Raw genomic sequence first — 72,089 nt, 5'->3', positions numbered from 1 at the left:
GCAATGTTCGCTAATTCCTACATATCGGAGAAGGGCGGGTAGGAAAAAAAAAGACGAAAAATCCCAAACACACTATAGCATGCACACACACATACACAATTATACACATTCAAGGGATTTGACAGCATATGTCGTCTTTGGCCAGCGTCCCATATTCTACAATGGTCATCCACACAGCGCAGTCTGTAATAAGACCAGAGTCTTACAGCAAATATATAGCGGCTCCAAAAACTACATGGACACTTAAGTCACACCTAAAAATAAAATAAAATCAACTCAAGTGGGATCTGCAAACAAATTATGACTTTTTTTTTCCTATAACTAAATTTATCAGTCATTATTTTATAAAGTTTCTCTTAAGTTCTCACAGAGTAATCATAGATGTAGTTCATCACATTAATTATGAACATGTTTGACAACCTGAAAGATTCCAAATGGTTTTTGATGCAATATTTGGTTGTATTAGTTTACTTTTTATATATCAGTTTATACTGTACAGATTCTGTCAAACTGGTTTCACAGTAATAAACAGGAAAATTACAATGTTAATGTTGCTGAATTAATTATTAAACGCATTCAATTTCAGCTGTAAAGCATCTCTCCAGAAGACAATAGACAGTTATTCAATTCAGCTTCGGTAAGTAGTAAGAAAAGACATTTAAAACTAATTTTCTTTAAAAAAAAAAAAAAAGAAAAAAGAAAAGAAAAGATAATGATTGGCTTGATGTTTTGTTATACAGGAAAGACATTAACCCATTTTTAACCCTGGTTTAAGTGTCCAAATACATTTTGGGGTCTATTCAAGTTTTATTTTAGATTACTCTTTTAATTATTTTTGATACTAAATATTGCTAAAAAAATCAGACGAATCAAAGTTTTTATTAAAAGATATCAAATATCCACTATATGCAATGTGCTTCTATAAACGTGCAGTTTAGAAACACCACAAAAGTAAAACTGCATCACTGTTTTTAACTTTGTCCAACTTTTAAAAGGTTTTAACTTTGTCCGGATTCTTTTGTGTTTCTTTAAATTCTTTTTTTTTTTTGCTCAAACAGACAGCTGCTCAGGCCATTCATTCAAATGGCAGTGATTACAAATCAAGCCAGTGTTGTCTCTGTGTGATCTATTGCTATTTCAACAAGTAATCCTTGGTCTCATGCACATGTTCCTGTGCACTAAAACAGACTTAAGCGCTCTTATCCATTGATGAATCCAGTGATCAAATTTGAAGCATGTTATAGCAACAATGCGTTACATTTCTCATTTCTACAGACCAAAGGGGCCTAAACTGCAGCATCGTGGCACCATTGGATTCTATTGGATGGAGAAGCTTCTAGGAGCCACGTAATCTCTCACTTGCTACACATTTTTTCCATATCTCTCTGTATGTGAAAAATCCATCCGACCAAAGCCTCTGTGGCGACAGCAAACACTCCATGCCAGTCTCCACGCGGGCATGCCTATGTGCAATAACAGAAAAACGTACACATAAAGCGTAACACATGCACATACATCAGCCAAACATATGCATTCGCACACATGCACACCCAACTTGCCCCCAGCTGTTCCTCGCCCTCACTGCATGCAGCAGGTGTAGGGTGAACCTTGAGGGATGGGGTGGGAGTGGGCACGGCTTTTTCGGAGAACAGAATTGCTATTGTTATAGCAATGCGCTCCATCCCACGATGTGACTGGAAATTTGTATCATGTTCTTTCTGCTTTGTGTAAGGCTAGGGCACAGCTGCAGAGCAAAGCAAAGTGTTCATAACAATTCTAGTTAATGCCTTATGTCTCTTCTGGCTTGTTAACCCCCCTGGGGCTCTTCCAGCAGTTTTGTGCTTCATGTCTTTTCAGTGCTTGTTGATTTCTGCACTTTTAAGTTTATTAAAGCAGAATGATTCAAGCCCCCCAACATGGTTTCCAAATCATTCCATAGTGGCTTCAATAGATATGGCCACCCATTAAATGGAAAGTAATCAAAAACCTACTCTTTGTGGGTTGTTGCATTCCAAGTCTTCTGAAGTCATACGATATCTTTATGTGAAGAAGAGAGTAAAACAAGTTTTTAATTGCTGAAAATGATCCCGCTCCGTTAATGCGCTCACATCTCATTAAAAAAGATACTCCCGTAGCATGACGCAATCGATCACAATACACACAAGAGCCAATGGCATTTTACAACCAAGGCTGATGTAAAGCTTCTTATGGCGGCATTTTTTGAATTTGCACACAAACTGAGGTTTACGGCAGACAGAGACGGCGAATTCCCTCTCACAAATCAATCGTTTTGCCTCAGAAGACTAGGAATTTTAATATTTTTTAATAAATTATGACTGTAGCTGTATCTGTCTGTATTTTATTGATAAATGGAAGGTTTAGGGGCAGGGGTTGGGTTACGTGCACATAAATGTGTAAATAGTGTAATGTAAATAAAACTTGTGAGTGTTTACATTGAAAAATCACACCCCAACATATATTCAATAATGACAATATTATTACCCAATATAAAATTTAATCATTAAAAATTCCCAGTGCCTTTCGCGTTGGCATACTGATGCCAAGGGTTTCTTATTTAAAGCAATGGAGGACCCTGCACGTCGAAAAATGACACTAAAGGGTCCTGACCAAGCGTCAATATGTTACGAGTTGGGAGTGAGAATGTGTTGGTCTGTCTGTCTGTGTATCAATTAATTATTTGCTTTTCGTCAACTCACAATCCCCCTGCAGTTCATTCATGAACTTCAGTTTGGGAAACCCTAATGTAACGTTCAATTTACTTCATGACAAAAAAGCATTAGATTTTTTACATGAAAGGTCAAAAGTAATCCAAAAGCAATCTAAAAGTAGTCCGATTACATTACCTAAAATGTGACCCTGGACCACAAAACCAGCATTGGTATATTTGTAGTAATAGACAACAATACACTGCATGGGTCAAAATGATCAATTTTTAAAAATTGGCAAAAATCATTAGGATATTAGGTAAAGATCATGTTCCAAGAAGATATTTTGTAAATTGTCTACCATATATATATCAAAACTTAATTTTTGATTAGTAATATGCATGGCTAAGAACTTAATTTGGACAACTTTAAAGGTGATTTTCTCAGTATTTAGATTTTCTTGCACTCTCAGATTCCAGATTTTCAAATAGTTGAATCTCAGCTAAATATTGTCCTATCCTAACAAACCATACACCAATTGAAAGCTGATTTATACATAATCTGACTTAGTTTTCAGATGATTTATAAATCTCAATTAAAAAAAAAAAGACCCTTATGACTGGCTTTGTGGTCCAGGGTCACATACTGTATGTGTGATCCAATAGATTACGGACTACAGTTTATAAGTAATCTACCCACTGTCTATCTATCTATCTATCTGTCTGTCTGTCTGTCATCCATCCATCCATTGAAATGCAATGTTGAGAGGAAAAAAAGCACTATTTAATAGGCTGATCTGCTTTATTCTAAAGGAACCCATATACAACCACCCCCAAAGAATCTGATTTAAATGCTTAGGCAACAAAGCAAGGGCCAAAGGCATTAATGTCTAGCTTATGTCTCAAACTGTGTGTAGAAGAAACGCAAATGCATGCTAACAAATACACAAAGGGACAGTCCAAACTGAAGCAGATGTGATAGGTTCCGAGAGGGCTGGGAAAACGGACCCCGCAGCACCTGTTAATATTTAAAAACAATGGAAGTGCAAAAATTAAGGAAAACAGAGCAGGGGTGACATCATCATTTTTCAAACGGGCTCAGTCAGGAGGGGGTTGTTGGTGGGGTCTGTTAGGGGGTCAGCTGGTTTCAGGGCAGGAAATTGACAAAGAAGTAATTTGAGAGCTCAGGAACTCAGCAGCTATGTTAGAAAGATTTAGCTAAACAATGGGAAGCTAGAAGAGCCTCTCTGGCTCTTGGTGTTATTAGAAAAGAGCTGTGGAAGATTTTATATTAATTATTTATGAAAACAATACATTTAAATGAATTCCTATTAATTCATTTTAATAATATTTCAACAAGTAGTATAAGTAACACCATATAAGTTGCTGTGGTTTGGTGGTTTTTCAGTTACTTGAAAGAACAGTCTAATAAACTTAAACTGTCTCCATGGAAACTTCAGAAAAACCCTACGAATCTGCTATTAAGTCTCTTTGTTTAATTCCAACTGCACTTAAAAAGTCATTATCTATGCATAAGGGTAATTCACTCTTAAAAGCTACAGTATACGAGCTGTAGGAGTGCAGAAAATTAAGCAAACTAGCACATTTGGTAAAGGCTAATACCCAATGGGCCATGGAACGCATTCTGAGCCCCCCAACGTGGCGCTTTTGAAGTAAGCAACTAATCATTTGTGTATGGGCTCAGTGCAAGAAAATTTATCTTTTTATCTGCTTCGTTTACAGCTGCCAGATTCAGAGACCCTTTGAAATGTGCAGCGGTGTCACGGTGCTTCATTCATCTCCCAAGTTCTCAATTAAAACCCACTGCTTGCAAGCTGAGAAGAACGTAGAGGAATGCTCAATGTGGAACATCTGCAAACATCATATCGACGAGGCGCGAACCCCCTACCTCAAAATGGTGAGAAAACGGAGAGCATCTTCTTTCTTCTCTCGAGGGTAAGGGGGGGTTAGGGGGGCTTCTGCAGAGGAGCCTTTGTGCCGAGATCACAACCAGATGTGCCAAGAGCGTCCAAACAAGAATGAGTGCATGTATGCAATTTTCAGCAATTTGTCAGATTTAAGGGTTCACCCCCAATACCACCTGATAGACAAATAAAATCCTTCTCACGCCCATGCAATAATTCAAAACACGCCGGCACCCCCTGGAGAGCCAATCTGCGGCCCAGTTGCTCATTCGGTGACAAGACAAGACCCTGAAGTGAATCATTCAGTCGGTTTAATCTGAAACAAAGTCAAAAACGTTCATCAGCGTTTCCCTCGGTCTGTGTCCCAGCGGAGTGGAGATGTTGAAATCCGTACAGTCTTCACACACTTTAAATCCATCACACGGCACATTTGTGCAACAAAAAAAAAAAAAGCCTTCAACCAAAACAAACATTTTAATAAATAAACATGAGCGCCAGCCAGTTAATCCCTCTTGTGGCACGTCGTAAATCCAGCCTCAAACTTTTGGCCTTGAAAGGATTTTTGCCACACACACTCACTATTCCAATGCTTATATAATCACTCCACAAAATTATTTTTAAGAAATATAGCTGTAGTCTATAATAATGCTCACACTGTCAGGTGAATAAGCAAAACGAAACATTTCTTTTTTCCTCTCTATGTGCGTGAGCTTCTTTTAAGGACACTGCAAACTTGGTTAAAAGAATAGTTCTCCAAAACTGACTGACTCACTTTTTTCTTCTGAAAAACACAAAAAGAGATGTTTAGCACAATGTCTGAGCTGCTCTTTTCCATTCAATGAATGTGAATGGGGACCAGAAGCTGCACAGCTTCTAAAAAAAAAAAAAAAGTATAATAAAAGTAGTCCATTTCTTTAGCTTTTGGTGAAAAGAGTGAAATTCAAATAATTTGCTCAATTTTATTTTATTTGATGTCTTTTTTGTTGTTTTGTTTGTTTGTTTTTTCAGGAAACAATATTACAGTTCCTTTTAGTAAGTAAAAAAATAAACATAAAAAACAATAACTTTTTTTGTAGGTCATTATTAACATACATTTTATTAGTTCAAGTATTGTTACATGTTTTTATTTTATTATTTTGTTGTTTGTTTCAAGCCTTTAAGTACGTACAAAAAGTAACCAAAAGAAAAAAATAATTTTATTTAATTTTTATTTTATTATTAGTTATTATTTTGTATTTATTTTAGTTTTGTCTTACTGGCAAATCATTTTAGTATGTAAAAAAGACAACAAAATAAGTAACTAGTAACAAATAATTTAAGAAGATTTTTAGCATCAATGATGTTATGAATGTTAAAAATGTGTAACTTAAAAAAACACCTCCAAGGTCAAAGTCACAAGGTTTCACCTGTGCTTCACTTTGGTAGCTATTTGTGGTGTGGTTACGGTGTGCTATAAATGCAGTTTGAATATGCATACAAAATGTAGTTTCTGTTTAAGGCTGATAATGCAAATACCCCCGCGCTACACCTCATATTCTGTATTATATGTGCCTTCGCTGGATTTATTGCACTGTAAATGCAGTAGGTTGTACAGGGACTTGAGTAAGCGTGAGAATAAGTATTACGCCCATTTTCCACACAGTTGTTCATGTTTATACCATTAGGTATGTTTTTAGTGTACTTTGAGTCCACGGCTCACTACTGACTGAAGGACTCCGTTTTGGCCGTCCTGTTGTTCCCGGACATGCATAGGCAGGCTTTGTGTTTCAGAGACAAGAGAACTTGTGTCCTGAGGCGTTGGCCAAGCATGACTTCATAAGATGTGTGTGGCCATGTGTCCGTGCGGGTAAATGCTGGGCAAAATGTGAAGAACATACCTTAATTTGTTTGAGTTTGCATGTTTGCATACCACTGTGTCCATGAGGGCCAAGAGCAGCTGACTTGTACCATCGGTGGCGTAAGACTCTCGCCACCCACTGTTTCTTCAAGGCCCGTCTAATTGCCCCTCAGGAGGCTTGGGGTTTTTGCCCGCTGATCCCATTCACCACTTTGCCCATCTCAGACTGTTTCTGAGGCTGTCGTCACTTTCGAAAACGCCAAACGATTTTAAATTACAGCCTGTCTTTGTCAATAGCCGTCCTGAATGCTATGTGAATTGGTTGTTCTTCAACCTCCATTGGTTTGTTTTTCTTCAGGTTTTTTTTCTCACACGCTGGCTGACAGACATATATCTAGCTTTGCCGGTTTACGTCATTTTATGGCGATTTGTAAACGGACGTTTTGAGGAGAGCAGCCTATGTTGTTTTCCTGTTAATCTAGTTTACCGCTAAACTTGCCTTATCTTGAGTAACAACATACTAGCATGTAATTTCTCCATAATTTATCTTATTAGCAGCACAACCACTGCGTCTGTATTAGCTTCCCGGCCTCCGCCTCTCAGGCTGACTAGCATAACTGACAGCCACCACCTATAACGAGAGGGTATGATTACTAATAACAGTTAATTAGGCTTGTCAGAGAGTTTCTCTGAAAAACAGGAAGGGGGAGGGAACAGTAACAGAAACAAAAGACCCACTATGGCTGAATTCTTACTCTTTTGCTGGATCCTAACTTCACTGGATTCCTTAATTTTCTCATTTACTTTAGCATAATGGAAACATTTTATTCATATTTATGGGAATATACTATATTTACATAAAAATGGACTAAGATAAAATATGTAAATATATTATACATTACATTATAAATTATTCAAATATAATTTATTATAAAAAGGATATACATTATATATTTTGTATATTTATTACATTAGTTTATTAATTTATTAATACATAAATATTATGTAATTATTATCAATTATTTTATATTATCTATCTATCTATCTATCTATCTATCTATCTATCTATCTATCTATCTATCTATCTATCTATCTATCTATCTATCTATCTATCTATCTATCTATATTTACTGATATTAGTATTCAGTCAGTAATAATTAAGCTGTTTGGAGCAGCTGAGCTCTGGACGACAATAAAGAAGTGATTTTTTTAGCAGAAAAGAGAGATTGGCTGGGAAGGCTTATGTGTTAGTAATTTTAAAGTTGTGGGGGTCTAACTCCCATAATGCACTGGCAAATTCCTTTAACATATGGCACGTCAGGAAGGGGGTGGTTAACCTCTGGCCTCTGGAAAGTCTCTTGAGAAGGCCTAGTCAGGCTGCGTAAGAGATCTACCATCACTGTGCACGGCAAGACTCTCTGTGACTGGTATAACAATCACTTCCATCTTACCTTTCCCCTGAAAATTCCACTCAATGTCTTCATGGCTTTCACAAAGAGAGATCTTTTTTCTGCCTTTTGTAGTCTCAGCGTAGTTTTTTGACACTTTGCTTTTCTATACAATACATCATTTCAACACATGTGATCCATTAAGGTAGAGCCAGGAGAAAGCACAGGAAACAGTCTCTCTGAAAATGTGTTACCCTCCTTTCAACTGTTTCCAGAGGCAGAGTGTCCCCCGACTACTTCCTCACAATATGATTTTTGAGCATTTAAAAAAAAAAACACGGTTTTGATGTAAAGGAATGGCAGGAACAGATGAATGCTTTTTGCTTATATTTTTATATATTTAAACAAATCGCGCATCTAATGAGCTACACTATATCTTTTGTAGCCCCATCAGATTGCCTTAATCGATTGCCTTTAAGGGTATGTTTACACAACAACTGTATTAAAAATAGAAAAGTTTTTCCTTTCAGATTTTCATGTACAGATGAATACGTTGTCAAAACATGAAAATGCTGTATTATGCATGCCAGGCCACTAGTTGACGATATCACTTTTTTAATTAAAAACTATGCATCTGTGCACTTACCTATAGACTGAACACATGATACGTCTCCATTTTCACAAATTCATGTTTTTGTACCTTACACATAGACAATAACAGTATCATTTTTTTTTTTTTTACTTGCACTTTAAACCCCCTTTTCAAAAATTAGCATTCAGGCCCCCAAAATACAGTTGTTGTGTAAATGAATGGCCAAAACATATAAAAGGTTTTCTGTTTTTAGTAGAAAATGGTGTAAATGCCCCCTAAATTGGGAAATTTCCAATTTATTGGCTGTTATAGGTAAATAAAGTACAGTAAATGGTAAACCTGTTTGCACTACAAACCAGTATGTTTATGAAAATAATGATAAATTTAAAATGACAAATACTAGTTTGCAATATATAGCAGCATAACGGACTATTATTTTTTTTTATATAAAATTACTGGAAGTTACTCAGGCATTACGGACCAATCCTGCCTTTGGAACTGTTGTTGTTGTCCACTATTTTCTCAGACATTCTTATAATATATATATAAATAACAAGAAGAGTATGCCTTTGTAGTGTAACTATTTAGTTCTAAAATAGTAACTAAACATTTCACAGTACCATCATGAATGCGTTGTAGAAATGTTCGAAACAATTCTGTTCACCTTAGCACATTTTTATCACAAGTTTACAGGCAAGAAAGGTCTATTGCTTGAAACACCACTCTTACAGAAGTCACTTTTAAACCAACCAGGGTTCTGTCGGTCAACGTGGCAATTTCACATTTTGCGGGAAAAACCTGAACCTGATGCAAAATCTGTGTGTAGAAATGTTTCACCCTTAACCAAAACTATTGATTGCGCAGATTACATGGAAATATATCAAATTTCACTAGTAAATGTAACTGGACCTTTACAATTTTTTATACTCTAAAATATGTTACTGTGTTAAATATTAAATGTTAATTTAATATTTTCTTTAAAGAAAAAATCATGTAAAACTTTGCAATGTCACCTATTACAGCTCATGTTAGAATAGTATATAATAGTTTGAATTACTTGCTAAATAGCATTTTCTAATTGAAATATGTACAAATTTTGATGTCTTCTTTGTCCTATCAATCAACTAATCCAACAGATGGCCACTCAGCTCTTGGTGTGGTCTAGATGACCTGAAAATTGATGTCAAGTATCTGGATCAGAGTTCTTCTTGAAAAACGGACAGCAGAATTCCAAAGGTTACAAAAAATTGTAGGAGGTCTCATCAAAGAAGTCATGCTTCCACTGCAAATATAATCAAGTCAACACGAACCTTGTCACCAACAGTCATAGATCAAATTGCAACTCTTCCAACAGGTGCATCTCCAAAGCGCACCCTGGGATCTCTAATTGATGGGTCTCACGATATCAAAGAGTGGACAAATAGTAGCTCAGGGCAGTTCTCTGAAGTTGATAGATCCACGGGGTGGTAGAGGAAGGGTCTGAGGGTCAGGGTCAGGATGCATCCGAGGCCTTCATTGTGCCAATGAAAGGGGCCGTGTTCGAGGCCTAGTTTGTGTGGACAAGATGCATAGGACGTCAGTTGCGGGGTGTGAATTGGACAGCTGCATCGAGGAGGATAGGAGGTCCCTTTGTGTCCTGCCAATAAAAATCTGCGACCAATTATCTGTGTCTGTCCCTCAAGTGGAATTCCTGGAGACTTTTTGAAAATCACTTTGATTGGGGGAGGTGGAAAGTTTGGCATAAGGAAAGCACAGATGGTGGGATTTCTTGGGTTGTGAAGCCCCGCTCCCCCCATCTTTAACACCTTTCCAATGTTGCGCCTTGATTGAAAGTTTATTGCGTTGGTCGAGTTCATGTGTTCAGGAATTCAGCTTGTCTGCTGTTGTCTAGAATCTAGTTTTTGACAAACATAATCTCTAATTTACGACAACCATGTATTAGTGCCAAGATTTTTTGCGAAAAATCTTAATGTTTTGAAAATAATCTCATAATAGTCCTTTCTATGAGAATAAATTTGTAGAATTACAAGATCAAAGTCATATAATTATGAGAATAAAATGAGAACGAAGTTAAATTTATTCTCATAATGTAATGACGTCATTCTTGAATTCTTTTATTTATTTATATTTCAGTTTTGATGTGACGCTATAATGTTGCATTAATTCTATATTATGCTTTAATTTACCAATTTTAATAGGGACGTATATGACTAAATATTTTCAATAAGGACTACTTGACTAAAATCACTACCTTAAGGGGATAGCTCACCCAAAAATGAAAATTCTGTCATTATTTTCTCACCCTCATGTCATTCCAAACCCGTAAGACCTTCGTTCATCTTCAGAACACAAATTGAAATATTTTGGATGAAATCCGAGAGTTTTCTGACTCTGTATAGACTGCAACGCAACTAACACGTTCAAGGCCCAGAAAGGTAGGCTGGACATCATTAAAATGGTCCATGTGCCATCAGTGGTATTTTAACCTTAATTCTATGAAGCTGTGAGAATACTTTTTGTGTGCAAAGAAAACAAAAATAAGAACTTTATTCAACAATTTCTCAATTTCTCTTCCGTGTCAGTCTTCGCCGTACCTTCACGAGAGCACTACAAAGCAGAATAATAGTAGCTAATAACATTGTGTATACATTGTAGAAATGTTAGGAACAGTTCCAGTTCCACTTACACTAATGTGATCACTTGTAATCACTTTCAGATTAAGCTTTTCTCTTTATACTTGACTGTAAAACATTTGATTCTGATTTACAGTTTCTGCTGTTTTTCTCATGTTATGGCATTTTGACTTTCTTTGAGATCATAGTTAAAGGAAGCACTGTATCATTTGGCTAGTTTGAACATGATTCTTTACACAAGACACTTTCAAAAACAATGTCCACCAGAGTTTATAGATACTTCAGACTGTATAGTGTGCTAGTGTGCATCGTTAAAGTAAGTGAAAGAAGAAAGTTGTTGCTGAAATGATGCGTTCACCCATGTGCTAGGCATTAAGTGTTAATTGCTGCTAAATGGCCAGTGTTTAGTACAGCCTTGTTAAGTATACTTTACTTTTTCCAATGAAATTTTTCATCTTTGACAGGTGAAATGGGCTTCATTGTAATTCCTCTGGAAATTGCCTCCAATTTGTTGTTTTTCCTGTCAAATTTTCCATTTGTTGACATTATTAAAATATTGTCAGAATTCATTTTGATTTTACTATATTTTCCATTTTGTATCCAACTTCCGGCTTATCACATATAATTTCTTAAGCCCTTAAATGCATTTTAAACACCCGCTCAATAAAGTTATACAGCTTTAACTGTGACAGAACAACCTCCCTATATAGATAAATAAAGAAAAAGACCAGCATCCATTTCTTTAATCCCTCCTCACATTGTGAATCTTATTTCCAGACTGTGATCCAGGGCTAATTGGAGAATTTGGGTGAGGTATGTTGTGTGGGACCTTTGACCTGGTGGGGGTTGGGCATATTATTGAATAGGTATAGAATGACTGAGGCTCCAGTGACCCCACTCCAACCCTTTCTCTTCATTCCCACATGGTTGCCTATAGTGACGGCTCCGGTTGATCTTCACCTGTCAAAGCAAGACTTTGACTAAAGACTTGCAGCTTGGGAGGAGGAAACCAAAACAAAAAAGGAGGGAAAGAAAAAACAACGCATATAAACTGGCCTCTCACTGGCATGGCTTTTCAAAACAGAAATGCATGACTGGCCGTCAGAGGTAAAACACATTCATTACACATGCCCGTTCACTTTCTATACATATGTTTTTGCAGTTTTTGTTTTTAAGCTGCTTTGTCATCTCCTTTTGAGTTATAAAATACACGTTCTGCATCAGCAGGTATGTATAGTCGATAAAAGCCCGACAGCCAGCAGCCAAGGTGGCGAGCCTAAGCCCTGTTTTGTGTTGTAACGGTATGGCATGTCTTTCACTAGCTTCTAGCGTGTTTTTCAAAGACCCGTTCTTTGAAAACACAGGCAGTTGAATGATGACTTGTGTTCTTTCAACACTAAACCAAGCTTCCTCTTGCCTCTTGGATTTCATGATACTTTTTGTTCTCAAACTAAATGCATTTGAATAGCAACAAGATTGCTAATCCTAGCAATGCTACATTTGGAAGTGCTACCCCCCCCCCCCCCCACCCCAAAAAAACAAACAAACAAACAAACATTTATTTCATACTAAGTATATTTCAAATCTATTAACATATTGACTGACATATCGCTCAAGACTTACTGATCGCTTGAGACTGGACTTCAGCAATACTTACACACAATTAAAGTGCATTAAGGACAAAATTAGTTGTTTCAGCGTAGCATACTTTAAATATGCCAGTTTACTATTCTAAAAGTTCAATTGCAGGGTATTTTTATTGAGTACATACATATGTAAATAATAACACAATAACTGACACAACAACAACAAAACAACTGAACAAAAAAAAAACAGATGAAGTCGAAAAGTAGCCATTGATAATATCCAAACATAATAAAATTAATTTATGTGTGATGACAATTTCTTAGCAACTAGGGATTGTTACATAGAGCTATACAGGCATCCAGTGGCTATAATGGTATCACAGATAATAAACTGTGCAAAATGTTTTATCTTAACAGTCAATTTACAAATAGGCCTAATGCAGTCAGATTTGTGGAACTCACAATGTGCTGAATTTCCACAAATTAGTGTCGTTACTATGACAACCAATTTGTAAATGTATCAATGTTGTTATTTAAGATTTGAGTGTTTACATAATCAGTTTTATGTTATTTTTGTATGTAATCTTAATTATCTTGTTTGGGTGTGGGAGTTGGATGGTGGGGGGGATCCTCGCATGTGAGGATCCTGCAGGAGGCGGCTCATTTAGCCTTTTCTCACAGCAGCTAGAATCATTAAATGTATCATTTTGATGGCGGATTGTGATCCAGAAAGGATTATGTGTTTATGAAACACGTGTGAATGAACTTAAATTATATTCCAGTTTTAAATGTGCTTCTGATTACAGATAGCCTGGGATTACACAAGATTTGTATTTTAAAGACAACCAGTTCAAAGGGAGCATAATCTGCTTTTGGGGCTAAAAGAATTTCTTAATATGAAATTCGAATGGCATGACAATTAGATTAGTCTGTACAGAAATTGAAATCTACACGTTAATACACACTGTACCCATAGTCACACAATGCTGATGTTGTTAACATTAATAATTTGAGAATAAAGTATAACAAAAAAAATAAAAAGTCTGCTTGGTAGACTTACTTGTTCAGATGACAATATACAGTGAAAATTCTGATTTGGGACATATATTCCAAGACATAGAATCTGTGATTACTAAGTGTTTGATTCACACCGGTGAGGTGACTGACAGCTACACATTCACCTCAAAACATTAGATTCATCCGCACTGAAGCCGTGCCAGAGTACAGCCCACGTAATAAAGATAATTCTGCACCTGGCTGCAATACCAGGTTTTCAACAGAGATGGCAACAAAGAGGCAAAACTTATGGACTGCAGCTTTAAAAATAAGGGTTCCTAAAGGGGGTATTCACAGCAAATGCCATAGAATAACCATTTTGTTCCTCTAAGAACCTGTTAGTGAACAGTTCTTGTAAGAACCTTTTTTTTTTCTTGGTGTGAACAACATTTAAATAATCTAAAGAACCTTTTTTCACTATAAAAACCTTTTGTGGAATGGAGAGATTCCATGAATGTTAAAGGTTCTTCATGGAACCATCAATGCCAATAAAAAAACTTTAGGCAACACTTTATTATAGGGACCAAGTCTGACTATTAACTAGTTGCTTATTAGCATGCCTATTATTAACATTGTCTGTTTATTAGTTGCCTATAAAGCATATATTCTGCATGACCATATTCCACAACCCTAATCCTACCCAATACATAAATTTAACAACTATCTTACTATTAATATGCTGCAATTTAGGAGTTTATTGAGGCAAAAGTGGTTGTTAATGGTTTGTTAATAGCGAGAAGTGGACTTTAATATAAAATGTGACCAAACATTATTTTTAAGAGTGTAGGATGGGAAATTGGTTTCATCCATCAGCTGTAGACTGGAATTTGATGTGTGGGTGTTGCACTTAGAAAATGAATGTGAGCTTGGAGTTGATCGTGGAGGGGCAGGATTTAAACAAACTAAATGATTGGAGCTAAATTACTTCACCAAAAGATTGAGTTTTGACATTTTGATTAAACATAAAAAAAAACATATATATTAATCATTCACTATTAGATGAATAACATGCATTTACAAAATAGATGGTTGAAGAGTGGATTTTCATTTCATGACAATTTTAAAAGAATATTTATTATAGAAGAGGTGTATACAAGTCATCATTTGTATGAATGCTTTTTTAAATGCATTTTTAATAAATCATAAAACATCACATCAGTGACCCCAATTCTTTCAGAACGCTTAGAAAGTGTGGCTTTTTGGACTTGAGAGCAGACAAGGAAGCTAACGAGCTCAGTCTTTCGGATAACACAAGTGGCCTCCTTGTAAAAAGCCAATAATCCTTACAGTTCTGGTTGAGTAGCTTAAGACCCCCCTTGATCTTTTGGAGGATGGGAGTCAAACATTCCAAACCCGGTGATCCCCCTCGGCGATCTCTCTTGGTGTAAAAGACAAATTTGGCCCAGATCCTTTTCCCCGGGAGTTTTATTTGCGTTAAAAAGAGGTTATGAAAATAACTTTCTGTCTTGCCTTTTTTGAAGTTGAGGGGGCTGGGCTTGAGGAAGCTGAGGGGAGTCTAAGTCTAGAGTAGATGGTTTGAGTGAGTCTTTTTTGACGAGAAGCTGGCGATTCTTCTCATCTGCTTCTTTGTTTGTTTCGGCAGGCCTGAACAATTCCGTCTGTTCCTATGTGCAGTCTATAAGGGGCGTCAGGAATGGAGGGGGCTACCTGTTAACAGTTGTGCTTTTATTCCAGGCACCCCAGGGAGGTAGCAGGCATGGTCCGCTGCTGCTTAAAGACTTGGCCGTGGAGTCAGAGAAACATCTGGTCCTTTGAGTTGTGCAGATGCTACTTGGAACCATCTCCATCTCAACGAACCGTCTGAAAGAATACGGCACATGTAATAATGAGCTCTTTCTCTTCAAATGGTCTCATCGTCAGAGCATTTGGATCGAGATGAGGCAGTTTCAACAGGAATATAATCTGGAACGAATTGAGCAAATTGTAACTCTGACTGGCAAATCTCAAGTTCCCAGTCTATTTTCATGTAAACTGGCTGAAATAAGGCCAAAGTTCTCAGCATATACATGGCAAAAATCCAATATGTGTTCAGTGACAGATTGAAGGGCCATTATCAGCCATTGTTTTTCCTGATCTGAAGGCCATATTGAAACTGAATGAATTCCCATGCTAGCCTGAGATAAACTATGTTGGTTAAAGCTGGCAGGGTTTGTCTGGTAAATGTGGCCAAGAGTCTGTCTGTCTGTCTTTCCATCTGTCTGTCTTTCCATCTGTCTGTCTATCTATCTATCTATCTATCTATCTATCTATCTATCTATCTATCTATCTATCTATCTATCTATCTATCTATCTATCTATCTATCTATCTATCCGTCCGTCCGTCCGTCCGTCCGTCCGTCCGTCGATTGATTGTTCAGTCTTTCCATCCATCCATCAGTCTGTCTGGCTCATTACAGTCATGTGAAGTTCCTTGAATTTTAGTTCATTTTAATTATTTTACATTCAAACTATTTGCTACCTCAATATAAATTCCCTTGAAGTTCAGGAACTGAATTGATTGATTTATGTATTTGTTTTCCAGCAGTGCTAATATTTCATTACACTGCAGTAGATGCTTTACCAGTGTCTGATTCCTTTTTATTTCAGGGCTCTTTAGAGTGTGAAATTGATGAATTTTTTCTCCATTTTTGACGTCACAGCTCAGGATATAGTGGCTAGTGAAGGGTTTGGGACTCTGCTCATTCTTGTGGTGCCATCAGTTCATTTACTGTAAATCTAACCAAATAGGAGTATTTTATGATTGATCTGGCTGATGGACCTGTTGGTACTAACAACTTTCAAAAGGTCATATTTTGCCAAAACATATACTATGATCTCTCGGTTGCACAGCCTTACTCATTGAGGTCATCTGCTAGCCATCAAGAAATTAATGCAAAACCACAAAAAGCGTTTTATGTTACAGTATTTTATGATTATGTTTTCATCAGCCTTTGTACTTGAATAATCAAACTATAAAACAGTTGGTTTTTTAGGCAACATGATGAAGCACACGATCACACACACCAAGAAGGTATAACCTGATGTTCACGGACCTGTTCTAGTGCTGATGGAAAAATTGCTGTGACGCACAAGATCTTGCGGGTGTTTCTTAAAAGGGAGACGTAGTTCCATGTGGCCCTGGAGAGCCATGAAGCCGGAACTGCACCATTCCTGGTCCAGTCCAGACAGAAGGGCCTGTCTGGAATGCAATGTGTTGACCATCTGCAGACGGATGTTCACAGCCGCTCTCCAAAGACCAAACACTCGCTTGAGAAAGTCCACATTAGAACATTGGATAGTGGCAGCTGCCCAATTTTGTCATCTTCTTGCCATTCATCTAAGAGTGTAAAATGTGGAAACTCATACTTTGTTTGATTTATTGATTTAGCAATCAGTCCGAACCATCTGCTCGCATGATAACTAGGCCACGCCGAAATCCGAGGACAGAACAGCGACGGTTTTGTCTGCAAATAAGGTTGCTCTAAGAAATATGCGACTTTTATCAACACCGAGTTCATCAGGACACGCTCGGGTGACGGAACGAGGATGGAAGAAGATGAAAGACTTGTGCTTTCTCTCTGATCCTTTGGTTCGCTCTTATTGTCTCCTCAGCGTTCTCCTGAGATGAGGGTTATGGACTACAGAGAGGTTGAATTTGGCTGCACTCCAGCCACATCTGCTCTACTGCTGTTGCACTTCTCTCTCTTGTATTTTTACACTTACCGCTCGTTTTTTGCAGTGTGCGCACACACTTTTTCAGGCTTTAGCAAGACACTAATGACACGTTGCCTATAGATTAGAATTGAACCATGGTGTTCCTTCATTTCCTGATTCAGTTAGGTAGATGGCAGGATAAAAATGGTTCACTTAATAAGTTTGAGAATGCCTTATGGATTGAGAATGCCTTATGGATTTTTTTTTCTTTTTTTTAACTTCTTATATTTCTGTCTTTAAAGCTGTAGGCCACTACTGCTTTACTTTCCATTATTTAATTTTTTTAACACTTACATGTCACTTTTTAAAAACAACATTTTTATACATTTCAGAACAGCAACCTGTCTTCTCTCTAATGTCTAAATCAATTAACCCAATTATGGCCAGATTCTACCCAGAGATGTTGGGTAGAATCTGGCCATAAGGAAGTCAAATGTATTGCAACAAAACAAAAATGATTACTTAACTAATTTTGACTTTATTGACAAATAACAAATTAATTGTTACATTTTTCATGATATGTAGAATGAATTTTGACGCTCTTCATGTTTGCTCCCTCAAATTCCTGAAAATTTTAAATGAAAGATATTTCTCATTTTTTTGTTTGTTTATTAAATATCCAAGTGCAAACATGTTCACTAAATAAATAAATATTTTTGTTTCAATTTTTCTTTATTTTTTTATTTTTTCCAGATATCTTTATGAAAAAAATGTCATTTGTCATCATGTTTGCTCCTTCAAATACCTGCAAATTTAAAATATTTTTTTTGTTTATTATATATCCAAATACAAATGTCTTTACAAAATAAATGCTAAAATATAAAACAACAACAATAATAATGATGATGATGATGATAATAATAATATAAAATTTTTTCTTGTTTTTCGTTTTTTCCGATAACTATGAAAATATTGACATTACATGTCTTTATGTTTGCTACCTTATATAAATAAAATATGTGTTAAATAAAATAAATATATAAAGTCTGAGATTTTTCTTTTCGATAAGCATTTTTATCAGGGTCCTATCAAAATAACATTATATGCCAACCAACATATAAAGATACACCTTAATGAAGGTATAATTACCTATAGAGATTTCAGCAGCTCCATGTGAATGTTCATATGCCAGGAAGAGAGGATGAATAACAAGGACACGCTGAACAGAGGGAAGTGTGTGTATGTCTGTCTGAAAGGGAGCTATAGCTGGGAAAAGGAGAGTTAAAAACAAGGCCCTGTCAATTAGTTGCATCTAATCAGTGACTGTTTAATAAGACACATCTCTCTCTCTCTCTCCAGCACTGCACTGCGCTTGAACCTGTCCTGGATGCCAACAGCAGACAATTATAAACCTCGTGAGGCGCTCACTGCACAGAGAGGGGGGACGGACGGAGTCGCGCACTGAACTCCTGACCCTCTTCACACACCAAGCGTCTGTTGTGGACTCCAGGAGGTGCAAGATGGGTCACAGCAAGCTGTGAAGAGGAGACCGGAGCTGGGGGAGATTGGGGCATTGGAGGGAGGCATAGAGAGGGGGTGGATGGAGGGGAACAGAAGCTACTGTGTAGAGAGATTACCCAGCTACTGTGCCGCCATCAAAGCCACAGCTGAGATGGAGTATATATGACATATCATCTGCAAGTTGGTGATCGGATCGTATATGTTCTGCAATGGTTATTTGCAGTACTTTAGGTTCATTTTAATAAAGGAATACTTCACCCAAAAGGGTGATGTGTTTTATTTCGTAGAAAAAAAAAAAAAAAAAAAAGTGAAAATATCTTAAAAATACCACAGACCTTATTTTAGGGTTCCCTCAAAAATTCTGTCATTAATTACTCACCCTCATGTCGTTCCAAACCCATAAGACCTTTGTTCATCTTCGGAGCACAAATTAAGATATTTTTGATGAAATCTCAGAGCTTTTGACTCTGCATAGACAGCAACTTGACTGAAATATTCAAGACCCAGAGAGGTAGTAAGGATATCAATAAAATAGCCCATGTGACATCAGTGGTTCAACCGTTATATCATGTTATGAAGCTATTAAAATATTTTTGTGCGCAAAGAAAAAATATACGGCTACGTGTCAGACTTTGATGCACTTTCACAACAGTATTACGCATGTGTGTGCATTCCTCTGGTAGTAAACAAGGCGCGTTCCGGCTCCTGCGTCAGCAGCACCACACACATGCATCGTGGTAGTCTCGTGAATGGCAGCGGAGACTGACCCAGAAGAGAAGAAATCGTTGAATAAAGTCATGTTGGTTTTCTTTGCGTAGCTTCATAACATTACGGTTGAACCACTTATGTCACATAGATAATTTTAACAATGTCCTTACTGCTTTTCAGGGCCTGGAACATGTCAGTTGCGTTGCTGTCTATGGAGGGTCAGAGGGTCTTTCATCAAAAATATCTCAAATTGTTTTCCGAAGATGGTCTTACAGGTTTTGAATGACTTGAGGGTGAGTAATTAATGACAGAATATTCATTTTTGGTTGAACTAACCTTTTAAAACCAAACCATTCAAAAAAAAAAAACATTGACTTAAGGACGATGGAACTGGTTTGATACTAATTTCTGGATTTGGACTACATAAATTTGTCATCCCTAAAGCACTCTATAATTTTTAATAAAATCATTTTTGGCCTATTTGGTCTTGCCATCGTAAATTCTGCTATATACTAGCAAATAAGCACATTTTAATGAAAACTAAATACATGGAAATAAAACATTGCATTTAGTTTAAATTTCAGTTAAATTAAATACCATTTAAAAGTTGCTTACTTAAGTTAAGCAGTTCCTCATTTTACCCACTTTAATGTAGAAAACCTCCATAAATCAGAAAACTTTATTGTGATGACATTATCATACATTTAAAGGGATAGTCTGCACATTGAGGGGGGCACAAAAACTAGAAACTTTGTATGTGTTTTGGGGGGCATCCCCCTCGGTAAAAATCACATTCCGGGTCCCCTCTCCCTCGCCGGGCCCTTGGAATCGTCCTAACCTATCCCCCATTACAGCGCCCCTGCTGCATGCGCGTAGTGTTTCTTTACAAAGTATTATCGGCAACTATAGCCTGGCATGAATAATACAATGTTTTTTGTTGTTTTCGTGTGTCTGTGTGAATGGGATCATTGTTGTGACAACACAGTCCTCTGTCCACGAAACTCCCTCCGTTCGCCACCAGAGTACGCTGTCACCTGAGTATTAACCATCATTGACTCCAATTCCCATATACCCCGTGCCTGTGGCTGATTACACTCACAGGTGTTTCCCATTGACTCTGGCCTATTTAAGCTATTCCTTCAGTTACCTCATTGCGAAGTCTTGTCTTGCCATGCAAACATTTCTGAGCGTTTCTCCCGTGTATGACCTTGCCTGTTTACTGGACTCTGATTCTCTGCCGCCTGCCTTTTCTGATTCAACCTGCCTTGTTATTCGATTATCCTGTGTGTTTGCCCTGATCCTCAGCCCGAACTCTGACTTTGATTCTGCCCTGCCTACGTTGTGTTCAAAGCTCGTGATTGAACTCTGCTTGTTTGATTTGCATTCTGTTTTAATAAAGCTGCACATGGATCCTAACGTCACTGACTCCTCGTTACATGAATATTAAAGTGCCCCTATTATGCCATTTTTAAGGTTGCTAATATTGTTTTATTAGTCTCCTAAAACAGGTTTACATGCATCCAAGGTCAAAAAACAGCTTTAATTTTACCTCATTTCTAAATGACTTCTAAACGACTCGTGCAAACGACTCTAATCCCCTCCATTCCGTGAGGTCTCGCTGCTGTGATTGGTCAGATGGCGCAGTCCTTTTGTGATTGGTCTACCGCGTACAGCGCGAATGACAGCCCATGGGCGGACATTATGCAAATGTGTTACTTTGTGACGTACAGCCGTAACAGAATAAGATTGGAATTCCTAATGACTCCTTTAGGCGATTGCGAGCCGACTCTTTTTTTTTTTTTTGATAGACAATAACTTTATATATCGTGCACTTTCGGCTTCATAACTTTGCAGAACGTTTACTGCTACATGACACACTGCTTGAAAGGTAATATTCGAAAAGGCGTAATAGGGGCACTTTAAGTGGAAATATCAGCATTAAAAGTACACTTAATCTTGTAGCTATAATTGTGCAATGCCTTTCTCCCTTAATTATTTTTAGGTGGTAATCGACAACACGTTAGAGCTTAACTTAGCCTATATATTGTCTGTTCTACTGTTTTCATTTTTTATGTGAAGAGTTTACTTTCCACAAAGTTCACGTAATTGTGTCGCAAATCATCATAAATCAGTTCACAGCTGCTCTTTGTACAAGTCCAAAGCCAATGGCAATGGATGCAGTGCAGTCTAAACAATTTCAGGGTCATCTTTAGGAAAACAACAGGTTACCCATGAAAGGTTCGAGTGTGTGTGTGTGTATGTGGGACACAGTGCCTTCATGCATAAATGTATGAATACATGCGGTCAAAAGTCACGGAACAAGATGTGAATAAGATACCAAATTGGTAGATCCTGTGCAATTGCTTTTTACGCTGTCGTTTGCATACACTTTGAAATTCATCTTCTGGGGGAATCGCTCCCAGATGTTGGATATTTTATTTAATCATTTCCATTGGTCCGCTCTCGCGCTGTGTGAGGTGACACAGCGTCTTCAACCGACCATCTCTATGTTTGCCTCTAAGTCATATGTGAACATTAAGCTATATAATTATTAGTTATACAATGTTTAGAATACTTTGATACATTAGTTATGTTTAAAGTGAGTGAAAGTAAATAACTCGCTCATGATCGATAGCGACCGTTGGTGACATCATGTGTGTATATATGTATTTGTTTTGTTTTTTCTATATAACCTGGACCTATTCTTGACGATCTTCATGAGCTCTTTTTCCTCTTTCTTCTCTGTTTGACCTTCACATCACCCCTTTATACTGTCTCATGAGTCACTGCACCAAACAACACTTGTCGACCAACCCCTTTCTAAGTCTGTAGCTTTGTCTTACTCTCAGACTCTTTCCATCTTCTCCTCACCTTCCTGAAGAGGTCAGCTAGGCCTCAGACAAGCAGACACAGCGCTTCACACGACACACACTTGGGAAATTCCAGCCTGGCACAAAAACAGATGCAAGAGAAGGGGAGAATGGACATTTTGTCTCTTTGAATCCAGCACTGAAGATCTATTTGTCCCTGTCACACATTAAAAAGACTTATTTCTATTAGTTTAAAAAAATATATGTTGTATTTACATTGTTGAGATGGTTTACATTTATTCACTGAGCAAATTTTACAATATGGAATTGTTCTACAATATATATTCACCTGATAAAGTCTAACCTAAAGCAATTGTCTTACCATTTTTGTCATGCTCACCACAATTACAGACTCTGCAGTTCACTGTCATCAGCAAAATGTCATGCGTTTAGGCTAGACAAGGTTAATTTGAGGTCATGTTTGCCTTTTATACTGTGATCTTCACTGATGATCAACTGATCCTGATATTGACTCTGAAGGGTGTCCAGACTGGAGACGTGGGCATGTTCAAGGGTTTAACCCCATTTGCCCTCTCTTTTATTTAGCCTGCTGATTTATGAGACCAGGGAAAGAAGAGAAACAGCCATGTCACCGCTATACAATCGACAAAATGACCTAAACCGGCTTGTTGACGCCCACTGAAGCCTCCAGTATGTACAGTATGTGATACCGAGCTGCTTTATGTATTTACAGTCATTGATGCTAGGGTGCTTAATGTTACTTTGTCCATTAGTCATCTTTCATCAAACGTGATATTCTTAGATTTTAGTCAGTTTTGCTCTGTTCAGAATTAATGGTGTTGGTATTTTAAAATGTGACTTTCAGATTCTGACTAGCATGTGATGTAAATTGTAATATTAGCCTATTTTTCTGTTGCATAAATATGTTATTAATCTCATATAGGATGTGTTTGTTATAGCCAATTAACTTGTGGACAAAGAGCATCAGTTAAATGGAGTTCATTCACTTATCAGCTTCAGTTCAAGCAGCTCAAGTCGATCAGTCGCAGACATTATTGACTACGACTGGATCATTTGAAACAAACATTTTCTTTCAAAACTGTTTGTATGTGCCATTTACATACAGTAAAACAGTTTTTAGATTTTAGTTTCAGTTGCATCTCATGTCTTGCATCTTTTGCTGCCCCTTACGAAAAAGAAGTTTATTCAAGTGTGCTATTATACTTCTTTTAAACAAACAAACAAAAACAAAAAAATAGGAAAGTATACTTTGTCTACTTTGTATGTACTTCTCAGAAATATACTTAAAATGACATTTAAGTATACTTCACTGATAGTTAGAACAAGTGTAAATATATTTGATACTTGTGCTCCTACAATACATGAAGTTAGAATATAATGTTTTTGTTTACAACCCTGTTCTTTCTTTTGATGTTTTTTTTTTTTTTTCAGATATTCATATAACAAAATATACACAAATGAATACCTAAATATCATAAATAGGGACATAGGAGTATACTTAAAGTATGATGTGAGGTTCACTTAAAGAAAACTTATGAGTATACTTGCAGTATAAAACTACTATTCAAAGTGTACTTAAAATGCTACTACATGTATTTAATTAGTAAACTATCAGTATACCTATAAGTTCACTTTTAGTATAGTTGCAGTACAAACTAAAAACAGAGATGTAAACTAGTTGTGTACTCACAAGTTTACGACTTTTATATTTAGAGTATACTTAAAATATACTTGTATATACTAGAAAGTGGGCCAATTTAGTCCCAAGGAGTAGTGAAATAGTACACTTACAAGTATACTACTAGTACACTGATATTTGTTTACGTACTACATAAAGTATACTAAAAAATATACTTGAACTTTACTTAAATATACTGTAAAATAAACTTGAAATATACTACTTTTTGGTAAGGGGGCGTCTTGGCGTGGCATGGCATTACCAAAAAACTTTGCGCTTAACTTAAACTTAAGTTAAAAGTTTAACCTAAAGAACATGCCTATACATTTGTTTAATTCCACTGCCATGTTTCTCATTAAAAAAAAGCTTTTTTTTTCATCTACCGCTTTAAATGCTCAAAAACTTTAAAGTCGGGTGGATTCTGATTGGCTGTCAATTTTTTTATTTTTATCGTTCAACATCTAGAAAAACATTTTGGAAGCGATTTCAAGGATAAAATTAGCATTACTTTATGTCATTATCATTATGGTTGTGGTGTAGACTCTGTTATTAGATCTTGAATTAAAGTGATATAATTATCGTTATCGCCCTTGGTGTGATCAGGACTTTACATTGGACTGTCGTTTAGTCAATTCACCCCCTTAGTGATTGGGTTGTGTTCAAAATGCTTACAAAACACCAAGGAAGCCTCAGTTGTTTGTCTGAATTTTTTTTTTTTTTTTTTTTGTAGATCTCAGTCACTCCACTGCAATGGCAACCACAACCCTGCCCCTTTCCTCTGCTCTAAACAAAATTCTTTGGAAAGTCATCTTATATCACTCTTTGAACGTGCATTGAACTGTAAAACCGCCCCATTGGAAACAAAATAAAGGGATTGAGGATGGGAGGAGAGAGACGGATGGGGGAGGGGGGCGAAGTAGGAGAATTATAATTCTTTGCAGGCCTTCGGTATTAACCCAAACACCATCGTTGTCAGCGGCTCCGGGAGGGAAGCGCAAGGGCCAAACATTCAGTGTTAATTGGCACTTTGTAAGCTCCGAGCCTTCCCTTTGTGAAAGGTGGAGGGGATAGAAGATGGAGGAAAAGAGAGAGAGACAGAGAGAGAAAGCCAGTTCTTGTTCTTGCTGGGCCTTGTTGAGGGTATTTACGGTTCACTTCTTATCCTTTGTTAATTGGTCTTTCTCTCATTATGGAGAAAAAGAGACAGGGAGAGAAAGAAGAATTCATCTAACCCCCACCCTGCCACTCATGTGCCCCCTAAAACAGGAGGGAAAGAGAAAGGCTAGGGTACAAAAAGATACGTAATTGTGCATTGGACTTCATTAAGCTCAGATACAGGGAGAAAACATGTCCAAATAATGCCCGCAAACACATTCAGACTCACGGCAGATGCCCCCTAATTATTGAATCAATACATAACCACAAATACAAGCCAAGCCAACAGACAGCTGCACAAATGATTACTGTAGCAAGCAGGAAAAAACAACAAATAAGCCCACATATCCTTTTGTTGTTCGCCACATCCAATGAAGTACAATCACCACCCGGAAACACCCTAAAATCTGTGCTTAAATGCAGTACCAAAATTAACCATGGTTATCGTAGTAAAACTGCTTAATTTTATTTTGTGATTTCTGAATGCTTGAGACCATAAAATCAATCAGACAACTGTATTAATAAAATCATAGCCATAGTTAACAATTTAATTACAATTTATTTAGTTTTATATTTTGTTAAAGTTCTAGTTTGACCCCCTTTTTCTTTTTTTTTTTGAGGGAGGGGGCACAACAATACTATTCTGCTTAGGGCACCCATTTGGCCAGCAGCGGCCCTGCTTAAAGGTATAGCAAGACAGCGAGTTGATAGAACCATTCAGGGGTGCGCTTCCCAAAAGCATAATTTGCCAACTATGGTCGCAAGTTCTGTCATTACCAATATGGTTCAACGATTCAGTGTTTCCTGAAACCATAGTTCAAACGAACATTTGCAAATAGCGTCGCAAACTTGCGTGGCTTGAATACAGCTCTCGACCTGTGGTTAGAAGCATATAGTTTCTTGTTAGTAAGACATCTGGGCATAAATAAATATAATCTTGGGCACAATAAGCAAGCTAACATGCAATGCAATCTTCCATTCTGTCTAAATATGAATGCATTTTAATCTATGTATTTTTGCGCGTCCTCAATAAGCAAAGACTGTGCATGTGCATAAATACCTAAGGGAACCCTGGAGTATGACGTAAGAGGGAACCCACAATGAATCAAACATTACAGGGAACAAAAAATAGTAAATTAGTCATCAGGTGCTATGTTCAATACAGCAGCATCTTAGAGGTCTCTAATCAGTTAAATAGCATTAGTTATTACTCCACCACATGCGTGTGACGTCATTAATAATTGTTGAACTAATGTGATTCAAGTGACGGAGATGCGACCGTGTTCGGGAAGTAGTCTTGACTAATAGGTAGTTTCCACAAGAATGCATCATACTATGGTGGTTAATCAGCGAGTTACATCGTTGTATGGAAAACGCACCCCAACAGGGTTGCCAGGTTTTCACAACAAAACCTGCTCATTACTACTCAAAAGTAGCCCAATCGCATTTCGAGGGGGGTCTGCTGTTAAAAGTCGCGTTCCGCTCAGTGGTATTTTTTTATAGAAAGATTAAAAATACAGGAGAAAAACAGGAAAATATTTAAATAGAATAATAGTGGAATAGAAAGGTAAAATATGGGAGAATCCCAGGAAAAATGGGTGGGTTGACAGGTATGATATTGATAAAACAGCAATAAACATTCAATGAATTCAAAGAATGTGTTTCATGAACTGGATCAACTGATTCTTTGAAAAGATTCGACTCATTAGAACGATTATTTTACAAATCATTCATTGCTGCATCTGATAGGATAGATAGATCATATTACTTTAACTTTAATTACTAGTGCAAAAATGAAGAGCCACAGTCACACAAACTAACACACACCCCTAGTGTGTGTTTGGGTCTGGGTGAAGTGTCCTAATTAGAAGGAGGGAGTTAAAGGGCTGCAGCTTTGGCCCGCTTCACAGCTCTTGTGGCTTCTTCCTCCCCTCCGCTGAGTGTGTAAACAATAACAGTGGCCGCTCTGAAAGGACACAGGTGTCAACCATTGTGTGCTTTTTGAAAAGCATGGAGAGAGGGAGGTTAGGAGGCTAGAGGGTGGGCTAACACACCCTTTCCATCTAACTGCAGCACTACTGTCTCACAGGGAACAGGAAATCGGGGTCCAGAACAACAGCAGTTCTGTTTTTCTGCTAATTGGGAACATTGGGGTTCTTTTTAAAAACTGAATTTTGGAGGTTAAATTTTAAGATAGCCATTTAATTTTGCTTGGATACATTTAAAGTGTTTCTTTTTTTTCTTAAGATTTTTAAATGTTTGGATAACATGGAAATATATTTACTGGAACAACTCTGACTAGATCAGTGCCTAGGTAGACAGACACCATGTTAAATCAAGAATAAATCATTCAAACTGTTTGTGAATTGAATCAACTGGTTTATTGAATAGATCATGTATCAGTCATAACTTCTTGATAGATAGATATATATACAGTGGTGTGAAAAAGTGTTGGCCCCCTTCCTGATTTTTTTTTTTTTTTGCATGTTTGTCACACTTTAATGTTTCAGATCATCAAATTTTTTTAAATATTAATCAAAGATAACACAAGTAAACACAACATGCAGTTTTTGAATGATAATTTTATTATGAAGGGAAAACAAAATCATGGTCCTGTGTGAAAAAGTGCTTTCCCCCTAAACCTAATAACTGGTTGGGCCACCCTTAGCAGCAACAACTGCAATCAAGCGTTTGCGATAACTTGCAATGAGTCTGTTACAGCGCTGTGGAGGAATTTTGGCCCACTCATCTTGGTAGAATTGTTGTAATTCAGCCACATTGGAGGGTTTTCGAGCATGAACCGCCTTTTTAAGGTCATGCCACAGCATCTCAATAGGATTCAGGTCAGGACTTTGACTAGGCCACTCCAAAGTCTTCATTTTGTTTTTATTCAGCCATTCAGAGGTGGATTTGCTGGTGTGTTTTGGATCATTGTCCTGCTGCAGAACCCAAGTTCGCTTCAGCTTGAGGTCATGAAGAGATGGCCGGACATTGTCCTTCAGGATTTTTTGATAGACAGCTGAATTAATGGTTCCATTTATCACAGCAAGTCTTCCAGGTCCTGAAGCAGCAAAACAGCCCCAGACCATCACACTACCACCACCATATTTTACTGTTGGTATGATGTTCTTTTTCTGAAATGATGTGTTACTTTTTACGCCAGATGTAATGGGACACACACCTTCCAAAAAGTTCAACTTTTGTCTCGTCAGTCCACAGAGTATTTTCCCAAAAGTCTTGGGGATCATCAAGATGTTTTCTGGCAAAACTGAGATGAGCCTTTATGTTCTTTTTGCTCAGCAGCGGTTCTCGTCTTGGAACCCTGCCATGCAGGCCATTTTTGCGCAGTCTCTTTCTTATGGTGGAGTCATGAACACTGGCCTTAACTGAGGCTAGTGAGGCCTGCAGTTCTTTAGATGTTGTTGTGGGGTCTTTTGTGAATTGCAAGCACTTTTTCACACAGGGCCATGTGGGTTTGGAGTTTGTTTTCCCTTCATAAAAAAACTCTTCATTTAAAAACTGCATGTTGTGTTTACTTGTGTTATCTTTGATTAATATTTACATTTGTTTGATGATTTGAAACATTAAAGTGTGACAAACATGCAAAAAAATTAAAAATCAGAAGGGGGGCCAACACTTTTTCACACCACTGTATATAGATAGATAAAAAGACAGACAAACAGACATTGAATCATTCAGACTGATTTCCTGAACTGGATCAACTGATTCATTAACAAAGATCTGACTCATAAGAACAATTTCACAAATTAGTCAGAAAGATAGATAGACAGACGATCAGTTAATAAATCATTAAGCCTGTTTTCATTAACTGGATCAAATGATTCATTGAAAAGATCTGACTCTTAATACCAATTATTTCACAAATCTGTCATGGTTTCTTCTTCTTCTTCTTCTTCTTCTTCTTCTGATAGATAGATAGATAGATAGATAGATAGATAGATAGATAGATAGATAGATAGATAGATAGATAGATAGATAGATAGATAGATAGATAGATAGATAGATAGATAGATAGATAGATTTCAGTTCATGTCCATGGTGATGCTGGAGAGGGTGGAGGATTTATTGCTCAGCATTAGAAGCTCTAATCTATTGCAGGTGTTACTGGCTGCTATCCCAGCCAGCCGGGCCCGTTCCTTCCCCCCGGAGGCCCCATCATGAGCGTGTATGCGGGCATTGTGTGGGTGTGTGTCTGAGAGCGAAGGGGAAAGTGTGAGTAAAAAGAGACAGTGTATGTGTAACGCGTAAGGCCGTGCACGTTAAGTAGGAGGAGGTTCTAGCTTTGATTTCTCCTCTTAAACCCAGTCAAGTACATGAGAATTGATACAGCCTGGCTTAATTTCAGTTCATCTAGTTCTTCTGTGAATTTGATATAGCCTATTATGACCCACCCATGCTAATTGCAGGGAATTAATGTGGAGCATGTCTCTAATGAAGGACTCACTCAGAAGAGAAAAGTCTTAATCTTGGCGGTCATACAATCAAACCATCTACTGGACGAACTCTTGAAACGGTGAAAGGGGAACACGTGCACGTACAAGAGTTTGTTGTCGCTATTATCAAGAGACTGCTGCCCTCTTCTGGACATATTGTGATACAGCCAAATGTACTCAGTTTGGTGCAAATACCATACAGCAATATTCTTTAGAGGTGTAACAGAAATCAATGTTGTGATTATACATTAAAAAGAGTGATAGTAGTGTGTAAATCAGCACAGATTTTGTGTTCGCCGCAGGCTGATTTGCATAATTCCTCGAGTGAAGTGCAGATATGCTACATCGTGTGCCTTTATAGACACAATTCTTTGACTAAAACATCATAAATGTCTTGAAATTTCTCATTGCACGCTCTGAATGTTAAAATTTAACAGCAGTAAAACACAGGCGGCAAGCTTTTAGTGAAACGACTTTATTGTCGAGTCTATAAGATATTCAGACACCGATAGTGTAACTGATACGAAAATATCAGGTAAATTCGTTACAGAAGTGAAGTAAGCTAGTTTAGTCTACACAGACAAAAGATCTTCCGTTCACGTCCTGATTACATGAAAAATATGGGTTTAACACTTTACAAACAGCTTCTACCAAAAATGTGCCTAAAATTTGTGAAATGATACACAGTGTTTAATCTTTACAGCAGCAATATGTTCTTGATGATGTACTACAAATCACCTTAATCATAAGATATTTCTCAGCACGTTAAATGTTATTTCATTATAAAGCTTTATTTTTGGTCTTCAACAACAGGGAGAAGAACTCATCACCCTCATGTGCACCAGGGCTTGGTGTGTCAAAGCACATGCGTTAACCGCTAATGCTCTGCTCCACACATATATTTCCATGAAACTGTCAGCTTCCAGTAACTGGTTCCTTATTAACTTGTGGATTATATGTGTAGGAGTTTTGAATCGCCTGGTCCCTCAAGAAGGGGAACCAATCCCTGAAGAGACAGGCGTAGAAGGTGTACCAAGGGTAAAAGGCCTCAGACTGTCGAGATGCTCCAGCTTCGATAATGTGCCAGGTGGCTTCGTCTGCAGGGAAGGCGGTCATATTGATGTAACCTCTGCATTAAACACATAACAGAAATGAAGAATGAGCCTTTATATGTAACTCAAGTGGTCATGTGTGATAAAGAATGTTTGAGTTGCATAAGTAAGTGCTATTTATGACCACAAATTAGACTTTGTGTAAAGACTAACAGAGTAGTTAAACACTATTTTGATTATAGCTACGCTATAATGTTTTATTATTATGGTATCGGGCTTTTATTTTGATAACCAAAGAAACCGGAAGTATGATGACGAAAGCAAAAACTGGCGAACGGCGCAAAAGGACGAAAGGAAAGTCTGAAAAGGTTTACGGTTAAAACAATAAAGGCCACGGAGAAACAGTTAAAACTACAAGGTTTAGCTTCGGTCAATTGGGGAACAAGGTTGGTAGAGTTAGTGAGAAACATATTTGAGTTATTTGAAATGTTTATCGTAAATTGTATAATTTGGTAATGCTATCAGTTTGAAAATAATGTAATGAGCTGTGTAACGTTCGAAATGTGATGGTAATGCATGATTTATTTGTTTATACTCAGCTCTTACGTTGGTTGAAGACACGGACGGCAATAAAAGTCATTTAAACCATCAGTTCTGGCCTTCTCAATATTGACTGGATGCTACAGTAAGAGCTTGACCACCGCCGCACGCTGCACAACGGGACTACAAGATCCAACGGCAATACCCGAGACGTCCAGCAGATGGCAGAAGTTGGTCAGAAAATAAAACAATTTAACGAAAAGTGCTCAAAATGGAAGAATCACAGGCTGTTTCAGTAAGTCAAATGGACATAAATGAACAGATCACAAACTTACAACAAGAAATTCAAGATTTAAAAGACTCACTTAACGACGAAAGTGAGGATAGACAAAACATTAAAGATTCAATCACATGCAAAGAACAAATCTTAACAGAGCTTCAAAACAAAGCTCAAAGCATGTCAAAGTTGCCAAGACGTTCTGAAAGAGTTAAAGTACAAACGGAAAGGATGATAACATTCCAAAAGGAAGAAATGAGTAAAAGGGAAAAAAGACTAATAACTCTTTATGAACAATGGAAAACACAGGTACGCGAAACAAGAGAAAGGTTAAAGTTAGATATCACAGACACGGAGATGTCAGAACTCGCGGACATGATAGAGCAAAAGAGAGATGATGTATTGAAGTTATATTCAGAGATAAGAAACCAAATGGCACCATCATCTGACATAAGGAGAAAGATGGATGCATGCGATGCAATAACTCATGACATCGTAAGGATAATTCTGGAAAGATTAAGTGGTGTTGTTGAGGAGTTTGATGGAGAGCGTGAAAGAACTCGTTTACGTGGACTTTTAGATCACGACTACGCCCAGTCCATATACGGCTCAACCGCAGCATCAAATCGCAGCCAACGGTCCTCAGCTTCACAACTCACAGCAAAACGAGCCGACGCAGCAGCAGAGCTAGCTGCAAAAGAGGCTGAATATGAGATCGTACTAGAGGAACAAAGACAACAGGAAAGGATAAAGGCTCTAGAGGAGGAGCACAAGAAACAAATGGCAGCTCAAACATCAGAGTTGGAACGCTTGAAAGCACAGAAGGACGTGAAAGCAGCTCGAGCCAGGTTTGAAGCATATGACAGAGAGTTATCACAGGTGGATGATGTACAGTCAATTAAAGGTGAACAGTTGAGCCCATACTTCACACCCAACCAGCCCACACCAGCACTCTCTTTCATTCCTGTGCAAACAGCTCCCCCTAGTGTCACTCAACTAGCTCAAGCAGTGCAGGACAGCATTAAACTGAACAGACTTCCCGCGCCAGAACCGACAGTGTTTAGTGGCGAACCAATAAGCTTTATTGAATGGAAATCCACATTCATATCACTGATTGAACAAAGGGACATCTCAGCGGCAGACAAGTTGTACTATTTGAAAAGATATGTTACGGGCCCAGCTCGAAAATGCCTTGAAGGGACTTTCTTTAGAAACGATGAGGAGGCATACAATGACGCTTGGGTCAAACTAAACCAAAGGTACGGCCAGCCATTCGTGATTCAGAAGGCATTTAGAGAAAGGCTATCAAACTGGCCTAAAGTGCAGGCTAGAGATGCCGATGGACTAAGGGCATTTGCCGATTTCATAAATGCATGCATGCTTGCAATGCCTCATGTAAAGGGGCTACAAATACTCAACGACAGCGAAGAAAACCAAAAACTGTTGCACAAACTACCAGACTGGATAAATGCGAGATGGAACAGGCAGGTAACCAAGACTTTAATGGAGGGCGGTGAGTTTCCAAGTTTTATTGCCTTTGCCTCCTTCCTCTCATTAGAAGCTGAAGTCGCCTGCAACCCAGTCACCTCCATTCATGCACTTCGCTGCACTGAAACAAACGGCGACAGAAGGAACACAAAGGAAATCAAAAGAAACAAGGCAAGTGTATTTAACACAAACACAACTGAACAAAGTGATAAAAGGACAATAACAAAAACATTTACCGGCTCTCCATGCACAATGTGCCAAGGCACTCATCAACTTCACAAGTGCCCTGATCTCTTGAAAATGTCTCTAGAAAACAGAAAGAAGCATGTGAAAGACAATAGACTTTGTTATGGCTGTCTAAAACAAGGACACAGTGCTAAGGACTGCAAACGCCGCCTCACGTGTGAAACTTGCACAAAGCGACACCCGACATGTCTTCACGATGAAACCTACTGGAACGGTCTGCAAAGAGAAACACGTGCGAGCGCAAACTATGCAGCCCAAGGTAGCTCACCGGAAACAGCAACAGCCATGTCACTTAATGTTGCCAGATCTGAACAGTCAGTCAGCACCTCAATGATAGTTCCAGTGTGGCTGTCCACTACCACTAACCCACTCAAGGAGAAACTGGTCTATGCGTTATTAGACACACAGAGCGACACCGTATTCATTGATCAGGATGTCACACATGAGCTGCAGGCAGATGTTTGTCCAGTAAAGCTGAAACTAACTACTATGATGGGTAGAAATGCAGTTGTAAGCAGTGGAAAGGTGTCTGATCTCTTAGTGAGAGGGTATAACTCAGCCTCAGTCATAAAGCTCCCCACTGCATACACAAAGGATTACATACCTGCTAACAGAGAACACATACCTACATGTGAAACAGCCAAACAGTGGAGTCACTTGTTATCGATTGTAGACGAGGTCCCTCCACTCCTCAGTTGTGAAGTAAGTCTCCTCATAGGTTATACTTGTCCTAGAGCTCTCGCACCCAAACAGGTAATCTTAGGCAAAGAAAATGAGCCCTATGCCATTCATACTGATTTGGGATGGAGCATAGTTGGCAACTCGACACCATGCAACGAAACAGATTCGGCGAGCAGTCTCTGTCACCGGATCACTGTTAAAGAAATCCCTCCCTCCACGCCAGCAGATGCAATACGTGCTTTGGAGAGAGATTTCAAAGAGACTGACGGGAAGGAAAAGACTGTGTCGCAAGAAGACTTAGTATTCCTTCAGAAACTCGAGCATGGTATAACACAGACTGAAAATGGACATTTTGAAATGCCATTGCCATTCAAAGAAAGACCACAAATGCCAAATAACAGACAACTTGCTGAAACCAGGCTAAACCAGCTCAAACGCAAATTCATGAAAGATGAAAAATACAAAAGGGACTACATGAAGTACATGAGCGACATCATCAAAAGAGGGGATGCCGAAAAGACTGATGATAATGGACCGCCCGGAGAGACATGGTACATACCGCACCACGGCATCTATCATCCAAAGAAACCAGAGAGGTTGCGCGTGGTCTTCGACTGCTCTGCAAAACACAAAGGCACCTGTCTTAATGAGCATTTATTGAACGGTCCTGACATGATCAACAACCTAACTGGTGTGCTTGTGCGCTTCAGACAGCACCAAGTAGCTCTAATGTGCGACATTGAAAAGATGTTTCACCAGTTTCAAGTCAAAGAAAATGATCGCAACTACTTGCGCTTCGTATGGTGGAAGGACGGAGATATGAACAGCCAACCACAAGCGTACAGGATGACGGTACACCTCTTTGGCGCCGTTTCTTCACCCGGTTGCGCGAACTATGGACTCAAACATTTAGCCAAAGAGAACAGTTCTGCATATCCAGTTGGCTCACAGTTCGTAGCAAGAGACTTCTATGTAGATGACGGAGTCACCAGCGCAGAGACAGTAAAGGATGCTATACGACTGGCAAAGGAAGCACGCGAACTATGTGCAAAAGGTGGACTAAGGTTACACAAATTCGTGTCCAACAACTCTGAAGTTTTAAAAAGCATTCCAGCTTCAGAGCATGCAACAGATACAAAAACAAAGGACTTGACGTTTAATGAAACACAGACAGAAAGAGCACTTGGCATTTATTGGAATGTGGAGAAAGATAGCTTTACATTCAACATCACACTAAAGGACCAACCACCAACCAGGCGTGGCATCTTGTCCACAGTCGCAGCAATATACGACCCCCTTGGCTTCATTGCTCCCTATGTGCTCAAGGGAAAGGGGATTCTCCAAGAAATGTGTCGTCAAGGAATAGACTGGGACGATCCACTGCCTGAGCATCTTAAGCCACGGTGGGAGTGCTGGAAAGGAGATCTACACAATCTAAAAAATGTGCAAATCAGCAGATGTTATGTTCCTGCAGATTTTGGAGAAGTGGTAAAAAGAGAAATACACCACTTTTCTGACGCAAGCACCACAGGATATGGACAGTGTTCTTATCTCAGACTCATAAACAAAAGTGAAGATGTCCACTGTACCTTCATCATGGGCAAAGCACGCGTCTCTCCAACAAAGGTCACTACGATCCCAAGGTTAGAGCTTACCGCAGCCACAGTATCAGTCGCTGTAAGTAACACGCTAAGAGAGGAACTGCTTTATGACAATGTTGAGGAGTTCTTCTGGACAGACTCAAAGGTCACTCTAGGGTACATAAACAACGATGCAAGGCGGTTTCACACGTTTGTTGCTAATAGAGTGCAGAAAATCCGCAACAGTACCTCACTGCAACAATGGTTTTATGTGCCCACCAGCAAAAACCCAGCAGATATGGCGTCCAGGGGCACATCTGTAAATGAACTGCTCTCATCTAATTGGTTCACAGGCCCTCACTTCCTGTGGGAAATGAAAATACAGCTTCCAACAAAAGAGACCATTGTACTTACAGTAGGAGACCCAGAGGTGAGAAAGGTACAGACACTAAGCACAGAAACGGTTGAACATACCAGCCTTAGTGACCGGCTCACAAAGTTCTCATCCTGGTCCCGTGCAGTCAGGGCAGTCGCACGTCTCAGACGATACGTGCTCAAAGACAAATCAAAGACACTCACAACTGTAACTGAAAGACAAAACACAGAAACTGTGATCATCAAAGACTTACAAAGACAAGCATATCAAAACGAAATAGAGACATTAAACAAAGGCAAACAACTTCCAAAGAACAACAAAATGTACAACTTGGATGTTCTCTTGGACAAGGACAATGTGCTTAAGGTGGGAGGAAGGCTCCATCACTCATCTCTTCCCAGCTCTTTTAAACATCCAACAATCATTCCCAGAGAACATCACGTCACAAAACTGATAATTGCTCACTGCCACGAAAGGGTCAATCATCAAGGAAAGGGCTTCACGATGAATGAGATACGAGCCAACGGCTATTGGATTCCAAAGTTGAGTCAAACGGTTGCATCCTACATTCGCCAGTGTGTGTTTTGTCGGAAACAAAGGAGACCTGTAGAAGGACAAAAAATGAGAGACTTACCCACAGAAAGAATTGAACACTCTCCACCTTTCACATACTGTGGTATGGACGTTTTTGGACCGTTTCTGACCAAACAAGCAAGGAAAGAATATAAAAGGTATGGCCTCCTTTTCACATGCTTTTATTCACGTGCAATTCATGTCGAAATGTTAGAAGACCTATCAACGGACACTTTTATAAATGGACTCAGATGCTTTATCGCTCTAAGAGGCTCTGTCAGACAAATAAAATGCGATCAGGGTACTAACTTCATAGGTGCCAAAAACGAACTGAGTGCAGCACAAGGTGAAATTGACACTGACAAACTGACGAGCTTCCTTGCAGAAAAACAATGTGATTTCGTCCTAAACACACCTCATGCTAGTCACGCAGGTGGAGTATGGGAACGACAGATACGTACTGTAAGGAACGTTCTTAATGCAACATTGGCTCTCACACCAGGTCGACTCACCGACTCTTCACTCAGAACCTTCTTGTATGAAGCAGCTGCTATAGTAAACAGCCGCCCCCTTACAACAGACAATCTCAACGATCCAAACAGTTTGGAGCCGCTAACTCCAAATCATCTTGTCACATTGAAAACCTCAACTCCGCTGCCTCCCCCAGGACAGTTCGTTAAAGAGGACTTATATGCACAAAAACGATGGCGTCAAGTACAGTACTTGCTCGAACAATTTTGGAGCAGATGGAAAGGAGAGTACTTGCAGGACATAATGGTCAGACAAAGATGGCACAAGCCTAAAAGAAACATGCAAATAGGCGACATAGTAATGGACAAGGATGAAATGCAACCACGATCACAGTGGAAACTTGGACGTATCTTGGACACTGTAAAGGATACAGATGGACTTGTCAGAAAGGTCAAAATAGGCTTTGCAGACAGAAATCTTACCAAAGGGGGTCAACGTGTGAACAAAATGTCTGTAGTAGAACGTCCAGTACATAAGTTAGTTCTGCTACTAGAAGATTGTGAAAGGCAAATTTACAATGCTTAAGTGTATCGAAATGTTGAAGTTACAGTTGTAACATGTTTACAAGGTTATTTCTGTATTCTGGTTAAGTAACTTGGAGAAATTATTTACTTTTTTATGTGTGTATCAGGAAATAATTTGATGGGAGTGTAAAGACTAACAGAGTAGTTAAACACTATTTTGATTATAGCTACGCTATAATGTTTTATTATTATGGTATCGGGCTTTTATTTTGATAACCAAAGAAACCGGAAGTATGATGACGAAAGCAAAAACTGGCGAACGGCGCAAAAGGACGAAAGGAAAGTCTGAAAAGGTTTACGGTTAAAACAATAAAGGCCACGGAGAAACAGTTAAAACTACAAGGTTTAGCTTCGGTCAATTGGGGAACAAGGTTGGTAGAGTTAGTGAGAAACATATTTGAGTTATTTGAAATGTTTATCGTAAATTGTATAATTTGGTAATGCTATCAGTTTGAAAATAATGTAATGAGCTGTGTAACGTTCGAAATGTGATGGTAATGCATGATTTATTTGTTTATACTCAGCTCTTACGTTGGTTGAAGACACGGACGGCAATAAAAGTCATTTAAACCATCAGTTCTGGCCTTCTCAATATTGACTGGATGCTACACTTTGCCTGCCAATTTGCTATTCTAAGAGGCATTTATAAAATTACAAATTTTATATTAAATGCCAACAAATAAGCCCTCCCCCATATTTCTCAGAATTGTTGTTAATTTCTTTGTCTAAAAGGTTTTCATTAACAGAAACCAAAGATCTTAATGTTAGCTTGTTCTTACTTGATTTTCTCCATTGCGCTGTCTGTGTCGATCAGGCTGAGTATGCAGATGGTTATGGACACATTGCTTTTTTGCATAGCTAGTTCATGCTGAAGGCCTCCAAAGAAACCATTGATTGCAAACTTTGTTGCGGCATATGGCAAAGCAAAGAGGTCACATATTTTTCCTGTGGAAAAGAGTTGGACGTTATTCCAGCATCTGTTTGTTTTTTAAACCAGTGACAATTGTGAGAAAAGTGTCATATTTTAACCACCTAGCAGGGAGGAAACAACAACTATTGAGCCGTTAGTCTTTTCAAGAGTTGGCAAAGCTTTCTGAGTCATCTGTGCATAACTAAGAAAATTCCCCTATAAGAGGGTATAAAATGATTGACATATCAATCACATGTTTTAATTATATAATGGCATCAAACGTAACATGTATGCTTCACCCAAAAATTGCAATAAAGAAGTGTGAATGAGATTTGAGGACTACATTGCTTTTACAGTATGTCCTTTTTGGTCCACATTGATTTTTGGAGGAACTAACAAAGTCACTATTGTCAATACAAATTATTTTCATTGTGGTTCTATACCTCTAGCAGCCATCGTGTGTGCTCCACGTCTCCATCCCACATTCTGTACGGACTAGGCCCAGTGTGGTTCAGAACCAGGTAATCCAGACCCCCGAGCTGTTCGATGGCGTACTGCACCACACTTTCAGCATCGGAGGGGCTCGCCATGTCTGCAGGGATGAACAAGGCCCTTTGAGCCCCCAATTCCAAGCACTTGCTCACAACCTGAGTTGAGATGAATGAAGCAATCAGATATCCTTGAATCATGTAAATGATGAATGAAAGAAGAAAACCCAACTGACCTGTTCTAGGACATTTCCTCTCCTCGCTGTGATAACGAGTTGGGCTCCTAAATGGGCATAGTGGTACGCTAACTGCTTGCTGATGCCAGTACTGGCACCAGTCACCAGCACCCTGGCACCTTTCAAGGACTCTAAAAAAAAAAACATAGTTCGTAGTATGAGGTTGACTATGGGGCCATTCACCCAGAATGCGAGATGCAGGCAGACAAATGGGAAAAAAGTTCTTGAGTTGAGGGCCATATTTTTAGAATGCTGAATCATGCACGAAAATTGAGTGCATTGGTCAAACATGCCCTTAAACAGCCCTTAACACCATGTCTACAACTGAAGGTCACTGCACACCGAGTCCGAAATTTTCACACCTTAAAAAATAAATACGACCTCACATTGTGTCAATCATGTTTACACACTGCCTCCGAAAATTTTGTCATAAAAAAATCGGCTCAGTTATGATTTTCTGCATTTTCGCATCCGTTGCATGCATTTTGATAGGAAAGGATGAGGAATACGAAAAAACGCACGCGAAGACTTCGGAATCCGTGTGCAATGACCTTGAACGTGAACGATGCAGCAAAAGTCAACAGAACTCTTTATCACCAGTGATGCTATTTGCATGAACGTATGATGCATAAGGCACACACAATGCAAAACGCTTTGGGAGTTTCAAAGTCGTCATTTGATTGGTTGAATTCCACAGGGTTTCCAAGAGATTTTTAAAATCGACTTTACATTTCCACACAACTTAACATGATGTTGAACAGAACCAACATTGCTATACATGTCACTTAGACGGCCTTTTGGGTGATTCTTGGCCATTGAAATCTGCTATGGAGTCGAGAACTTTTACCGCCAGTCTGAAGGCGTTTCTATGTGAGAGTGTTGACAAATGACAGTCATTGCATAAAAATGCCATAATGAAGTGAAGTGACATTCAGCAGAAGTAGCAGTGTTTCGCCTTCTGAGAATATAGTTCCCAGTTTGTATACGGTTAGAAGATGGCTGTGTCTCATGTGACCTTGTTATTTGTACACGCTGTGACTATACAAATCACAGCATGTAAATAGGAAAATGTTGGTGTTATTTTGTCACTTATTGGGAGCAGTAGGCTAGCTGGAGCCATTTACCTCCAGTCTTTGTGCTAAGCTAGGCTAGCGGTGGGTGTGTCAGACAGAGTTACGGCACGCACGGAGATGAGAAGGGTGTGTGTGGACTTATCTAACTCTGGGGGATACGGTGAATAAGCTAAAGTCCCAAAAAGTCAGCGTGTTCCTTTAACTATCCCTTTAAAAACTGTTTACCTGTAAAGTGCTGGTGTACTGGACATGCAATGTTCCTAAATGAAATGTTTTTTCATAAATACACAATAGTGTAATTGATTAATAAAACATTTTTTGGACAATAACATTGTTTGGATTGATTGATTGCAGTTATTTTGAAGTTGCATTATAATATTACCTGTAAATGTATATACTGTAATAACTACATATTATATAATATTATCATTATTAGTAATTTGAAAATTATAATATTTAGTAATAATGTATCAATATAGATATTACAGTACAATACTGTATAATTAATTACAGCAGAAGCAGAAACATTACAAAAAATACAGTAAAAATACAGTAAAGTACTGTTTTGTAGTCTACAGTACTGATCCTGTGTACTGTAAAGTAAATTACAGTACAGTTACTGTAAATCAAAATACAGTAACTTGCTGGCAACCTTGCTGCCAGTACTGTACTGTAAAAATACAAGAAAATCCTTAACAGTGCAAGTATGGTGACCCATACTCGGAATTCGTGCTCTGCATTTAACCCATCCATCGCGCACACACACAGCAGTGAACACACACACACCGTGAACACACACCCGGAGCAGTGGGCAGCCATTTATGCTGCAGCGCCCGGGGAGCAGTTGGGGGTTAGGTGCCTTGCTCAAGGGCACCTCAGTCGTGGTATTGAGGGTGGAGAGAGCGCTGTACATTCACTCCCCCCACCTACAATCCCTGCCGGCCGGAGACTCGAACCCGCAATCTTTGGATTACAAGTCCGACTCTCTAACCATTAGGCCACGACTTCCCAATAATGGTGTATTTAATGTCCATAAAGGTCAAATGACAAATCCAGCTTTCAAGGTATATCACAGCTTATCAGTTTGTTAGAAGATTTTATGTATGACCTTTTCCCATTAGTCACGTCGATTTTGGGTAGCAAGTTATGTTAAACTTCTCCAATAGCCTCTCTGTACTCCAATAAACGCTCTGCAGTAACTAATTATTTTGAGGGCAAAACAAGGTGGTACAACTGCTGCAGGACAGAGATGTACCTTTGTTTGTCACACATGCTTAATTGCATAAATGTCATTGTGGCCCAGTAAATTAAAGCCTTGACTGATTCTTGGTGGGGTATACATAATAATATATATATAATATATGTTTGTGTATTGTGTATATTTATTATGTAAAGAAAAACATTTATTTTGGATGTGATTAATCGCGATTAACAGCATTAATTAAAGCTTATAAATTGTCAGTTCAAGTCAGAGTTCATGATTCTTTCTAAGACACACTCGTTCATTCACTGTGATGGTGAAACATAAGCATAGAATTTGATGTTTAATTCAAAACCAATTTTAGTAAAATGGCATATTAATCATATCTATTTATTCACATAGCCTAATTGTTTTCTTTCCTTGCACAACACAACCGATTATCTCAAAGTAACACAAATAACAATAAATTAGAAGGCTACTATCGGAGTTATGTACTTTCTTGCTCTTTATTGTATTTTTCTACAGTGTTTTTGCTCAATTTGACTACAGAAGGCTAGTTTATATTTGATAAACAATTTATGGAAAAAATGCCAGCTTATTTTGTGGAATAAAACCTTATGATATCTAGGTTTTGAGGAACACATTAAAAGAATTTAAAGAGAAAATAATACAATATAATAGCCTATTTCAACAGCCTATTAGTTCCGCCCAAATCTTGCCAGAAGAAAAGGAAGAAAACTAATTCTTCCTCCTAAATCCTGGTTTATCTAATCATGGGTCTTGCACATGCCTTTTATGTGGCATTACAGGTTAAACGAATATTACATTTTATCACATTAAATTCATATTTTAATGATTAATTAAAATAAATAATAATAATAATTAAATAATAATAGTCTACTGAAACAAAGCAGCTGGGAGCAAGTTTAGTGAATAAATATTACACATTTAACATGTTTTTATTTACCCGACGTTTAATTTGTCGAATGTGCGGATAGTGAAAGTCTCACGCATTCAAAACGAACTTTATTGCCACTAGTTCGTCCTGCTGGAGCAAATGCCCTTGTCAGGGGAGTTCGCTGTCAAGATAAAGCAAAATATCTTGTAAAGCAGGGTTTTATTTCACAGTTTTGCGTTTAATATCATACCATTGCTTTTAAGACCATGGCTGCCAAGATTTTGCCTGTAGTCAAGTAAGTATTTTGCGTTGTTGTTTATGCAGCTAATTAGCAGTTAGCTTACAAGTGTCTGGGCTTGAGAGTTAAGCTGCTGACTGGGATATTTTGTGCATTATTATTTTTTTTATATATAGTTTTATAATATTTGTATTAGTTATAAATTAAATTAGAATGCATTCGACTAGCTTATTTGGTAGGTTAAGGAGAGCTAACGTTAGTGTGCTAGTAAGAACTTAGCAGTGTAAACATTAAAAATTGGCTTTTTGTTTAGAATTTTAGCTAAGCTTAAACGCTAATATTGTTTGTCTGAAAATAACTCAAGTAGCTTGCAAACATCTCTGTTTATCTCATTGTGACCTTTGACTTTGAATGACTGAATTTGTGTTTTGTTTCAGGTTTGCAACAAAAGTTACCATTGCAGGTGGCGCCCTTTATGTTGCATATGATTCAGGGCTTCTTGGAGATGGCAAAGAGGGATCTGTTGCCTTGGGTCGAGCTAAAGATGCCATCCCACCTGCGGTGGGGGAGTGGATGAAGTATTTCGGCTTCGAGGTATGAGAAGTCCTGAAACTGAGTTTATTAATGAAACCGAAAGTAGAGCCTTTGACTTTTGATGCATTGTAAGGGTACTTAAAGTAAGATAGATGACGGTACTGAAATCATCAATGAGAACTTACCTGATATTTATTTACTAAGGTGTGACAGCAGGGGCCTGTTTCATAAAACAAGTTTGCCAATTAAGTCAGGTTTATTTCTGACTTATTTTGAACCAAATCAACTGACAATAAGTCAGACTAACTGAAATAAACCTGGCTTAATTGGTAAACTTGTTTTATGGAACAGGCCCCAGGTATAAGAATGCTCTAGCTTTGAAAAGTTTGAGCCGAGAGTTTTATTTTGTGTTTTTTTTAAGAGATTAATAATTTTATTCAGCAAGGTTGCATTAAATTAATCAAAAGTTACAGTAAAAGCATTTATAATGTTACAGAAGATTTCTGTTTCAAAATTCTTCTTGGACTTTCTATTCAACAAAGAATAATAAAAAAAAAAAGTAAGCAGCAAAAATGTTTTTGAGCAGCAAATCAGCTTCTGAAGAATGTGAGATTGAAGACTGGATGCTGAAAATGCAGCTTTGCATCGCAGGAATAAATGACATTTTAGAATATATTCAAATAGAAAATTGTAATAATATATCAGAATAATTAAGTTTTACTGTATTTTTGATCAAATAAATGCAGCCTTGGTGTTCATAAGCTTTCAAAATATAGATATTTCTTTACTGACCTCAAACTTTTGAATGGTAATAGTATCATAACTGATGTGTAATGCTGACCAGAGTGCTTCTTATGATGCTGTCTGTGTGGTATTATTCTATGTTGTTTCAAGTCACTTTATTTTAATGTTTTTATTTTTTTATTATTAAATATTTTAGCTTCCTGCCACGCCCACAATTGAGTTTTCACCACTGGATGCATGGAATTCAGGTAAATGATAGTGTATTTGTTGGAAGATGTTTGTATATAATCAGTTTATACCACACATAATCTAAATTTAATATATATATATATATATATATATATATATATATATATAATAATATGGATATAATGTAGTCTTGTGATTGCTCCATTTTTTCACTCAGGGGTCCAGAAGTCTGTTCATGCCCTATCAGTCGCCCCGTCCACAGTTAGTGACTACACCAAACAAGGCCTCCGATACGTTAAAGAACTCACAAAATGAGCATTTGGAACTTTAAAATTAGTATAAGTTGCTATTGAAACATTTCAGTGGATGAGAAGACTTGCTCACTTCAAGAAGTGTTTTCCCTTGCATATATGTCACAGACTAAATTCCATTAAGTTTTGAGGAACAAAAAGTAGAATATGAAGATAATAATGGTACAAACCAAATAGTTTATTTTTTCAGTTTTTTCCCTTTGGTAACAGAAAAAACTGAACTATACAGTTATAAAGCTTGAGTGGAGTCAAAAATAGTTTGAAGATCATAATATAAGTGTCTTCTATATGTATATTGTTATTAAATTCTTTTATTTATTTAAGAAATCTCTTCCTGGAAGTGTTCTGTTCTGGCATTGATCTTCCCCTTGAATCATCTGAAATTCACCCTTTTTATATAGGCACTAAAAAGGACTGCAACTGAGTTTTGTATAGTTTATAATCCCATGTTGCTCTGTCTGATGTAAAATAAATCATGTCAAATATTTTGAGGGATGTGGTTCTTCTGCATGAATGTGTTTGCAAACAACTATTTTTATTTTTTTTTGTAGCTTGTTGTTTACAAGACTATGGAAGTTAGGCTTGGAGTCAATCTATATAGGTTCTAACCGCATGAAAGCATTACTTAGTAACACTTTTCAGCTTTACCACACAGTAATGTTGCATTCATGTCGAGATAGACCCCATGTCCTTTCTGCAAGTCTTGACTCATTTTGAAAGTTACCGCACATATCGTCTTACCAGAACATGTTGACTAAAGAACACGTATGTGTGTGGAAACATTAGGGGTTTGTGGGTTTTGTGCATTATGGCCTGCATAGTTAACCAGAAGTCCATTTAAACGATGCTGTGAATGATAAGAACTGGGGGTGGGCGATGTGGCGCAAATATCATCTCAATCTATGACCTTGTCACGATTGTTTTTCATGTTGGGGAATAACAGTTAAAACCCATGCACCAGGTATGATGAGCATAGACCAGGAGTCAGATTGCGATTAAAGAAATCTACGGAATAAATAGTTTGCAGTTTCATCCGCAGAAGTCCGCTTTAACACTCGCGATGGAGTTCATAGACCGACCTGCTTTACAATTCAAAAACACCAGCAATTATACCCTAACAAAGGTTGCTAATTGCATCAATGCATAAGTCATCAAAATTCTGATTGGTTCTAAAACCTAGATAAATTTAGGCAATTTCCACATATGGACGCAAGCTTGAAGCATTTCTGCTGATGACTATTTTAGTGACAAGTGATCAGAGGTCCGACACAATACGTCTCTCCAAAGACGTATATCTGATACGCTGGACATCGGCAGCTGAACGTTTGTCCTGGGTCTGTCTGAGGTCCTCCCTGTACAGACAGATACTAACACACATACGCAGAGAAACACTTCTCTTACTTCAAGGTTGCCTCAGCCCGAAACCTTATTGGGCATGGTTACACACACAATGAGAGCAGCTTCTTAGAGAGTAGAAAGGCAGACTAAAGCCATATTCAACTTATTCTCTAACATGCATAAATGTAACTTTGATTAATAATTATTCAAGAAATATAATGAATATTATTGTGAAGGCCTTTGCAGATCTGCCATCCACTCCTTCGGGTTTTTTTTGCAAGTTACCGAGCAGTAAAAACTAGCAGGCCCTACTGGCTTAACTAATATAAATAAAAATCCTCAAGCTTATTGAGGGCAAATAAACAGTCAAAACAAAGACACAGATGCCAAGCAGAAGAACAAATATAAGTGATGGAAATTAAATAAACATTACTTAAAATTGTTCAGGTAAGTATATTTAACAGTAGTATTTGGGTATGAATTGGGTAAAAATGATTTTATATATATATATATATATATATATATATATATATATATATATATATATACAATATATATTCATATTAGTGCTGTCAAACGATTAATCGCATCCAAAATAAAAGTTTTTGTTTACATATGTGTGTGTACTTTGTATATTTATTATGTATATATAAATACACACACATGCATGTATATATTTCAGAAAAAATACGTTATGTTTATATATTAAATATATTTATATATGATATACAGTGCCCTCCATAAGTATTGGAACAGTAAAGACAAAATTTCTCTGTTGGCTGTGGAGTCAAGACATTTACAAATATGATTAAAAGATGAATATGAGACAGAACTACAGAATGTCACATTTTATTATTGGGTGATTCAACACATGTGTTTTATCAGCTAAGATGATCAGCCCTTAGAGTTTCCTCCCTCTATCTGATGTGAGCATAAGTATTGGAACAGTTGCCTCACAGGTCTTTCTAAGTGATCAGATGTGTCCTGTTGCATTAATTCTTCAGATATTAAAAGCAGGGAATGTGTCGTATCAGTTATATCCATTACTTCTGTATTCTGAATCTTGCATTCGATGATGACACACACAAACAAGGATGAAGATGAAGGAGCTGACTTTGAGAGAAAAGCAAGCAATTTGGATGCTAAAAGAAAAGAGGAAGTCAATTAGAGCTAAAGCAAAAACAAAGGGCATGGAGAAATCAAGAGTTTGGAAACCACCAGCGACACCAGCAACCAACAACAACCTGATCGGCTGAGAAAACAACAGTAGTTGATGACAGACAAATCATAAAAGCTGTGAAAATGAACCCTAAAAGACGTGTCTGTAAAATCACCAACAACTTCCAAAAAGCTGGGGTGATGCTCTGACAATCTACTGTCCTCAGGAGACTTTGACACAGAAATACAGATGCTACACAGCAAGATGCAAACCTCTGACCAGCACCAAAAATAGAAAGGGAAGATTAGAGTTAGCAAAAAAGCAACTTGGAACTGTGTTTATGGACCGATGAGACAAAGATGAACCTTTATCTAATTGATGGGAAAACAAAAATGTGGAGAAAAAAGGGAACTGCAATGATCCCAAGCATACAGCCTCATCTGTAAAGCATGGTGGAGGTGGTGTCATGGCATGGGCATGCATGGCTGCCTCTGGAACAGGCCCTCTCAACTTTACTGATGACTTAATGTATGATGACAGTAGCAGAATGAATTTGGAAGGGTACAAAACCATCTTGCCTACCAATATTCAAGAAAATGCCACCAGATTAATTGGGGAGTGCTTCATATTGCATCAGGACAATGACCCAAAACACCCTGCCAGTTCAGTCAAGGAATTTACTTAGGACCATGTGATATTTCAGTTTTTCTTTTTTAATAAATCTCCAAAAATGTCAACAATTCTGTGTTTTTCTGTCAATATGGGGTGCTGTGTGTGAGGGAAAAAAAATGAACTTAAATGATTTTAGCAAATGGCTGCAAATTTAAGGGGGTCTGAATACTTTCCGTACCCACTGTGTATATATATATATATATATACACATACAGTAGTCAACATTTGAAGTGGATCACAACCTTTTAGTTGTCCTAAAACCAAAACAATACCCGTTCCTTTTCTTAGGACAGCTTTGAACTTTTTTGATCCACTTCAAATGTTGGGTACTGTGTGTGTGCGTGTCTGTATGTGTGTGTATATGTGACCCTGGACCACAAAACCAGCATTGGTATATTTGTAGCAATAGCCAAAAATACATTGTATGGGTCAAAATTATTGATTTTTCATTTATGCCAAAAATCATTAGGACATTAAGTAAAGATCATGTTCCATGAAGATATTTTGTAAATTTCCTACTGTAAATATATCAAAACTTATTGGTAATATTCATTGCTAAGAACTTAATTTGGACAATTTTAAAGTCGATTTTCTCAGTATTTAGATTTGTTTGCACCCTCAGACTCCAGATTTTCAAATAGTTGTATCATCCAAATATCCTATCCTAACAAACCATGCATCAATGGAAAGCTTATTTATTCAGCTTTCAGATGAAGTATAAATCTTAATTTGGGAAAATTTACCCTTATGACTGGTTTTGTAGTCCAGGGTGTGTATATATATATTTGCTACTGTCACTTTAAGACCTAATGCACTTATCTAAGGCTACGTTTACACTGTCAGTTAAATGTGACCCAATTCTGATTTTTTTTTTGCTCAAATGTGACACAAATCGGATGTGTTCTATGACCGTGCAAACAGGAAAAAAAGCCATGCATTTGGATATTTTGAGATCGGTTACAGGCCTCATTCATATATTTGGAAAAATAACCAATATAAATCAGATATGTGCCAATGCGACTATCATGTAAACAGACAGATTAGATTTTCTGAGGCATTGCATTCTGTATGTCATTAAAACTGTGACAATTTGGTACTTCTCCACGGTTTAATGACGTCATATTATTCTTTAAGCATGCACAATTTTTCAGACGGTATGGCACGTGTAAACACATGAATCGGATATGAGTCACAATTGAAAGAACGTGTAAACAGACAGTCAAAAAAAAAACAGAATTGGGCATCCAGACCTGCAGTGTAAACGAGGCCAGATATACTGCACGCATCTTATTTTCTCCCAACTGTTTATGTTCACCAAGACGTATTTGTGTTGTCTCGCCAAATCTGGTATTTTGACGACATTTTCGTGTGTATTTGACGGTTTAGGCGTGCACCCGAAGCCCAAAATATACTTTGTGTTTCCGCGGATTAACGGATTTGGTTCTCTTTCCGCAGCTTACTGTACTTTTATTATCTCATTTTAATATCAATCACGTCCTTTTCTTTACTTTCTGATTCCTGATCGTGCTAATATATTGATAAGTTTAAAAAGTCCTGCCATCTGAGAGCTGCGTGGATGTATTTACATACAGAAATAAACCTGTATGTTTATAGCACACAGAAGATCACAATCGCTACAATTCATTAGGTTGTGGACATCTTAAAGATTGATCAAGATAGAAAAGCATCACCCCTAATGAGAACTTTTGCTGTAGAGTAACTAATGTGATGGCACAGAATTTTTTTTCTCTCTTTTCCTTCAACCTTATTTGCTTCGTGCAACAACAAAATTGTGACTGTTTAATAAAAATCTTTAAAAATTTTAGACTAAATGTCCTTTAATGAATAGAGTTCTTTGCTGTAAAGACTTTTTATGCACCTTGACAAATCAATTGCTTGTGTCTTCAGGAATTCTTAAACGAGGATCAAATATGTACGTTTATTATTTTTGAAAGCATGTAAGTGTCTTCTGATAATTTTTATTTTTTTTCCCAGTGTTGCATCTAGTTCTGTTTAACTAGACATTTGTCTAACTTAGGATGTGGTGAAGGTGGTGAACTTTAGCAGTGGTTGAGAATCAAACAGCCCTCTAGCTGGTTTCACTCTCTCTGAAGTGGCGCTTTAGAAAGGAAAAACGCAAAGTCATTGCTTATTGACTTTTTGTTGTTCTTTTATTGACACATTTTGACAACTAGCATACACATGGCACCGTAACAGCTGCCTTTGGCTAAACAACAGTAAAATGCATTCTCGTAGCATCAGGCACCTCCTCTGATCACGTCACTGATCCACTTTTTGTATTTAGAAATTTCAGTGTAAATATTGGGAACGTTTGGGTAGTCACAGTTTTGGGACAGGTTGAAAGAGACAATCCCCACTGCTGTCCCGTTGCACACCAGCGGTCCACCCGAATCACCCTGCAATAACAATGCATTAGAGATCGATTAACAGTCTCATTTTTATTGAGTTCACAAATTATGAACTTTCTTCAAAATATTGATTTAGACATACCTGGCAAGCACCACTTTTGGTCTCGAAACCCCCAGCACACAGGACATTGTTGGGGAGTTTCTAGCCCACTATCTTCCACATCGTCTGGCAGATGGTGGAGTTGATAATCAACACGTCTGTGGCCAGAAGATCATTCACCATATTTTCCTGTTCAGTTTTTCCACATCCTGCAACCTTGCACTTGGTCTTTGGTTTCAGTGGTTTGTCCTTGCACGGGATTTCGATGGTTTTCACACCGTTGCCGTTTTTCAGTTTCTTGGACAGCTAAAATTTCACATAAGAAAAGTGTGATTTTTGTGATTACCATATATGTTTAATCAAATTATTTAATTTGTAATTCAAATTTAAACTATTATTAAATTTTAAATATATAATTAGACATTTATAATTAATGATAAATGTATTATGTTTTATATTAAATTTAAGTTTAGTCATGAATATTGTACCTTCAGAAGCATGATGTCATTCCCAGTTTTGATGTCTTTGAAAGATGGGTGCTTATGTTTATTTTGCACTGTATATCTTTTCAGATTTGCTTCTTTTGGACTGATGTTGTGGGTGCCCAGGATCACAGTCATGTTGCCACTTTATTCATAACATGAGCATAAATGCATTTTAGTAAACAGTTTTATTGAACACCAAACATATTCCAGGTTAGCAATAGGCTTACCTTTTATCGCAATGTGCGGCCGTGAGCACGTAGCTTTGGTGGATCAGGAATCCTCCGCATTTGTGTTTTCCATCAATCTGCACTGATGCCATGTACAGCATGGAGTTCTTCTTAGCTTTTTTGCCATTGATGATATCAGCTCCAAATGTGCCTAAGCAAACAAAGATGCACGTTTGAGATAACAGAAAACAGTTCAGTTATCATTTTATAATTAGTAAAGCATCAGTTTGCTAACCAGTCAATAGCAAGCTCAGCTCATCAAAGCTACTGGGAGCAACAGGCCATATGCTGCATTCATTTTGCTAAAATGCTGCTGGTGCAACCACCACAGTCATTTACATAGGTCTCTGCCACAAGACTCATCCTGACAGTCAGTAATGACGCAATATACAGAATTTCCTACAAATACAGTTTGTTTTCATTGAATACAAGATCTTCTCCAGCATATCTTGGTAAAACTGATGTCTTTCAGATGCAGTTTAATTTCTTTGGCAGCAGTCTAGACTTATGATTGAATCTTGTGACTGCTCTTCTGGTTTGAACAAACCTGTTTTTTGTCATGACTTATTTTCAATTTTGTAGGAGAAGTTTCTAGATTTTATTCAGCACAGAACATGTCCCACAAATGGATGTGGTACTTTCATGAATGGGGTGTCCCAGACTGGGACAAATCCTTTGTTTTGTGTTGTTAAGCTATTGGATATGTTTGCTAAGTATTACCTAGAATGAAACATTGCTTTTAAACACATCATGTATCTTTATCACTGCTATATATGGTCATTTTTGGTCTGCCCCTTTGTGGTCTTGACCTTCTTTACAGTTTTCAGTTACAACAGTCAGGCTATGACCCTTTTGCTATGGGCCATTCTACAGAATTGGTCCAAACTGCTGTTCCACAACTAAAAACACACATTTGGAAAGCATTAAGTATTCAAATCTTAGATGTTTAATAAGATCCTTCTAAACATGCAATCATATTTAAAATTTTGGTAAGCTTAATATATATTATTGTATTTGGATTCCCAAATTTAGTATCATCAAAAAATCAATTAGGAAAAAAATCAACCTTTTCTGAATGTTAAACTCCTGCATTTACTGACCTTTTGCTGGAAGAATAATGACTCATTTTGTACCCGTCTGATGGAAAATGTCATTTCAAATGTGTATATCCAACCAAAATTTAGTCTCAGGTATCTGATGTACTATCAATCCCTGATTTACTGGATCCATGTTTAAATGCGTTATTATTGTAACCCATTATATACACAAGGGCATGGACATTTTGAGGCATAAGTTTTCTCATAAACAAGGATCTGCATGCACAGAAGTGGTCATTGTGAAAATACAGAGACAAGTCATCAGCAAAACTATTTTATTTAGTCAGTATTGTATGATTAAGCATAATTTGCAAGTGCTGTGAACACAAAACTCTTAAGTTTCTTCTTTTTTTATCATTGCTTTGATCCAATGTGCATTTTTTGAAATATCAGTGTAGATATTCGGAACATCAGGATATTAACACCCCTTTATGTTGATGGAGACAATGCCCACTGCCAATGAATTGCACACTAACGGGCCCCCAGAATCGCCCTGCAAGAAAATATGCGAAAATGGGGTTTAATAGAAAAGCAATTGAACATCCCTAATCCAAAAAGAAAACTACAATACATTTGGTTATATGAAGATGAGGCTGTGTCTCTCTTGTATGTTTCTTACCGAGCACACTCCTCCGTTCTGTTTATATGTTTGGTGGAAGTTGTGTGATGTTTTTTCTGTATTTCTTCCATGCTTCCTTACATTCGAGGATGTCAACAGTTGATACGTTCAAGGCCAAAAGGTCATTAACTACTCTATGATGTTTAGTGGAACCCCTTCCAGCAACCAAGCACTGGTATTGTTTTTAATACTGTAATGTTGATGTGGTATGTTCACCGTCTCCATCTTTCCTCCCAAAACTGCTTTCTTGGAAATCTGAAAATGCAAATACTTTTAAATGCGCACGTCGTCTTGTGAAAATTTCATCACAACCCAACAGGTGTTTCTTTACCTTTAGAAGCATGATGTCATTACCTACCTTAACGTTTTTAAATGTTTTTGGTATAAATTTGCGAACCACATTGAATCTTTTTAGATTTTTCTATGGAGGAATATTATGGTATCCAAGAACGACAGTCATCTCTTCACTTGAATGCAATAAAGCGGAGGGAGTCAAACTCACATTTTCATGAATTGTTCAATCACCAATCATAATTTACTCATTCCAAAGAGCTTAGATATTTAATTTAGGGATGAATATGGCTCCAAAAATGAACAACTTACATTGCGAAGGGTGCTGCTGTGAGCACGTATTGAGGATATATCAGAAATCCTCCACATTCATGTTTTTTATTGGTCTGCACTGAGACCATGTATTGCAAGGAATGTTTTGAAGCTTTTTTCCCATTGATTGTCATCTCCAACCACAACTATTGAAAAAACTAAGACAGAAATTACTATAAACTCAAACAATAGTCCCTTTAATGGCACAAGTGCAATTTGTAAAGGTTAATAATTACTAATGAAAGAAGCTACCTGTGATGTGCGATGTGGTCACAGCTGTAGGGCAAACAGAATTGCAGTGAAGAGTGACATTGTGCTTGTGGAACATTGAAAATGTGTCACTGACTTTTAAACTACTCCGTGTAAAAGGGCAAGCCTCCCTTTACACAGCAAACCACAGCATTTCCTGGATGTTCCTTCTGTTAATTAAATGCAATGTGAAAATGATTGTTAAAACGAGGATTCCTGTTAATTCACCCAAAAATGAAAATTGTCATTTACTCAGCCTCATGTCATTCCAAAGCTGTATTATGAAACACAAAATAAGATATATTGAAAACTGTTTTGCCATACAATGAAAGTCAGTGCAGTCCAAAATCAGCACTGGACCCCATCGACATTGTGCATCATATAGACAATTTCCACAGAGAAGTAAAGTCATGAGGGTAAGTAAATTACAGTTTTTTTTGGGGGGGTTGAATTTCTCATTAAATTCTATAAATCTAACATTGCTCACTTGCTTGAGAACCCTGACCAGCTTAGCATAGCAATAGTGGTTCAATCAATGGTGTTTTTCCCATTTGTTTTTAGAGACTTAATATTTTATGCAGATTCACTTAGGACTGTTAGCTTAGTTTTTTTTTTATCTGTGGTGAATCTCATGACTTTGCATATGCCTTCTAATTTCTTTTTAAGATGTGTCTGCAAACTAGACTTTCTCACAGGGTGTCTGACCACATGCAGTGAGCTCGCCCCCCCACAGGAAACCAGGCCTGCTGAGAACGGTTGACACCATCTTTCCACAGAAAAGCATTTGGTGCTTGTCACATCAATCAAGATTTATTTAATTAATTCATAATGAAATGAGCTCGAAAAATTCACACACATGAGCAGACTGCATTGTTGAAGTTTATTAATCAAGTTCTTTCTTCACACCGTCAAGAATAGCATTTGTCCATTTTAGAAATTTGGAAATCTTGGTGTAGACATTTGGTAGATTAGGTGAGTCACAGTTGTTTTTCTCATTGAATGAAACGACACCGACTGCGACATTATTGCACACCAAAGGTCCTCCAGAATCCCCCTGAGAAAAGTCATGAAAGTGCAGGCTGTGAATAAAATTTAACTGTCACACTATTTGTGATTTGTCCAGAATATTATTTGTACCTGGCAAAATCCTCCGCGACCACCTGCACACACCATGCGTGAGGTGGAGTAAGCTTTTAACCAGTGTTTCTGACATTCTTTTTTGTCAATGATAGTGACGTCCACCTCCATAAGCTTAGCACTTGGTGTGCTACTGTTGTTTTTCTTCCCCCATCCTGCAACACTGCATTTGACCTTGGCTTTGATGTCCTTATCTTTCTTTGGTATGGAGATCCAGTTGACCTTCTTGCTCTTACTGACTTTCCCATATAGCTACAACACGTAATTAAATCATTAATTCTGATCATTTTCAAAAATATATACAAATTGGATGACCAATATACTTATTGTGTTCATATTGTATTGCAAAACACTTTTGCAGCTATTGAGGTCGGATACAGGTAAGGTTAGGGACATGTTTGGTGGTATGGGTAAGTTTAAGGTGGGTTTGGGTGTAAGGGATAGGTCAACAGTGCAATTATATATATAATTGCAGAAATATATTACAGATGTATTTACATGCAGATATTTAAAAAAAATATATATGTACAATGTAAAAACATGTATGTATGAAATAAGTGCATTGTATTAAATGATTAATTTAAATGAAAGTACATAGCAGTTAAGGCCACCTAATATAAAGTGGGATTTCTTTCTTTACTTCGAAGGATAATTGGATTAGTAGGTATGTTAGTATTTTTATAATTGCTACATATATGCTTTAAAACAATTGAAACATGAAACAAGTAACACTGTAAATATTGTTCAGTTTACAGCATATAGGATCAGATCTGTAAGGCATTGTTGATACAAAAATCTTATTTTTTGTGGCATATTTGATCTTAAATCTTGTAATTAGAACAAAAAACAAAATCAGTAATGTTTCCATATTCCCAATCCAAGTCACATCCAAATGTGGTGTGAAATCCAATTGAAATTCAAATTGACTGTGTCTCAATCTGAACAATCGGGTTTCAGGTAGCTTTTTTTATCACTTTGTTAGTATTGGAAACATTGCATGAAATTAAGTATTTAATGACTTGCAAAGTGAACTGACTAGTCAGTCCTTAATAACAGATTTGAAACCAAATCAGATTTGTGTGCAGTGTGAACAAGGCCTAAGGGAGTAGGACATTCACTTGTCTGTTCCTCAATTTTGTTTAGCGTATAGTTAAAACACTATTGGTTAATTGCAGTTTGCTCTGCAAAATCAGAGTCATTTACCTGAAGTAGCATGATGTCATTTAGCAGAGTTTTAGGCTCATACCCTGGGTGGATGTGGTAGAATTTCACACCCATGTGGCCAGAGTCATGAGTGCAATCATGAGCTCCAACCACAACTGCCAGCTTCTCCCCTCTGTCAAGATGAAGAAGAAAACAAGCATTGATATTTTAATGGTAAATGAAGGCTGTTTAAAGTCTAGTTTAGCCTTTTAGGCTTGACCTAAAACAATATGAATTTGATAACATGTTAGTGTATTTACAGTACATACTTTATGATGCTTCCATTGCAAAGCCACAAACATTTAGCTCAAATTTAGCTTGTTAACTGTAGCTTTGCTTTAAGTAAAAACAATATTTGTTGGACTTCCTACACTCTAAAGTGAAGGGATGCCACTGAAGAGCCATTTTTAGTTCCCCAAAGAACCTCTCAGTGAACACTTTTTAAAAGCGCCATTTGTGTGAAGACCATTTTAATAATCTAAAGAACCCTTTGTGCAATGGAAATGATAAAGAACCTTTATTTTTGAGACTGTAGGAGTCATGGACCCATTTGGTTGGGTACTATTATACTATGTGTCATTTCCAAAGTAGTCACACCAAGTGAAGCAGCAGTATGGGACTCACAGTGAAATTGTAACTGATCAAAAAAAATAAAAACTTACTCTTTAAAGCAGTGCGCAGCTGTCATGACAAACTGTTCAGACACAAGGAAGCCACCGCATTTATGTTTTTTATTACTTTGAATCGAAACCATGTAGGGTCTTGAATGAGGTTTGGCTTCTGTGCCGTTCACTATACCCACTTGCACAGATGCTAAGAGAGAGACAAATTAGTTTAGGTCAGTTAAGTGAGAAGTAGACTTGACCTAATATTCTTTCATATCAACTTGTAGAGCATAGTGCTAACAATATATAAAATGAACATTAAAATACCATATTTATGATAAATGTAGAAGACATAATGCAATAGAAGTGAGTTATTTTCACTCAGACTTACCTGGGAGGGTCAGATATGGTAGTAGGGTGACTAGCAAAAGCACGGAGATGATCATGATGCTGTACTTGGAAGGTTTCTCGAAGTGCTGAAGATCTCACTGTGTTGATGGTGGTATTTAATGCAAAGTGGGCTGATTTACCCCCCATAAGCACTCATACTTCCTCTATTACAGCTTTATGTGGCTTTCATTTTGCACTGAGTTGGAAAATATAGGCGTTAGGTTTGTGGTCTTAATGGAAGACTATTCTCCCCCATGTATGATGAAATTGGTAATATTTCTTGTAAATTCTGTTCGGTATGAGAAATCATTTAAATGCTTAGTCAAACTGGCTCACGCTACCTGTGGTTAGAACACTGCAGGCCAATTCATACTGCATTAAGAGACACCAACCTATGTACCAGTTGGTCAGGTTTTGTCTGATCAGGGTGTTACCCATGTTGGCGATGATCGACGCTTGTTTTTGCCGATTGAACCAAACCGTTTGTCTTATCTTGAAATGTCTGAGAAGTGACATACTATACTTGGTTGGCTCGTATCTCACACTTTTGAATTGACTTTACTTAATGTACAAACAATTAGTTGATTTTAATTGTAAAAATATAGTAATCTGCACTATTTGCATATGCCTTGGTTGCCTCGAAAACCCTATTTAAGAGAAATTGATTTGAATGTGTACCATTCTGTCAAGATAGTTTCTAGTTCCCAGCCTGCTTTGCTTCAGACTCTAGAAGTGAATATTGAAATTAAGTGTTATTTTGGATAAATTTAAATTAGGGAGTGATCTGTTAATCTTGTTCTGTTATGTTTGGTTTTAAAATTATTTCTGTTATCGCTGCATTTTGAGGGTTTTACCACTGTGCTGAAGAGTAGAGCCTGTGGTTTGTGTCGAGGACTGGTCTAGAAGTGATAAGACTGCTTCATTTAAAAAAAAAAAAAAGAAGCAACATTTGCAGATGCTGATGCACTGGTAGTCTTTCTGGTTATGGTACCATATGCATGTGTGCTATTGGTAGCAGGATGATTGAAGCTACTGAAGAAGCCACTTACTTGGGCCTTTTTAAGGCAATCAGTGTGCATGGTTTTAATAAGTAAATCAGATTGCTCCTCAGGTAAAAACAACCTAAAAACTGAAACTGCCTAAAATGTTACATTAGTTAGCTTAACTTTAATGAGTTTGGAATACACAGCCAGTAAATTTAACTTAAAATAAATTTGTTGAAACTAGAAGTGTTTTACTTTTTGTAAGGAAATTGGTCAGCATGCTTTTTAAGTAAGGTCAACTAATTAGGTTTTACAATCTTCTATTTATTAATTTATTTAGAAGATTTAAAAAAAAAAATGTTGTTACAACTTAAATCCTGGAGGCTTTTCCAGGTCTATTGTATTTAATTTAATTTTGACCTGTCTATATATATATATGCTATCAGTGATATTAGTGGTGTCAAAATTAGCACGTTAACGCATGCGATAATTTTTTTCAGTTTAATGCGTTAAAAATATTTAACGCAATTAACGCGGGGGCGGGGCTAGGGTTGGCCGCCCCACTCACAACTGCTGCTTCTGTCACTTTTTCTCTTGACAAGAAGTGCATTTATTCAGTCGTAGAACGTCTTTATGACCACATCAAATGGGAGATGTTTCAGACTCGCGCTCCACTTCACTTCAGCACCAGGTGCGAGTCAAACGAGCGCAGAAAGTGTACTGCGCTCGCAGTGCGCGCTCTTTAATTGCACGCACAAAGACACCGGCTCACGCTGTAGCTCAGGGTTCCTAAAATCCTGCCCTGGAGGGCCAATGCGCTGCAGACTTTAGCTCCAACCCTGATAAAACTCACCTACCTGTGATTTTCTAATGATCCTGAAGACACTGATTAGCATGCTCAGGTGTGTTTGATTAGGGTTAGAGCTAAACTCTGCAGGAAAGTGGATCTCGTGGGCCAGATTTGAGGATCCCTGCTGTAGCCTGTATCCTTTCATATCAAAGCGCGAAATAAACTATGTGCATGCAATGTTGTGGTCAGTTAAGTCATGAAGTTACCAAAAAGACGATTAAAGCCTTAAAACTGTGCATGCATGTAATATATTTTATATAGGGTGACCATACGTGCCATTTTTCCCGGATGCTTCCTGGCCAGGATGTTTGTATTGCCTAAAATATCTAAGATTTACCTTTGTTTGCATGTGCAAACCTATCGGTGTATGACATCGTTCCTTATGTTTTCGAAACGCTCTCGAGGTACTTTGAATCAAAGCAATATAGAAATCCTGGCCAGGACGCATTCGGGAAAAATGGCACGTATGGTCACCCTAATTTTATTTGAGTCACATTTAAGAACATGGTTTTCTGTCTCACTCATCTAACACGCCGGATTTAACTCGTCAGCTCATTAATAGAGACTTTAAGACCTGAGGTGTGTCAGCAAAGTTAAAAAGAGTTGAGAGAATATATGATGCGTGTCAGATCCGCTTCACGTTCAGTAGCGACAGCTCTTAAAGAAATAACAGCCAAAGTAACCTAATAACCAGCTGCTGGGATGTCTATTAATCAAAGGACAAAGTGAACTTTTATAGCTTTAAGAATTCATCTATATTTAATTTAGAATGTGTTTGATAACTTCAATTTCTGTATATTTCTGTTGAAGGGCAAAGGTAAATATGACTTGTATTATAATGGGTTTATGTGAAGATTGTTTTAAGTTCACTTAAATTAGAAGTTCTTGTGGCCAAGTATGATGATGACCCATACTCCGGATTTTGTGCTCTGCATTTAACCCATCCAAGTGTACACACAGTAGTGAACATACACCCGGAGCAGTGGGCAGTCAATGCTGCTGCGCCCAGGGAGCAGTTGGGTGTTCGGTGCCTTGCTCAAGGGTCTCTAAAAGTTACTTTTAAAAGTAATGCATTACAATACTGCGTTACTCCCTAAAAAAGTAACTACGTTTTATGGAAAGTAATGCGTTACCTTACTTTTGCTTTACTTTTTAAATATGAGCAGGGCTTGATTGTTTTTAATACAAGAAGTTTTAATTATAGCAAATGTAAAAGCCCTTTCACACCAAAAAGTGTAATGAATAAACCTCAGGCTGACGGAAAAGTAAATTCACGTCTGTAAAGTAGAACGCAGGAGAAGATTCAACACTCTTCAGCAATAAAAAAAACAATGAAGCACAATTGTTAGTATATCTAAAGTCATTTTTGCTTATTAGTATGGTTGAACTGGATCATCAAAGGTGCATCATATTCTGAGTTTGCATTTCACTGTTTTAATTCATTTTGATGAATCCTAAATCTATTTTTTTATATTATATAATATATGGATGGCAACCAAGTGAACTATTGTATAGTGAATTTGGACGTGTCCTATGTAATATTATAATTATATGTGGTGACAATAAGGACACTACGACTGATTGATGCTTGCCATGTGATACTTTTATTGAAAGAAGGGCGAATTTAAGAAAACATTTCTTCCCTTTTTTATTTTCCATGAAGTCACTTAACATTTCTAATGATTTGGTGGATCCATGGAAGATAAGCTGAAATCTTGGTGTAAACATTAGGATGCTCAGGTGAATTACAGTGACAAATGTCACCGAAAGATGTGATACCAACTGCAGTGTCTCCACAAACCAAAGGACCTCCAGAATCCCCCTGTGAAGAAACACAGATAAGTGCATCACTAGTGAAACCAGTTCATACATTACCATAAAGTCTGTGAATCATCTTTTGTACGTACTCTGCAGGATCCAGCACTGCCATGCACACAGATCATCTGTGAGGCTACATATTCATCTCCCCATCTGAGGTGACACTCTCCATGATTTATTGTAGTCACGTTTGCCTCCATTAGACGATTGCTGATTTGGCCATCAGTTTGCAGTCCCCAGCCAGCAACACTACAGAGAGTATTTACATCAACATCTTCTCCTTTCTTTGGTAATGATATCCATTTAACATTGTTTAGTTTGACTTTTTCCTTTAGCTGTAATTCAAAAACAGAACCATAATTAATGAGCATAATCTTTTATAAGTCTAATTTCAGTTGATTTACTGCTGTTCTGGCGGTTAAGTTGAATTAAAAATGTTTTAGTGTGCCTCTTTAAAAAAAAAAAGTATATTTCCTATATTTCCTAATTTTTGTCTTATCTAACAATCACAATAAAATCTCCCAGTAATGTTTTTTTTGGTAAGATTTTCTGAGTTTTTATAATTTTTTGTTGATGCAATGAGCAATAAATAAATAAATAATGTAAGAAACCGTCTCAAATAAGCACTTGGTCTTTTCTTTGTCCTGGTCAGATGTTGTTTTGCTTACCAACAAAAGCATGATGTCATTCCGAATAGGACTGCTTATATACTCTTCGTGCTGGAAGTAGTCTTTCACTGTAAACTGGTTCGAAATCGTTTTGAGCTTTAAGTTTTGAATACCAGCCAGAACCGTCAGAATATGACATCTGTTGAAAGAGCATAGTGGAAAGATTGATTTATGGAGTCAAGATGCTTGTTTTTGACATACAATACATTTTACTGATGCACTGCAGTCAATTTGTTATTCGAACATGGTTTTAACACAACATTGCAGTTTAAACTGAAGAAAACTCTTACCTGTTCCAGCAATGTGCAGCAGTCAAGACCCACTGATCAGAAATGAGGAATCCACCACATACATGTTGCCCATTCAATTGAATAGAAACCATGTAAGGTCTGGAGTTGGGTTTTGCTTCTGTGCCATTCACTATACCCACCTTCACATGAGCTGAGAGAGTGTTGTAAGTGAGCTTATTTACTACATTCCATCAAATTATTCTTAGAATTCTTATATAATCAGTCTCACCAGTGAAGGTCAAGAGTGGAAGCAGAGAGGCCAGCAGGAGCAGAGAGATGATGGTCATCATGAAGACAATCACAGTCAGTGAGCTCTCACTCACAGCATACTGTATAAATGTACTTTAAATGTGGGCGGAGACATTGAGCTGCCTACTCTTTAAAAAAAAAAAAAAAAAAAAAAAATTTCTTATAGCATGACCAAGCATTGTTGTTGATCCTTGCGGTCACAAAGCCACAAGCCACAGATGGTTTGGGCGATACGAATCAAGCATGTATTATGATGAACATAAATATGAATGATGAAAATGTGCTTTGCACCTTAAAACTGACAGATGAAATAGAATATGATGTGAAAATTGACTTAATAATAAATATTGGCTGTTTATTAGCACTATAAAGCGCATTTGTACATGACCATATTCTACATCCATAATCCTAAACTTAACAACTACCTTACTACTAACTGTTAATAAGCAGCAAATTAGCAGTTTAAGGTAAAAGTCACAGTTAATGGTTTGTTAATAGCGAGAATTGGACCCTAAATTGAAGTGTGACCGAAAATTCTGTCATTAATCATTCATCCTCGTGTCATTCTAAAACCATAAGAACTTTGTTCGTTCTTCAGAAGACAAATGAAGATATTTTTTATGAAATCCGAGAGCTTTCTGACCCTGCAATAGACAGCTACACAACTGACATGTTCAAGGCCCAGAAAGGTAGTAAGGACATTGTTAAAATAGTCCATGAGGCATCAGGGGTTTATTTTATGAAGCTACGAGAATACTTTTTGTGCACAATGAAAACAAAAATAATGACTTTATTCAACAATGTCTTCTCTTCCGTGTCAGACAGTACTGGAGTAATGATGCTGAAAATTCACTTTTACCTTACAGGAATAATTTATATTTAAAAGTATATTAAAATAGAAAACTGTTATTTTAAATTGCAATAATATTTCTGAAAATTACAGTTTTTTCTATTACAGTTAAAAGTAATACCAAAACAAATATTCTATGACATTTCCACAACTTTTAGTTTAGTTTAGTTTATTTATTTACAGGGGCAATGCACATTAATGAACAAATGTAAAGTGCCAGAATTAGCCCAAAAGGCTAATTTTTCATCTGTAGACCCTTGACAGAATGTTAAAAGGTCACCCTAAAAACAAAGACAGAGCATCACATATACAGTGGGGATCGAAAGTTTGGGAACCCCTTGCAGAATCTGTGAAAATGTGGATAATTTTACCAAAATAAGAGAGATCATACAAAATGCATGTTATTTTTTATTTAGTACTGTCCTGAGTAAGATATTTTCCATAAAAGATGTTTACATATAGTCAACAAGACAAAAAATAGCTGAAATTATTAAAATAACCACATTCAAAAGTTTGGGAACCCTTGGTTCTTACTACTGTGTGTGGTTACCTGGATGATCTACGACTGTTTTTTTGTTTTGTGATGGTTGTTCATGAGTCCCTTGTTTGTTCTGAACAGTTCAACTGAGCACTGTTCTTCAGAAAAATCATGCAGGTCCTGCAGAATCTTCAGTGTTCCAGCATCTTTTGCATATTTGAACCCTTTCCAGCAGTGACTATGATTTTGAGATCCACCTTTTCATTCTGAGGATGATTGAGGGACTCAAACACAACAATTAAAAAAGGTTCAAACATTCACTGATGTTCCTGAAGGAAACACGATGCATTAAGAGCCGGGGGTGAAAACTTTTTGAATTTGAAGATCAAGGTAAATTGTACTTCATTTGTCTTCCAGGAAGCATGCAAGTGTCTTCTGTCGTGTCAGAAGGGCAGTACTAAATGGAAAAATATGATATTTCAACAAAATAAGAAAAATTTGGACATCTTCATCCTGTTCAAAAGTTTTCACCCCCCGGCTCTTAATGCATCGTGTCATAGATAAGCCATTTTTTTGTCTTGTGGACTATATGTAAACATCTTTTATGGAAAATATCTTACTCAGGACAGTACTAAATAAAAAATAACATGCATTTTGTATGATCTCTCTTATTTTGGTAAAATTATCCACATTTTCACAGATTCTGCAAGGGGTTCCCAAACTTTCGCATGCCACTGTATACACATCATATGGAGAGAGAAGAGAGAGAGAGAAAAAAAATGAAATAATAATAATTACAGAAAATAAATTCACACACAAACAGAAAAATAATTACTAAAATGCAAAATATAAGTGAAATATCTAAAACAAAGTAAACATGAAAGGAGAGAGAGAGAGAGAGAGAGAGAGAGAGAGAGAGAAAGAGAAAGATGGCAACAGGAGAAAGCAACATAGCCAAGAGCAATTAGTGCAAGGAAGTCTATTGTCAAGAATACAATACTAATGTTGACAGTGCTGAGTTGTAAGTAACCATTTTTTAAGATGAGACTGAAAAGAACCAAAAGTATGTAATCGTCTAATTGTTGATGGGATGGAATTCCATTTCCTTGCAGCTTTGACTGAAAATACAGACTGACTGAAGTTACTTCTTTTGAGAGGAATAATACAGTCCCCTCTTTCCCCACCCCTTGTAGATCGGTGAGCAGTTGTTCTAATATTCACAAACTGTTTTAGTGAAGACAGGCTATGTATAATCTTAAACAGCAGGAATATGTACATATTTGATCAAGTTATCCCAGCTTAGCAAATTGTTTTTTTTTTATATTGAGCAATTATGAAACTGAACTGATTTCTTATCAAGAGTTTGTGATTGTTTATACAAAGACTCTAGTGTTTTCAGAGTAGTAATACTAGCTTGTGACCAAGTAGGGCCCCGACTGCAGTGGCACATCAATTGCCTCGAGTTGCTGGCAGTATGGCTTGCTCTGTGCCACTTCAAAACGCTGCTACACGACAAGCATGTACTGGTCCGTACGGACAACACTGCGAACGTTGCGTACATCAACCACCAAAGAGGTCTACGCTCCCGTCGCATGTTGCAGCTCGCCTGCCATCTCCTCCTTTGGAGTCAGAAGCATCTGAGGTCGCTTTGCGCCGTTCATGTCCCAGGCGAGCTCAATCGTGCAGCTGATGAGCTCTCACGTCATCCCGCCCTTCCGGGAGAATGGCGACTCCACCCTGAGGTAGTCGAGCTGATTTGGAGACGCTTCAGGGACGTTCAGGTAGACCTGTTTGCCTCCCCGGACACGTCCCACTGCCAGCTGTTTTACTCCCTGTTCGAGGGGACCCTCGGCACGGACGCGCTGGCAAATATGCGCTTCCCCCAGTGAACCTTTTCGCACAGACCCTGTGCAAGGTCAGGGAGGACGAGGAGCAAGTCCTTTTGGTGGCACCATACTGGCTTAATCAGACTTGGTTCCCAGAACTGATGCCCCTCGCAACAGCACCTCCTTGGCAAATTCCTCTGAGGAGGAATCTCCATTCTCAGAGAGGGGGCACCCTTTGGCAGCCGCGTCCAGACTTGTGGAATCTCCACGTGTGGTCCCTGGATGGAACGTGGAGGTTCTAGGTGGGCTACCTCCAGCGTTAGTAAACACCATCACTTCAGCTAGAGCCCCGTCTACAAGACACGCTTACAGGCTGAAGTGGAACCTGTTCGTGGATTGGTCGTGCTCTCCTTCTGGCAAGATGGGTTGGAGCGAAGGCTGTCTCCCTCCACCCTCAAAGTGTATGTTGCCGCTATTGCCGCAAATCACGATGCAGTAGACGGTAAGTCTGTGAGGAAGCACGACTTGGTCATCAGGTTCTTCAGAGGGGCGAGGAGGTTAAATCCTCCGATCACGCCAGGGGCGTAGCCATCATTTCAGAAGTGAGGGGGACAGAAATGTTATATATACATATATATATATATATATATGTTTTTTTTTTAACAAGTTTCTTCTGCTCACCAAGCCTGCATTTATTTCATCCAAAATACAGTTTTACTATGTATAACTGCTTTCTATTTGAATATATTGGAAAATGTAATTTATTTCTGTGATCAAAGCTGAATTTTCAGCATCATTACTCCAGGCTTCAGAGTCACATGATCCTTCAGAAATCATTCTAATATGCTGATGTGCTGCTCAAGAAACTTAAATAAATTATTATTATTATTATTTAAAACAGTTGATTAGTTTTTTTCAGGATTCTTTGATGAATAGAAAGATCCAAAGATCAGCATTTATCTGAAATAAAAAGCTTTTGTAACATTATACTCTATACCATTCAAAAGTGTGGAGTTAGTATTATTATTATTTTATTTTATTTATTGGTTTAAATTGATCAAACGTGAGGATAAAGACATTTATAATGTTACAAAAGATTTCTATTTTAGATAAATGTTGTTCTTCTGAACTTTCTATTCATCAAAGAAACCTGGAATTCTTTTTTAGCAGAAAATCAGAATATTAGAATGATTTTTGAAAGATCGTGTGACTGGAGTAATTTACATTTTAAAATATATTCAAATAGAAAACAGTTCTTTTAAATAATTAAAATATTTAAAAAATGTTTGCTGTAGGCCTACTTTGGATCATATAAATCCAGGCTTTCTGAGCAGAAGAGACTTCTTTAAAAATCATTTAAAATCTTAATGTTCAAAAACCTTTGACTGGGCAACTTTAATTTTTTTCTCTTATTTCTAGCTTTTAATTGGCATAGAAATCAGATACATGCTGGACAATAACCAATAATAATTATTTGTTTATATACTACAAACACTTTTTTTGTCCCATGAGGCAGAATAGTTTCTCTACTGTAATGAATGCTATGTCAATTAGCACTGCATTGTCCATATACTTTATTTATTACCTGGAGATGACTTGAAAATCACAAATAAACCATATATAGTCGCAATCGCAAATCCAAACTCGTCGTTGTTTTCTGTTTTCATCCATTTAATATATTAGGAATTTCATGGTACAACTTTCTGAGCGAGAGCGCCCTCCGGCTTCGAGTATGAATGAAACACACACTGCATGTAATGAGCGTTTAGCGGTCCGTGATGTTCATCTCGCCTTATTCTGGGTCCGAATAAAACATCAGATCATGCAACAGACTCTCCTGTCTCTTTGAATTGAAATCTATATTTATTCACACCGGCTCTTGAAAAACTTTATGCCAACACACTTGCCCGAAAAAGTGCGGGGGACGAATTTACGTCATATTAAAAGTATGTAATCTACGCCCCTGGATCACGCTTGCTGCGAAATTCTCCTCTACGAACCGGATACTTGCGCTTTTACTGCTTCTCAGTTCAGTCCCCCTTCGCGAACCCTGTTGAAGTTCCTCCCGCACCCTCAGCAGTCAGGCGTGGCAGAGCGCCAGACGCCAGGTCCAGCACTCGTGTGTTTGCCCAAGGTCAGCCCTTGTGCTGGGCTAGGTGCCCGTGTGTAGTGATTCCCCTTCAGGTAATCCCACATGTGTATTCTTCCACAGTACGTCTCCCCTCACGGTGAGCCCATGTCTTTCCCTGGCAAAGACCTTCTGCTGCCTCTGCTGTGTATTGATCTCACCCCAGGCTGGCTGAGTCTACCTCAGAGACTTCCATATGTAGTACTGCCCTTGGCCAGTCCATATGTGTAATCTCCACATGGTACCTCATTTATGCAGGATGTGGCTTCCGTAGCGTTCCCCTACATGGAGTATGCTTTCCCAGTGTTATCCATACTCACTGTACGGACAGAGCCAATCCTCCCTATATGCAGAATACGCAAGCTGCGTAGAGCCCCCGAAACACCAGGGGGTCCCCTTGCTCTCAAAGATGTTTTAATTTTAGTTTCGTTTTTGAATTTGGTCAGCGGTTATGAAAACATGAATGGCCATTTATTTTAATGTGGTGCGCTGTCACCCTCTCTACGTAAAAATCAGCCAAATCATGTAATCGTACAGTCTCTTGCTTGAGACTAAAAAACGAGTTGAAAGCTTACTGAGCCGCGGAAGAGATACTGTTTCTCGAGCGCTTTCCGCGAGCGCGATTTGAGACCGAGTGAAACACGGACAAATGCGTTACATCCATTCTTTCATCACAACCTGGAGGGGGTCAGCAATAGTTCCGTTTTCATAGGGATCCCATTTCCGTCATTCACTTGACGTTATGTCGAACGTGACTGACTAAAAGTAAACGTATCGGTTACGTATGTAACACTCGTTCCCTGAAGGAGGGAACAGAGATGTAACGTCCCGTCGCCACAGTTGCTTTACGGCCGGGGCACACAGTCTCGGCTCCAAAGCAAAAAACTGATGTGTGTTTGCACGCCAACTCTCATTGGCTTGTTCTGTTAACACTTGAAGGTGATTGGGCTCTCGGGCGAGATCCCATTTACGTCAGTCACTTGACTTTACGACTCCATTTCCTCCTTCAGGGAACGAGCGTTACATACGAAACAGAGATGTTTTTTGTAATTTATCGGTATGGTCATATAACACAAAGTATAGCGTCAGAAATTTATTTTAATAAAAAAAAATTAAAAAAATTAAACAATCATGACCGTCCGTAAAAAAGGCGTCATTAAGTGACTTGGTATGTGAAGTAAATGAGTAAATGGTGTGTCATAAACATTAAGGTCACTAATGAAATATTAAGGTCACAACCGAAACACTTAAAAAAACAAAAAACAAAAAACATAGTCGACTCTGAATTGCTGAAACAAGTCATTTTAATTTTGAATCTCATTTCCGAGAAGTTCATACATCACAAGTTGAGCTCGTCTGCTTTCTTCATGGACATCTCAGGAAAAAATAAACCTCCTCAAACGCTGTAGCATGTTGATGTGGATAATGTAGTGTTGAGAAGATGCTGTGCTCTGCACTGTCAAAGTGAATTTACTTTATATTCCAGGCATGGCAGAGCATTCCCATCATTTAACTTAAGGCTGCTTCCCCAATCTCTGTTGAGTTCAAAGTGGGATTTGTAAACTGGTTGTCTTTGAAAGATGGAACAGTGCCCAATTTGTTTGGACCAGCTTGCTTCTCCGAATCACAACCTGTAAGTATGATTAATAATAGTTTCTTTAAAGTTCTGCCGAGCATGCAAAATATGTAGTTTTTTTGTGTTGTGTATACAATCAGTGCAGCTGTAGGTCTCCTGTTAACTCACAATATAGTTCTGCTAATCAGCTGCGGGCCAGCTATTGTCTAGAAATGTGTTGATTAATATAGAATGTCTGTAGTTCTTATTACTTGGAGTCATGATAAAAGATGGAGAAATACGATGATTTACCAACTGCAGCGCTTTATCAGTATTACATGTCTGGGTTCGGCTAACCCATATACCACTATTTTTTGGGTCTTTACTAAAAAGCTGTGGGTCCGGTTTGCTGACATAAGTGTAAAACAACTTTCCCCCCTATGATTATATGAAATATATGATTCATTATATTTAGAACAGAGTGGAGCACTATCATTGGTATAATAGAATTGACGTTCTGCGTTGTGAGCAGTAGACCAATCACAACAGATTGGGTCATCTGACCAATCAGAGCAGAAGAGCCTCATGCAAAGGAGGGGTTTGGAAAGATGAATCTTCAAACGAACGATAGATCTTTTTCACATTTACGGGTTTCTCAGCAGCAGAAGTCATCATAATTGGTTAAACTTTGAGAGCAGTGAATGGGAGAGTACCACAAATAAATATTTTTTTGCATTCCCATTTGCACAAATAGCAAAAGAAAAATGACTGTAACACAGTTCGTATATCGGGAAGAAGGAGGCGGGAACCGGCAAACATTTCAACAAGTTTAATAATAAAAATAAACAAACACAAAAGTAAAGCGGGAGCCCCTCACGGACGACTGCCGCACACAAAACACAAACTAAAAGTCCAGGCCTGGTCCTCTCTCGTCTTCCACTGTAGTCACTCCTCCTTTTATCCTGCCTGCTGTTCTTCAGAAAAATTCTTCAGGTCCCAGAAATTCTTTGCTTTTCCAGCATTTTTGTGTATTTGAACCCTTTCCAACAATGACTGAATGATTTTGAGATCCATCTTTTCACACTGAGGACAACTGAGGGACTCATTTGCAACTATTACAGAAGGTTCAAATGCTCACTGATGCTCCAGAAGGAAAAGCCATGCATTAAGAGCCTTTTGAACAAAATGAAGATGAGTACATTTTTCTTGGTTTGGCTAAATATCATATTTTTTTATTTAGTCATTTAGTACTGCCCTTCAGAAGCTACAGAAGATACTTACATGTTTTCCAGAAGACAAATTAAGTTAAATTTACCTTGATCTAAGGGGAGTCACGTGACGTGCTCATGAACCTAGTCGCACTTGAGTAGAGCTCCGTACGTTTGGCCTCTTTTTGCTGATTTTTTTTTTCGTTTTAAGTTTTATTCATTGGTGGTGCTTTACCTGATGGCATGCAGTCATAAACAGCAGGAGTTGTCTCCGTCGGCTTCTCCGATTAAGAAGAAATCAAGAAAAACTCAAACGATATGATGGACAAGATGGCGAACACTGTTACACACTTTGAGGACGTTCTTAGAACCGAGTTGACGGTGATGCGGAATGAGTTCGCTTCTCACATGTCAGTTGTTCAGTCGCTATGCTCTAAACTGGATCTTCTTACCGGGGAGATGCGAGAACAAAAGAAAGTCGTCGCAGATCTTTCGACCAACTAGAATGGAACTATTTATGGGCGGTTCTACAGCATCTGGGTCTGGAATCGAGTTTCATAAATATGATAAAAGTTCTGTATGCCAATCCAGCAGCCACTGTTCTCACAGGTGCTGTTCGCTCTCACCCATTCTTTATACATCGAGGTACTCGTCAGGGTTGACCGCTGTCTCCTCTGTTATTTGCCCTATCCTTGGACCCCTTAGCTCAAGTGGTCCGACAATCTGAAACTATTTCTCCCATAAATATACAGAAAACTCATCATCATATCTTTTTGTTTTTGGAGAAGCCGTCACATTCTATTCCTCATGTGTTGAATTTATTTGACCATTTTGGATCTCTCTCTGGGTTTAAAATTAATTGGAGTAAGTCATGTTCCTTTCTATATCTATTCCATTGGTTCAGAACTTTCAGTACTTGGGGATAGATGTTTCTCCTTCCCTGCAGGAAATCGTCTCAAAAAACTATAATGGTATTCTAGCCAAAGTATCCTCAGATTTGGAAAATTGGTCTCTCTTCCTACTTCTTTTCAGGCCCGTATATCGGTGATTAAAGTGAATGTTCTCCCATGTATTAATTTATTTTCTTCCATGATTCCTCTCGCTCCACCAGTTGGCTACTGGAATAAACTAGATGCATGTGTTTCACGGTATATATGGGATGGGAAACGTCCTCGTATTAAACTGACTACCTTACAACGATGTAGATTACATGGAGGTCTTTCTTTCCCTAATTTTAGACTGTATGCTCAAGCCTTCTCCCTCTGCCCTTTATCAGTTTGGTTTGATCCTGACGCTTCTGTGTCTTGGAGAGCAATTGAGGAATCTATCGTTTATCCGTATAAATTGAAGCATCTTGTTTTTTCGGGAGTTCCGCTTAGGCAGTGTAAATCTCGGTTTGGTCCCATTGTAACCCACCTCCTCTCCACATGGAGGGATGTTGAAAGACATTCACAACTAGCTACAAAATGGCATAGGCAGTCGCCTATTTTCCACAATAATAACCTTTTGTCAGGCAGTACTCCATTTCATTGTACGCAATGGACTCATAGTAAAGTAAACACTCTGGGAGATATCTATGATGATAGTGGTTTAAAATCTTTCCAGAATCTTAAAACTTTGCACAAACTAATCCTTCCTTCTGAGGAATTTCCCTCCTCTGCTATCTCTTTCTTCTTGAGCATTCATACAAACCTTTATCTATTACTACTGTTTGGGCTAAGGATCTTAATGAGGATGTTCATGTTTTATTTTCCGATCAGGTATGGGGTATGTTTAAATTGTCTTCTAAAATCCCTAATCACCAAATGATTCATTGGAAATTGCTGCATAGGGTTTACTTGACTCCAATGAAATGTTTTATATGAACCTGTCGTCTTCTCGTAAGTGTAAGCTCTGTTCCCAAGGAGTTTTAGCCGCGTTATTGCGTTTTTTTTGGGAGTGCTCCTCTTTCTCACCTTTTTGGACTCAGCTCTCACAGGACCTATCATATTTGTTAGGTACTGAGATATGTTTGACTCCGCGCCATTTTTTCATGAATGAGTTTTGGGACTTCACCTTGTCTGTCCAACAAACATCTTTACTGTTAGCTGCTCTCACAGCAGCAAAAAATTGCTTGTCAACCATTGGAATCCTCCTCACACAATGGACAGACAAACCTGGACGGTGTATTTGTTGGACATTATCTCAATGGAACTCTCTACTTCTCGTATACATGGATCTAACGTGAAAACTGTTAATTGATGGCATTCAGCTTGTAATGTTGTCTTCTTTTCTAAAATCTTTGTAAAAGATTTTGTTATTTATCTATTAATATTAATTAATGTGTTTATCATTGTTATATATTTATTTGTTTATTTTAAGTCTACCAAGGAATGGGATGGGTTGGTGTGGGTTCTAAATTTGTACAGCTGCTTTTTGTTTTGTACCACTGTTCCACAAAATGAAACTCAATAAACAGTTGTTAACAAAAATTTACTTTGATCTTCAAATTCAAAACGTTTTCACGCCCCGGTTCTTAATGCATGGTTTTTCCTTCTGG

At 37.8% G+C, this 72,089-nt stretch overlaps 4 protein-coding genes and 1 pseudogene across 5 annotated transcripts in view; 2 read left to right on the top strand and 3 right to left on the bottom strand.

Moving 5' to 3' along the window:
• LOC306867335 (repulsive guidance molecule B-like) overlaps positions 1-181 on the bottom strand; it is a 12,156-nt gene extending 11,975 nt beyond the window's left edge. Inside the window, exon 1 of the mRNA XM_079412938.1 lies at positions 1-181. This exon is cut by the window's left edge and continues 212 nt beyond it. The gene's annotated coding sequence lies outside the window, so the exon portion shown is untranslated.
• A 30,438-nt stretch (positions 182-30,619) lies between these two features.
• On the bottom strand, positions 30,620-40,997 carry LOC306867278 (hydroxysteroid 11-beta-dehydrogenase 1-like protein; the record flags this gene model as incomplete). Its single annotated transcript, XM_079412877.1, has 6 exons — positions 30,620-30,833; positions 38,352-38,517; positions 38,605-38,698; positions 38,926-39,129; positions 39,207-39,337; positions 40,994-40,997. 6 exons carry the CDS (start codon positions 40,995-40,997, stop codon positions 30,620-30,622), a joined length of 813 nt encoding a protein of 270 aa, XP_079269003.1.
• Positions 31,036-38,141, top strand: LOC306867587 (uncharacterized protein). Its single transcript, XM_079413337.1, has 2 exons — positions 31,036-31,202; positions 31,356-38,141. Exon 2 carries the CDS (start codon positions 31,568-31,570, stop codon positions 37,571-37,573), a length of 6,006 nt encoding a protein of 2,001 aa, XP_079269463.1. The 5' UTR covers positions 31,036-31,202; positions 31,356-31,567; the 3' UTR covers positions 37,574-38,141.
• A 1,493-nt stretch (positions 40,998-42,490) lies between the features above and the next one.
• Positions 42,491-44,888, top strand: LOC306867910 (MICOS complex subunit MIC13-like). Its single transcript, XM_079413866.1, has 4 exons — positions 42,491-42,673; positions 43,054-43,210; positions 44,091-44,142; positions 44,301-44,888. Exons 1-4 carry the CDS (start codon positions 42,645-42,647, stop codon positions 44,396-44,398), a joined length of 336 nt encoding a protein of 111 aa, XP_079269992.1. The 5' UTR covers positions 42,491-42,644; the 3' UTR covers positions 44,399-44,888.
• A 4,933-nt stretch (positions 44,889-49,821) lies between these two features.
• Positions 49,822-61,559, bottom strand: LOC306867277 (transmembrane protease serine 9-like; annotated as a pseudogene). The gene is made up of 13 exons: positions 61,486-61,559; positions 61,257-61,407; positions 60,967-61,105; positions 60,388-60,633; positions 60,245-60,302; positions 56,315-56,465; positions 55,653-55,785; positions 54,450-54,701; positions 54,219-54,366; positions 50,745-50,895; positions 50,521-50,659; positions 50,075-50,338; positions 49,822-49,980 (listed from the first exon to the last, which is right to left on the bottom strand). The product of its transcript is annotated as a transmembrane protease serine 9-like (transcript).
• Positions 61,560-72,089: the final 10,530 nt, after the last annotated feature.

This window comes from Barbus barbus (assembly GCF_936440315.1).
Source record: "Barbus barbus genome assembly, chromosome: 49".
In the NCBI taxonomy this organism is placed as follows: Eukaryota; Metazoa; Chordata; class Actinopteri; order Cypriniformes; family Cyprinidae; genus Barbus; species Barbus barbus.
This window is presented reverse-complemented; position numbering and strand designations above follow the sequence as displayed.

Bases quoted from the DNA above. Each gene is read 5' to 3' on its own strand.
- LOC306867587 (XM_079413337.1), top strand. From the start codon at position 31,568: ATGGAAGAATCACAGGCTGTTTCAGTAAGTCAAATGGACATAAATGAA.
- LOC306867910 (XM_079413866.1), top strand. From the start codon at position 42,645: ATGGCTGCCAAGATTTTGCCTGTAGTCAA. The intron at 42,674-43,053 runs GTAAGTATTTTG...GTTTTGTTTCAG, and splicing joins AAGATTTTGCCTGTAGTCAA to GTTTGCAACAAAAGTTACCA. The intron at 43,211-44,090 runs GTATGAGAAGTC...TAAATATTTTAG, and splicing joins TGAAGTATTTCGGCTTCGAG to CTTCCTGCCACGCCCACAAT.